The sequence below is a fragment of the Heteronotia binoei genome, chromosome 10, assembly GCF_032191835.1.
Source record: "Heteronotia binoei isolate CCM8104 ecotype False Entrance Well chromosome 10, APGP_CSIRO_Hbin_v1, whole genome shotgun sequence".
NCBI lineage: Eukaryota > Metazoa > Chordata > Lepidosauria > Squamata > Gekkonidae > Heteronotia > Heteronotia binoei.
In genome coordinates, this window is record NC_083232.1 from 73,100,025 (window position 1) to 73,172,113 (window position 72,089).

Sequence of the window (72,089 nt, forward strand, 5' to 3'; positions counted from 1 at the left end):
TATGGAAGGAAGGCATTTTAAAAGGTGTGCTGTCCCTTTAAATGTGATGGCCAGAACTCCCTTGGAGTTCAATTCTGCTTGTCACACCCGTGCTCCTGGCTCTGCCCCCCAAAGTCTCCTGGCCCCACCCCCAAAGTCCCCAGATATTTCTTGAATTGGACTTGGCAACCCTAGTTTATTAAGAAATAAATCTCATGGAATTCAATGTACTTAGGATTGCAAGTCTACCATCTGGTAGGTCAGATTCATAATCCGTTTTTTAAAAATTCTTCCTAGAAAACCAAACTGGCTAGGTAAGCATGTGTAGCTAGATAAAAAGACTTCACAGTAAAATATTTTCCAAAATGGATTGCGTTCAGGTTAACGTTTCTTTGTTGACCTCTGGAGGTTTACTTTTGATCTAAATAGGTTAATAATGTTATGTTTTGCTTTAAGATGTGGCCCCCTTTAGGCATTGGGCACTCTAATGCACCCCCCCCCATATGCCAGAAGGTTGTGTTCCTTTAATCCAGGGGTGGCCAACTGTAGCTTTCCAGATGTTTTTTGCCTACAACTCCCATCAGCCCCAGCCAGCATGGCCAATGGCTGGGACTGATGGGAGTTGTAGGCAAAAAAAACATCTGGAGAGCTACCGTTGGCCACCCCTGCTTTAATCTAATTAAAGAGGTTTTAATTTCCATGTGCCTGCTTAAAGTAATGCCTCTCACAGATGGGTCCCAGTGACTGCCACACCCTCTTACTGCATTTTTATTGGATATATTATACTGGTTTTACTATTAGCCACAGCTTATTGTTGGAACTCTCTGTCTGGGGCAGTGATGCACTGTATTCTTGTGCTGGGGGGGGGGCACAGCGGAAGGGCTTCTAGTCCGCTGGTGGATCTCTTGATGGCACTTGGGTTTTTTGGCCACTGTGTGACACAGTGTTGGACTAGATGGGCCATTGGTCTGATCCAACATGGCTTCTCTTATGTTTTATTTCATCTTTCTCTAATGGCATAATTTCAATGCTATTGCATTGATTATTGTATGTATTATACCGGTCTTTTACTACACTGGTTTTATAATTCTGTAATTTACCTTGAGTCCCACCTAGAAAGACAAATGAAAAATGAGGTAAATAAGTAAATAAATGGTGGCCCTGGGGAGTGACTCCACTGCCTCATGTTCATTGGCTTATGGTATTCCACATCATTCCATTTTGGCTCTCATGCTGTTTAACACGTGCATTATACTGTGAGGGGAGGTCATAAAGAGATTGAGAGCAGGGTGTCCCCAGCATGCTTATGAGATCCAGCACTCTCTCACCTTGTCATCTAATTCCAGAGAAGTAACAGAAGCCATGAGCACATGCCTGGAATCAATGAAGGATAATGAATAAGCTGAAAACTTACTCTAAACAAAATAGATTCTGGTGGGTAGCCAGTGTTTGCCTGAAGCAACAGAACAAAGTTTGCATCCATAGGCACCTTTAAGATCAACAAAGTTTAATTCTGGGTATACACTTTCATGTGCGCGCATGCTTCATCAAATATAATGAAACAGAATTAACCTCTGTTAGTCTTAAAGGTGCCACTGGACTCAAACTCAGTTCTCACTTCTGTTGTTACCTCTTTTATTATTTATATGTTATTTGCTGTTATTCACAGACTTTACCAACTGTATTATTTCAGTCTTAGCAGTACTTATGCAGCTTGACTGTAATTAGCTTTCCTGGCCACCAGCCCCCCTCCATCTATATGTAACAGTTGAGGAAATCCATTTCAGTGTATCTGAGGAAGTATGCATCTACACATGCTAAGTCTCTCAGTTCTCACATACCCAGAATTGAACTTTATTGGTCTTGGAAGTGCGACTCAACCAAACTTTCTCACACCCAGGGCCAGTTCACCCACTAGGCAAACTAGGCGATTGCCTAGGGCACCAGGAGGGTGGGGGCACCGAATTGGGCTTCCCCCCCTCCTGGTGCCCCAGGCAACCACCTAGTTTGCCTGCCTCCACTGCCCACACACCCACCCACTGCTGCCGCCTGTCCTTTTCCCTTCCCATCCCTTCGCTCCCCCCCTGCACCTGGACCCTGCTGGCCACGGCGCACCTGCCTCTTCTTCTGCCCATGCACCAACCACCCCCTTCTTCCCTTCCCTTCCTGTCCTGTCCTGGCCATGGCATGCCTGCCTCCTCCGCTGCCTACCCACTGCCCTCCCCCTCCTTCCCTTCCTGTCCCATCCCTTTGCCTTCCCCCTCTCCCAGCATGATCACAGTGTGCTGCGCTGTGATTGTGCAGAGGGGGGGGAGGTGACAGGATGGGACAGGGAGGGAAGGGAAGGAGGGGGCGAGTGAATGCCACACCTTGGTTTGGGACCAGGGGGGTTGCAGTGCTGTGGGACGAGGTGGGGGGGGCAATGGGTGGAGGCAGGGGGTGCCTGCCTGGGGCACCACGCGCCCTTGGGCCAGTGCTGGTCACATCTGTTTGTTAACTCTTGAATTTGTATGCTAATGAGCTGCCATTAACCAGAGTCTCAATTACTCTTCAACAATTAAGAAAGATACTTTTACACATTAGTCTCCTAGTCTCAATTATTCTTAGCAATTACAAAAGACACTTTTACTCATTAATCTCCAACTATGACATATTTATTGCTGTACTGGTTTTCCCATGTCTATGTATCTGAAGAAGTGTGCTGGCATATAAAAGCTCATACCTTGAATAAGCTTTTGTTGGGCTTTAAAGTGCCACTAGACCAGGGGTGGGAAACCTTTTTTCTGCCAAGGGCCATATGGATATTTATAACATCATTCGCAGGCCATAAAAAAATATCAACTTAAATAACAGTGCTCCGCTGAGGGAGAATGATTCAGGCCAGCAAAATTAATGCAAATAATTGTTTTTCTATTTGAAGTCATGTGGGGAGAGCCTAATCTGGGGCACACATACACACACGGCCTGCCGCCCTAGGCAAATGCATAGGTCCAGGGCTTTTTTGTAGAAAAAGCCCAGCAGGAACTCAGTAGCATATTAGACCACATTCCCTAATATTAGCATATTAGGTCACAGACTCATTAGCCTATTAAGCCACACCATTTGGGATAGTCAAGTGCAAACTGAACTGTGACAGTAACTTTTCCAGGCCCTGCAGCAATTTGCCCTTCCTGGCAAGTACCCTTCCCTTTCTAACTATATGTAAGGCTTATGGAAAACCTTTTCAATTCATCTGGTGCACTGCATATACACAAATGCTTATACCCTAGGGTTGCCAGGTCTCCTCACCCATCTGCAAGGACATCGTGCGACATTGCCGATACAATGACATCACCCAGACATGACATGATTGCATTGGGGAGATCACACAGGGATGCTCTGGTATTTGGGTGAAACTCTATGGATTTTTTTTGCCCTCAAAAACAGAGTTTGCCAAAACACCATAGTGTCCCTACATGGTGTCCTGGCATGATGATGTCATGCAGGGATATCCCTGTTTGGGGTGGGGTTTCCTCTCCTGGCCAGCTGGCCAGTGGCAGATTGAAGCCCCCCAAAAGCGGGGGAACCACTGCTAGGGGTTGGTAATCCTATTATACCGAGAATTAAACTCTTGTTGATCTTAAAGGTGCCACTGGGCTCAAACCTGGCTCTAAACAAGATAGAAACACTGTAGATTGTCAAATGGGGGGAAGAGCTGGTCCAAGAATACATCCTATTCTGGATGGGATTGCAGTCCCCCTGACAAATCACTCATCACTGATCACTCATCACTGTTGCCATCCTCCTGCTGGGGCCTGGAATTCCTCTGAAATAACACCAAGCCCTGGTCTGCCCTCAAGGCTCCAGGAATTTCACAAGATGGAGTTAGCATCGGGTTGTCAGCTGGGAGATTGAGGGGAGAGTGAGAGACTGGTCCAAACAGCATCCCCTGACAGAGTCATTAGCAGCTGGTGTCATGATTCTAGGGATGGGTACAGACCAGAAAATGATGGTTCAGTTCACGAACAGAACCGGACCGGTTCCCGGACCAATTTGCAAACTGAACCACAGCATGGTTCGTGAACCAGTTCGCGAACTGGTCCGGTTTTGAAAAAGCCCCCCACAGGGCTTCGAAGCTCCAAAATGGCAAGTTGTCTCCAGATCACTCTCCTCAATGTACCCACCAAGTTTGGTCCACATTGGACTTACAGACCCCTAAAAAAGGTCATTCACTGCAATGCTTTTCAATGGGATGTCACCTCTGCTGGTTCAGAAGTGACAAAAACTAACCTGGGTGAGCTAGAGGCCTTCAACGCACACAATTCCTCCCTGGGGTGAGCCTCCACATGGCCCACATTTACATGCATGTCAGATTTGGGGGGATCCAAGTAGCAGACCACCAAGCCAGGTGCATCCAGGAAACTGTTTTAGGGAGAGATGTCCAGTGTCAGTTTGAGACATTACAGCGTGGACCTGGTTAAGCTACAGGCATCAGACTCCCAGAGTACTTCCCCAGGGATCACCCACATGGCTGCAGGTGGCTGTGTCTTCCTGGGACTAGCCACCCAGCCCTGGTGACATGATGACTGATTGGGGCCACGCCTTCCATCCTACCTGGGAAGGTGACAGGGACAACCAAGCCTGGCAACTAGACTCACTGTCCAGCTGTGGGAGGGGGCACTGGTGGACTAGCTAAGGGAATGTGTGGGAATATGTTGCAGAGGAGAAAGGATGCTTTTTTGGAGGAGCAGCAAGGGTACCCCACAGCTGGGGAACAGGGCAGTTAGCCAAGCCCCCCCGGAAATCTGTAGGTAGTTTGGGTACCTGAGTGGGAGAGGATACCCCCCAGGCAGAGACTCAAGCTATGCAGGAAGAAACAGGGTGCTTTTTGGAGGAGCAGAAAGGGGACCCCACAGCCAGCATGCAGAGAAAAGGGCAGTTTTCAGAACTCGCAAAAGTGAACAGTTCACCCCCAAATCAAATCAAAAACATGTTTTAAATGAAAAAAAAATCTATCCATGTTTCCCACTTCTCACAGCAAAGAAAAAAAGGGGGGGAAGTAGCTCTGAATGCAAGGAAAGGAGAAAAAATGCTTTTACTCTGCCAGTTTGTATAGAGCCAGAAGATTCAACAGGTTTCTCCACCCACCCCAGTAATTCCACCCACCTCAGTCCACCAAAAGATATTCTTTCACACGCAAGAAGAACAAGACTCACAAAAACCAGATGCAAACAGATGACAGGAATGCGCCTCCAGTGATTATATACATCCCCACCCCCATCCTGAGGAAGTCAGATCAATGCCTGTCATTGGAAATCAGAATTGTCTGTCATCTTCAAACTGTCACTATTGGTCCCTTGATGGCTGGAAATATCCCACTCATACCCACTTTTCAGTACGAAACTCCTAGGGTGGAGTTTCTTTGCCAAGAGTTCACAAGAGGTTCCGAACCGGGCAGAAAGTTCGGAGACTTCTTGGTCCGAACATGTGACTTTCGAACCAAACTGTTCGAATCTCAAACAAGGTAAAGTCCGGGCCAGATTTTAGTTCGGGTCTGTGCCCATCCCTACATGATTCCCTCTGACCAGTCAATGATTCACTCCAAGTCTTCAGGGGAGGGGCTCTAGGAGCTGAGGCTGGGAGCTGAGGAGGTCTAGAGGGATCAGAAAGTGTCCAGCATCTGTGAGGCACTTGTTGATAATGGTTCAGTAGCGCCAGAGCCTGAGCCTGCAAAGGAGGCCTTGCCACCAGCCTCTGAAACAGTCACCAAGTCTCTGCTAGGCAGGATGCAAACCTGAGCCCATAGTCCCCCCCCCCTCCTCAAAGGACATTCACTCTGCAGAAATGGTGAAGGCAGAAGGCCTGGGCCCCAAGGAGGCGAAGTACTTGACTGGCTGCATGCAACCCCATCTCAGAGCCAGGAGTGAGAGCAATTATCCATTGCAGGATCCTGGCCAAAGCACAGTGTAGCCACAGGAGCTCAACAACTGCCAGCAGGGCAGCTGAGCCTGACTACTTCCCTGCATATTCAGGCTTAGGAGAGCTGCCTTGCTGGATCAGGCAGTCTACTAGGCACAAGCCTGTGCTTCAGCTTCTTGCCTCTGGTTCCTGTTGATGTTCTTAAGCTTTGTTACCTAGACCTGAGGGCCCTGTTTCCAAGGAGCCCTGACTGGGCTTGCCTGCAGAGTCCAGGACAGCTGCAAAGCCAAAAACAACATTATCGAGTTGTGGAGCACTCTAGGATTTCCTTGGAACTATGGCAACGACCATAGCATCTGGGGAAAACTTATGTTGCAGCATCACAGGACACCCTTTTGCTCCCCATTCCTCCCTCCCTATCAAGCTGCAGTGGGGAGCCAAGGCTGAGACCAGGAGATTGCCCACCAAAGTAGGCCACCTGGTCACCCTATGTAGACAAACCAAAGGATTAGTAGATGCCAGAGCTGGTTAGTTAGGAGTGGTTTTTTACCATCTTAAATTGGTTCATCCATCGTATCAATTCCTGAATAAGGCAGATCAACCTGCTGTTACGTATGCTTTGGCAACATCCGGACTGGACTACTGTAGGGCACGCTACATAGGGCTGCCCTTTGTACGGTCCAAAAATATCCTTTGGTGCAAAGTCTGATGGCTAGGATGTTAATAGAAAACCACTGTAATGGACATATGAGGCCAAAACTTTATCAACTGCACTAGCTTCCAATTTTCTTTCCAGGCTCCATTCAAAATGTGGGCTTTAATCTTTAAAGCTGTAAGTAGTTGGGGTCCAAAATGCCTGAGATATTGCATACACTCAAATAAAAGGGACTTTACAAAGCTAACAGGCTCATAGTTAATGGAATTGGTCAAGAGGGTGTTTTCATAAAAGAAATAGGGTTGCAGTTTATTTCACTCTTTATTGTATGTATTATCCTGTTGGTGTTGCATTGCTTTCTAACTTTTGTAAACCAGTTGTTGCATTGTTTATGGCATAACACACGTATCTCTTCTCTGCATTGTTTTTTCATGATTTTGTCAGCCATCTCGGGTCTCAGTAATTGAGATGAACTATAAGTAAAGTAAATAAAAGAAACCTACCTGAGATCTGCTGTTGGTGTCCTGTTGCGGTAGCTCATACTACCACTTGGAAGGTACACATTGCGCTGAAACAGCAACTTTGCTCCACAGGTAAGTTATAACAGAAATGTAACATTTAATTTTCATTCTGCTAATGTTCAGAAGCCCTGGTCAAGGTGGCCAAAGCTAGCTCAATCTCATCAAATCTTGGAAGCTAAGCTGGTTTAATACTTGGATGGGAGACCTCCAAGAAGGTACAGAGGCAAGCAATGGCAAACCATCTCTCCTGATCTCTTGCCTTGGAAACTCATAAGGGGTCACCATAAGTCAGCTCCAACTTGACAGCACATTCTACCATCATTGTTCAAAGGCTAGGCTACCATAGTTTCCCCATTTGCACAAAGGCTATAGATAGAATCAGTTTCAGTCCACCTGAGTAGGAAGAAGGACAATTCACAGGTAAATGGTGGGTAGGCAAACATCAGTAATGGGCTCATAGAAATCTTGTGAAGCCTAGAAGCTTGTAATTTATCAGAGCTAGAAATGGAGGTATTTAAAAAGGAGATCTCTGTCTTTTGTGTGAGAATTGCAGCACTGTTCTAAGCAGATTTACTTAGGAATGCACTGTTGGAATGCTAAAAATGTTAGGAAAGCATCAACAGAGAGAATTTGCAGGAAAAAGGGAGGGCAGAGAGGGTTGTGATTTTGGGCTCCTCTTTCACAGAGGTGAAGCCTCTTTTTGGTTTAGTTGACGGGGGTGGAGGGAGCCAGACAATTTCAAAGACATGATAAAAAGAAACTGAAATGCGGTAACATTAAAATTATTTTGCCTATTCAGCCTCAGTCCTTGTGTAATAAAGGAATCAGAGAGTGTCTCCTGGTCGATATCTGACCTACAAGCAGTTTTAATTGACTATGTAACTTCCTTTCAGAGAGAGAAGGGTCTTTTATTTATGTCTTCCAGCAACCCTTCTCTCCGTGGAAAATTTAGACCTACAGTACAAATAGTAGGTGACTTTTCCTTGCTGCCACAAGTCACCTTCTTGCTCTATAGTATAGACAATTGGAGGGCTGCTTTTGACCTTCTTCTCATGGACAGAACTTGTTTCAGAAGCATGTTGAACTTGGCAGGTATCTGAGATCTAATTTCATTTTCAACTACCACCTTTCAGGAGAAGTTGAACATACACAGAATCTAAACAGGAAAAATAAGCTGGCCCCCATTGTAGAAAAGCCATTGCAAGCAACCTTAGAATCATAGAGTTGGAAGGGACCTTTAGGGTCATCTAGTCCAACCCCCTGCACAATGCAGGAAACTCACAAACACTTCCTCCTAAATTCACAGGATCTTCATTGCTGTCAGATGGCCATCTAGCCTCTGTTTAAGAACTTCCAAGGAAGGAGAGCCCACCACCTCCTGAGGAAGCCTGTTCCACTGAGGAATCGCTCTAACGGTCAGGAAATTCTTCCTAATGTTGAGCCAGAAACTCTTTTGATTTAATTTCAACCCATTGGTTCTGGTCCTACCTTCCAGGGCCACAGAAAACAATTCCACACCATCCTCTATATAACCCTTCAAGTACTTGAAGATGGTGATCATATTACCTCTCAGCCGCCTCTTCTCCAGGCTAAACACGCCCAGCTCCTTCAATCTTTCCTCATAGGACTTGGTCTCCAGACCCCTCACCATCTTTGTCGCCCTCTTCTGGACTCGTTCCAGCTTGTCTATATCCTTCTTAAAATGTGGGGCCCAAAGCAGAACACAATACTTCAAGTGAGGTCTTACCAGAGCAGAGTAAATCGATACCATCACATCACGTGATCTGGACACTATACTTCTGTTGATACGGTCCAAAATTGCATTTGTCTTTTTAACCACCGCATCACACTGTTGACTCATGTTCAGCGTATGATCCACTAAGACCCCAAGATCCTTTTCGCACGTACTACTGCTAAGACAAGTCTCCCCCATCTTATAACCATGCATTGGATTCTTCCTACCTAAATGCAAAACTTTACATTTATCCCTGTTAAAATTCATCATATTGATTTTAGCCCAGTTTCCAGCCTGTCAAGGTCACCTGTATCTTGTTTCTGTCTTCTTCTGTGTTTGCAACCCCTCCCAATTTAGTATCATCTGCAAATTTAATAAGCATTCCCTCTATCCCTTCATCCAAATCATTTATAAAGATATTGAACAATACTGGTCCCAGGACAGATCCTTGAGGCACTCCACTTGTCACTTCTCTCCATGAGGATGAGGAACCATTCACAAGCACTCTTTGAGTGCGATCTGTCAACCAATTACAGATCCACCTAACGGTAACAGGATCCAAATCACATTTTACCAACTTGTCAAGAAGGATAGTATGTGGAACCTTATCAAAAGCCTTACTGAAATCAAGATAAACAATGTCTATAGCATTCCCCTGATCCAGCAAGGTAGTCACTTTCTCAAAAAAAGAGATCAGGTTATTCGGACATGTCTTGTTCTTGAGAAAACCGTGCTGGCTCTTAGTAATCACATCTTAGTAATCACATCCATCCAACCTTATTTGTATACTACTAAATGAAAGTACTTTTGGTGCCTAGAATATTATGAACACTACTGTCTTGACCGGGATAGCCCAGGCAAGCCGAATCAGATCTCAGAAGCTAAGTAGGATTGACCTGGCAAGTACTTGGATGGGAGACCTCCAAGGAATACCTGGGCTGGGACCACAGAGGCAGGCAAACAAGCCACCTCTCTGAAATGTCTAAGCTCCACTAGGGGTCACCAGAAGTCAGGCATGACTTCCAGGTACATATGCACACATGCACACACAAATATGCACGAAAGAATAAAATAAAAATAGAATATTAGGAACACTACCCTGGCTGTTATTTTTTGGGGAGGGGGATAAGGAGGGCCTTTTTTTGAGCCAGAATGCACTGAAACACCATTCCAGCTGGCCTAGCCAGCACTCTAGCTCAAAAATAGCCCTGGAAGGCAGCTATGGGCTCCTCCCTTCCCCAGCTGAGCTGCACTGCTGTGGCAACTTCCTGGAGCCTGGCTCCTTGGTTGGGCTTGAGGGGCTGAGCCATGCTGCCATGGCAGCTTCCTAGAGCTCAGCTTGCCAGCTTCCTGGAGCCCAGGCTGGAGGCTTCACAAACCCAAAAGGTGGCAAGGGGACCATAGCTAGGAAGGGTGATGCCTCCTCTGACAGTAAGCATGGGATGAGGCAAGGGGCTGCATGGCAGCACATGGAAAGCAATGTGAGCTGCTGATTGAGAGGGGCAAGCAATGTGCTGCAGCCCAGTCTAGGCTGGTCAGTTGGCTGCCTCCTGATTTGGCCTTTTTTGGTGGGTGCAGCCAGCTGTCAGTTTGTTGCCTTGGGAAAGGAAAGCAAACTAGCCCCTCCCCCTGTTTTCACAACTGCTGCCATGCATGGCTCAGGCTTCTCTAGTGCCTTCACCACCCTCCATGCTCCCTCCCTCCCTTTTCTCAGCCAAGCTTGTTGCTGCATCCTTGACGAGGTCAGAAGGTTGGGGGCTGAGCCTCCACAGAGGGAGAGAGGTGAGAACTGGCAAGAGCTGCTTCTCTCACATGACCAAAAGGGATGCATGTGCATCCCATGTGACCAGGATGTGGTGGAGGGGTGACACTCTAGTAATTGGGCAAAAACGCAATGGTAGAAATCAAATTTACCATAAGAACATAAGAAAAGCCATGTTGGATCAGGTCAATGGCCCATCCAGTCCAACACTCTGTGTCACACAGTGGCCAATATATGTGTGTGTGTGTGTGTATATACACTCACACATATACATGCACACACACACACACACACACACACACATATATATATATACACACATACATACATACTGTGGCTAATAGCCACTGATGGACCTCTGCTCCATATTTTTATCCAATCCCCTCTTAAAGCTGTCTATGCTTGTAGCCGCCACCACCTCCTGTGGCAGTGAATTCCAAATGTTAATCACCCTTTGGGTGAAGAAGTACATCCTTTTATCCATTTTAACCTGACTGCTCAGCAATTTCATTGAATGCCCACGAGTTCTTGCATTGTGAGAAAGGGAGAAAAGGACTTCTTTCTCTACTTTCTCCATCCCATGCATAATCTTGTAAACCTCTATCATGTCACCCTGCAGTCGACGTTTCCCCTTTTAACCTTTCTTCATAGGGAAAATGTTCCAAACCTTTAACTATTCTAATTGTCCTTGTCTGCACTTTTTCCAACGCTGTAATATCCTTTTTGAGGTGCGGTGACCAGAATTGTACGCAGTATTCCAAGTGAGACCGCACCATCGATTTATACAGGGGCATTATGATACTGGCTGATTTGTTTTCAGTTCCCTTCCTAATAATTCCCAGCATGGCGTTGGCCTTTTTTTATTGCAGTCACACACTGTCTTGACATTTTCAGTGAGTTATCTACCACGACCCCAAGATCTCTCTCTTGGTCAGTCTCTGCCAGTTCACAACCCATCAACTGGTATTTGTAGCTGGGATTCTTGGCCCCAAGGTGCATTACTTTGCACTTGGTCACATTGAACCTCATCTGCCACATTGATGCCCACTCACCCAGCCTCAACAGATCCCTTTGGAGTGCCTCACAATCCTCTCTGGTTCTCACCACCCTGAACAATTTAGTGTCATCTGCAAATTTGGCCACTTCACTGCTTACATACCATAGAAATGCTGCCCAAATGCCAAAGTGTTGCCCCAGCATTCTGAAAGTGAAGCGTCACTTTCGGATCATGTGAGCAGTGACATATGCACATGTGAGCAGTGACATATGCACATCATTGTAGATTTGATGGGCCTCTGTTATGTATGAGGACCAGTGTGAAAACTATTATGGGTGTTTAGGGTTGCCAAGTCCAATTCAAGAAATATCTGGGGATTTTGGGGGTGGAGCCAGGAGACTTTAGGGGTGGAGCCAAGAGACATTGGGGCGGAGCCAGGAGCAAGGGTGTGACAAGTATAATCGAACTCCAAGGAAGTTCTGGCCATCACATTTAAAGGGACAGCACACCTTTTTAAATGCCTTCTTTCCATAGGAAATAATGAAGGATAGGGACACCTTCTTTTGGGGCTCATAGAATTGGACCCCCTGGTCCAATCGTTTTGAAACATGGGGGGTATTTTGGGGAGAGGCACTAGATGCTATACTGAAAATTTGGTGCCTCTACCTCAAAATACAGTCCCCCCAGAGCCCCCAGTACCTCCAGATCAATTCCCCATTATACCCTATGAGAATCGATCTCCACATAGGGAATAATGAAGTGCCCAGCAGACATTTCCCTCCCTCCCTCCCCCCCTCCCTGTTTCTGGCGACTTTGAAGCAAGGGATTGGCATCTCTACTGATGAGTTGCTGCCAACTTTTTCAAAGTAACACAGACACACCATCCCAAGAGGATAGGATGCCTCCAGAGGTGGAAAGTCACATGGTGGCTGTGGGGGCGGGGCTTCCCCCCCCCCCCGGCCGACTAGCTGACTGGGGGTGGGAAGGAGCCTGGGAAAGCGGAAGAACTCCCGCTGGGACCTGGGGATTGGCAAGCCTATGGGTGTTCCTGCCTGGCTCATTTGAGCCATAAGGACTGAGCTTGAGGACTCAGGAATAATGGGCAGCAGGATCCAAATAACTGCTGACCTGCTCCAATCACTGACCCCTTGCTGGTTTGACTGATCCAATGGTGTGCTAGCACGGGAACTTTGATGCATATATAAGTTGGCCCTGTTGGCCCAATTCTTCATTCTTAAGTCAGCTATTACAATGCTGTACTTGAATAAAGAGCTATGATCACTATCACCTTGCTTCTTCCTTGCATTGAACCCACTATATTATAGCCTCCCTGCTGCTCTTTGTAAGTCCCCTCCCAATCCCTCACCAGTTGCCAGGAGGGACCTGGCAGCCCTACCAGCAGGTGAAGATGTTTTTATCTCATCTTGCATACCCCTAATGATGGTTATTGGTCCTCTTTCTACTTTCATTCTGCCATATGGCACCCATTTTGTGACCTGATGCCTTGGCAGCCATTTTGTTCTCAAATTCTACTACCTATTCTCAAAATTCCAAAAGTACTCACAGGTTCAAGAAGGCTGGAGATCTCTGAGCTAGAATGTGGGATCAGACTTATATTTCTCTTTATATCTCACAAGTAACTATAGAATATTACCATCTGTATCCCTTAGTCTCATGAAAAATAACAGACTCTGCCTGTAAGAATAGGCAGCAGTAGCCACCAGTTTGACAGATTATATCTGCCACCACTTGGATGGCAAGAGCCATAGAACAGTAAATAGAAATTCCTGCGGTAATAGAACAGTAATAAATATTTGCCTCCAATGAGCTGCCAGACATGTCAAAGACCTTTTTGTAAAAACCAGGATTCTCTTAGAAATGTAACAGCACACTTGGAATTCTTGTTTTGTATTATGAAGCAAAGCTGGAAACATGTAAAGCTTCTTAATGATGTCAAAGCTATGATATTCCTGTTAATACAAGCGAGGGGAAGGACTAGTGATATTTTCTCATAGACTTGTCCCTAGGCAATCTTGTCCCCTAATCATGTTTTCCAGGTTTTTGTCTTGTTTTTTTTTTAAAGCTTCATTTTGGCTTTGGCAGAATGCCCAGATATGGGTATTTTAAAATATGATTGCAATGTTTTGGAACAAGACAGTGGAGTGATTAGAGCTCTAGTTCTTTCTCAGCAAGCACTGAGAGTGTTAAGGAAGGGGGCAATCAAGGAGAATTACAAACAGACCTCCAGACCACTTATGGTTGCCAACCTCCAGCTGGGGCCTGGAGATCTTTCAAATTACAGAGAGTATAATAACAGTTGCCCTGGAGGAAATTGCTGCTCTGGAGGATGGACTCCAAGGCATTACATCTTCTCTAAGCACACACACACCCCCTCCAAACTCCATCCTTTCCAGATCCTGCCTCCAAATCATCAGCAAAAATTGTGATGGGGCAATTGATGTAATGCTACTCTATACTGAGCCCCAAATCTCTGTATAATCTTCTACCTAGGATTCAAAGATTTAGACTGTGCCTCATGAGACTGATTTTCAACACTGATCACTTCACTGTAGCTGCTTTTTCACAAGTTTCCATGAAACATCCGCTGACATATAAATAAAAGGCCTTGAGAAGGACATAGAAGTGTACCTTGACCTTATTCAAACAGCTTCCACAGGGAAACATCAGCAAATTAGTGAAGAACAAAAGGATGACATTTCTCAGAATACAGTCCATCTCTGTCTACATGGATATGGCTCTGGGAGACAACTCCCATGGCACCCAATATAACTTATTCACAAGATAGGAATTGCCTTTGCTGAGTAAAGAGATTCTTTTTATAATGACAATGAATCACAATCACTAAAAGATTTCAGAAAGAGATGCCCCTAAAAGTCCATTCAGGTACCAATGAACTACTGAGTGCAGAAGAAGAGCTCAGCAATCTATACTGTAGCCTAAGCAAATTTTTGTTAAAAGTAGAAACAGCATGAAATGCATCAAAACAAAGAATCAATCACTGGAACAGTTACTTCCTGTAAAGCTACTCAGTAGACCTTGGCCACAAGTAGTAATGGATTTGTTTGTCTGGAATGGGAGCACACATAGTATGGCAGTAGATTACTTCTCCAGACATATGGACTTTACTCAATCAATTGCTCATCCAGTCCCATTCAAAAACTGAATGTGATGTCCACCAGGCATGGCTCCAAACATCCTTGGTCTAAGGCTGCAAAGCACTCATACATTGTGATATCATTGTGATATAGCAATTGATCACAACTGGATTGGCTTGTCCACACAGGATAATCTAGTTGTGGATAATGCAATATTCAATGACATGTAGGTATAACCTTGTAGACAACAGCTGAGGAGGGGCTGAATGTAGGCTTCCCAGATCAGCAGCATCCCAGACTCCGAGACTGATGGGTGGTGTCATAGCAGTACTAATCATAGTGCGCGCGCACACCATTGAGAATTGTGCTATATGGTATCTGACAATGTGCAATGTAAAATGTAGAATGCACAAAATTTAGTTCAGCTTGTAGAATGCCTCCCACCTCCGGTGCCTTTGTTACCGTAGGTAGGCATGCACTGAAGCCTCGGAAGAAGAAGGGGGGCCTGCAATTCACTGGTAGAGTCTCTGCTGTGCATGCAAATGGTCCCAGGCTCATCTCCAGTTTTTTCAAAAAGACCAGGTGGTAGATCTTGTGAAAGACTTCTGCCTGAGACTGTTCTGCCAGTTTGGTGTAGTGGTTAAGTGCGTGGACTTTGGCAGAACCGGGTTTGATTCCCCACTCCTCCACTTGCAGCTGCTGGAATTGTCGGAGCGGGAGTAGCAGAGTGAGGGAGATGACTTGCCCGACACAGGGCTTCAGGAAAGAAAATCAGGCAGACGCGTGCAACTAGTGCCAAAAGGTGTATTAACATATATACACAACAAGTGCTCTCTTGTGCAGTCTATACAATATCACCTCCACGGACAAAGTGCTTCGCCTAACCACCATCTCACAGGGAGAGACCTGTGTGATGCACACACAGATCATATATAGTCCAAGCAGCCAATCCTGGCCATGCTGACTCAGCAGATTGCATCACTTGGCTTCTGCCGGCTCAAGCCGGTCTGCTGATCAGGTCACTGTGACCTAGCCTGGCAGCTAGATCACCAGCTGTCATACTGTAGCTGTCAGACTGGGTTTATGTAGATTCTTGCTCCAACACACCTCCTAATCTATTTAAACCCAGTGCACCAAAACACTTTACACAGTTTACATACATGTCCACCAGCAACATTACAGTTCATATTTACGTAGCTCGGAACCCTTTCCGGAATTCGTTCAGGAACTCATCATGATTGTAAAACACATCATCGTGTTCCTGTTCAGCCAGCTCTTTCAGACGCTTGGCTTCAGCCTCCTTCTCCCTTGCCTCGCACTCTGCCACCCAGGCTTTCCATTTCTTAGCCTTTTCTTTTAACATTTCCTCTAATCCGGGTGGGTCTGGATTGACAGTCAGAGTGACATAGGGACACTTGTACCTAGCGGGACGTTGGCCTTTGGTGGACCTGGCAGACACCCGTGGCCCTGTGCTTGGACCAGCTTTGTCTTCTTCGGGTTGCTCTGTTCCCACCTCCTGGGCTGGTTGCTCTGCCCCTGTAATTGGGTGTTGAACCTCCTGACTCTCACACTTTACCTCCAGTTCCTGCATTTGAGGCTCTGCCTCCTGACTCTGCTCGTCAGGCTCTGTGCCAGCATTCGGCTCACCTTCTCCAGCCCCACTGGGTGCCACCTCCTGGGCTGGAGTTCTGGGCTGCGCTCCAACATCGTTATCGCTACTTGGCAGCAGGACAAATTGTTTCTGCAAGGAGTGCAACCTTGGCCAGCTGCTTTCTTCATTGAACTGGGCACTCTTACTAAGTGTTATCTTGCTTTTGCTATTGCAGAAACGATAACACCTGGCCCTTGGCTTGTAGCCCAGAAAAATTAGGCTCTCTGCCCGGACATCCCCCTCCCCGCTACTCGTGGAGTGGATGCCAACCCGAGCCCGTGACCCAAAGACTTTTAAAGAACTCAAATCTGGGGTCTTGTTCAACAGTAACCTGTAAGGCACATTTTTCACAGTATTACACCAAACCCTATTTTGCAAAAAAACAGCTGCATGTATGGTTTCTGCCCAATAGGTCATTGGCAGTTGTGCATCCTCTAACATGCAATACATCACATTCTGCAATACAGCCCCATGCCCATTTTCTCGGGGCGTTGCCGGGTTCGTCAGACGGTGGGCAATGCCCTTGTTCTCCAGCCAACGTTTCATCTGGTTAGATAAGAATTCCCCCCCTCTGTCGGTTTGTACAGCTAGGAGATTAACCCCTAATTGTCTCTCCACTGTTTTGACCCACTTGGTGAATGTCTTATACACCTCAGACTTATGCACCATGGTGAAAACCCACGCGTACCTCGTGTGGTCGTCGGTGGCCACCAAGCAGTATCTCCTCCCCGACAGACTCTTTGGCAATGGGCCAATAACGTCTAAATGGACTAGTTCCAGGGCTCGTGTGCTTTCCCTTGGGCTTTCTTTAGCAACAGCACACGCCTTGCTTTTGGTCTTCTTGCAGACCTGGCAATCCAAGTAACATTTGCAAGGATTTACTTTCAAACTAGGCACAAGCTCCAGGGTTTTCTTTAACGCCCTAAATCCGCAGTGCCCAAGTCTCCTATGGAGCAAATGTATACAATTATTGTGCACAGGCTCATTCGACACTTGAGCCACCTGGGCACAATCACTCTGGACCACATACAGTTTACCTTCCCTCTTTCCTGTCACAAGCAACTTTCCCCCACCTCCCAGGATTTTGCAGCAGGTTTTCTCAAATCTCACCTGGTATCCCTGGTCAAACAGTGTGCTAACACTCAACAGGTTAGACTGCAGTGAGGGTACATACAACACATTTTGCAACATACATTTCAGTGCAGGAAATTCCACATTGCCTGAGCAAACAGAATTGGCAGTGGTCCCATCAGCCAATCTCACATACTTATGCTCAGGACTGTCAATGTTTTTCAACAACTCCTTCTCGCAGCAGAGATGGCTCGTTGCCCCGGAGTCTAAAATCCAAGCAGACCCTGTGCTCTCTACTGCAGACGTGACCAGCCGGGTTGCTTCCTCACACGGGCTGGCGGTCCTCCGCTCTCGCCGCACACGCCCCCGCCTCTTCTCCCTCTCAGGGCAAGCTCGGAGCAGGTGCTGCGACGACCCGCATTCATAGCAGCGACGGACTGCAAACGCAGTCGGCTCCACTTCCTCCACCTTCGGACGCCTGCCAGCAGCAGAAGCTGGCTCATTCTTGGCTGTCTTCCCGGACACACCGATAACAGCACGCTGCCCGGCCGACACCCCCGGACAGCTCACGGCCGCAATTCTCTCTTGGAAGTCAAGCAGGTGGGCACAGACGTAGTCCATGGTCAGGGTCGCTACGTCCACCGTCTCCAGGGAAGTTATCAGGGGAGTGTACTCGGGTGGCAACGACGACAGCAAAATGTACACTCTGTCGTCTGGAGCTACAGTCTTGCCTCTTGCCTCCAGCTCAACGAAACAGTCCGTTAGCCGTTTGATGTGATCTTTCACACACCCTCCAGCCGGCATAACGGTGCGGAACATCCTCCTTGTCAAGGCCATGAGGGAACCAGCAGTGGTGCTAACATGCACCGCACTCAACGCGTCCCAGGCAGCCTTGGGAGTGTCCTTCCCTCGCACATAAACCAGCTGGTCATCTCCTATAGACAGCACTATGTTGGCCAGTGCCTTATCCGATAACACAGTCTCGGCAGGAGATAAGTCAGCAGGGGGGTTACTCACGAACAGCCATTGCCCTTCACGCTTGAGGTAGTGTTGCATTCTCAGGCTCCACACCGCGTAGTTGGCTGAGGTGAGCTTCTCAACGGCTACTCCAAGCTGTTGCTGAGCCATCGTGCCGACTCCTCCTCACAGCTGGCTGCCGACGTCCCTCTGGCTCTCAAACAGAGAACGGTGGTGCTTCTGTGTCCTTCACCGGCGTTCCTCGCCTCCGGCTCTTTCCAAACTCACAGTCAGCTCAACTCTCAACTCTCTCCTCCGCGCAGCGGAAGCGTGCTGGGCCCATAACCCTGTCGGAGCGGGAGTAGCAGAGTGAGGGAGATGACTTGCCCGACACAGGGCTTCAGGAAAGAAAATCAGGCAGACGCGTGCAACTAGTGCCAAAAGGTGTATTAACATATATACACAACAAGTGCTCTCTTGTGCAGTCTATACAATATCACCTCCACGGACAAAGTGCTTCGCCTAACCACCATCTCACAGGGAGAGACCTGTGTGATGCACACACAGATCATATATAGTCCAAGCAGCCAATCCTGGCCATGCTGACTCAGCAGATTGCATCACTTGGCTTCTGCCGGCTCAAGCCGGTCTGCTGATCAGGTCACTGTGACCTAGCCTGGCAGCTAGATCACCAGCTGTCATACTGTAGCTGTCAGACTGGGTTTATGTAGATTCTTGCTCCAACAGGAATGGCCTTGGGTCAGCCATAGCTCTCACAAGAGTTGTCCTTGAAAGGGCAGCTTCTGGGAGAGCTCATTCAGCCCCACCTAGGGTGTCTGTTGTGGGGAGGAAGATAAAGGAGATTGTGAGCTACTCTGAGACTCAGAGTGTAGGATGGGGGTATAAATCCAATTTCTTCTTCTTCTTCTTCATTTTATTTATTTAGTTCTATTTATATCCTGCCCTCTCTGCCAAAGCAGGCTCAGGGCAGCAAACAAGGCCAACATGCTCATCCAGTCCCCTCTCCCCCATTTCTTTAACATAGATCTTTTTTTAGTCCATAATCCTCCCCTTCCTCTGTTTCTCGGCTTTTCCCCAGCTCATCTACCATGTCATGGACTAATTTTGGAACTGAAAGCACAGTATTATTGGCAAAACATTCAGTCACAGTAGTAGCATTGAGAACTGTATTGGTTCATACACTTCCGTTTGACAACGCTAGCACAGTCAGACTCTGTGTCCACTTAAGCACAAATAACCACACAAATTAGCATGTAAATCTAAGGGCAGGATCTAAGGGTCATTCTGAGAGGTATTGCACACAAAAGGAGCTTTGTTTGTTTTGTTTTTTATTGCACTGTAGTGCTGTTGTTAACACGGGCTGGGAAATGGATGCTTCGTCCACTGTGAGAATATTTATTGACTACTTTTTCTCCCTAAAGAGATCCAATGCAACTTACAATAAGAAAGATGCAATGAAAATACAACCAAAGGGGAAAAAATAGGTTAAATGTACAAACTAGTATAACTAGTATAGGATCCAATGAGCCAGTTTGTCCATGGACAAAGGGCACAAACCACAGGGCCAAGAGCTCTTTTGCTCTTCCCCTTCTCATCACACTCAAGGGCTTATGCCTCTGGCCAGACCCAAACTTTGATCAATTTTATCTGCAACAAACACCTTCATGATATCATAAGTTTCAGCTACCCCTTTCCACACAACTGGGTGAAAGGTTTTTTTTGGGGGGGGGGAGTGGAGGGGGCACTGTCAGTGCAATAGCATTATGTCACTTCTAGGGAAAACTCAAAAGTGATATCATGCCTCTCTAGGAATCACCTGAAAATCTCTGACAATTCCTGAAATGAACAGAGGGTAAACCTAACAAAGCAGTAGACAAGTGGCACCTTTAAGACCAACTAAGTTTTGTTCAGAATGTAAGCTTTCATATGCTCTAAGCAGACTTCATCAGACAAAAATGGAATGGCAAGCAGCAGCTCTTAATGTAAGTGGGCAGTGAGTTGGTATGTAGAATCATACCATGTTTTTAGCAGATTAAAAGAATCACAAATTGAGGTCTGTGTTAGTTAGTGTTGTTAACTGGGCTGAAACAACATTGGAGGGTGGTAAAATGCAGATTGATGTCATAGGTGTGAAGTTAACCTGGGTAAATCCAGAAGTGATGTGATGCTGTCATGCTGTCAAGGAATTTTAAATTTAGTTTTCCTAATAGCCTGAAGGAACATGATGGGTGATTACAGACCGGCACTTTGGACCGACTCAGAGACGCCTCTGAAATTGACCCCCCAAATCCTTCCTAATGGCAACATCTGCTGCCTGTCCCCATCCTATACCCACCCATCCTTCAGCCTCCAAAGAACGACTCACAAAGCTACCACTTTGGAAGTGGTAGCAAATTTTTAAGCTGTATGCCAGTCACCTCCTTGCTGCTTGGAAGCTGCAGGACGCAAGTGAGGCACCCTGGTCTGTGAAACCGCCAAGCCGCCCACTTAACTTGTTGGGGGGGGGGGAGAGTGGTCTGGCTGAGGTGCCTCGGCTCCTGAGGTGCCCAGCTGCCTTGCAAATGGGATGCAGGCGCTTTGCTGGGGAGTGTGTGGAGGCTTTGGGATGGCTCTTTCCCAGTCAGCCCAATTTGGGACGCCTCCCAACCATCCCAAACTGCCCATCTGTTAGCAACCAATATTTTCCTTCTAGCCCATTTACAGCCTTATGGCCTAATTTAGATTGGCACCACAGTACAAGCAGAAGGGCTTTTAAGTCCCCCACCCCCTTTTTCTGATCAAAAGAAGAAGAAGAAGAAGAAGATATTGGATTTATATCCCGCCCTCCACTCCGAAGAGTCTCAGAGCGGCTCACAATCTCCTTTACCTTCCTCCCCCACAACAGACACCATTTATTTATTTATTTATTTATTTATTTATTTATTTATTTATTTATTTATTTATTTATTCCGTAATTTATATCCCGCCCTTCCCACAAAATGGCTCAGGGCGGCTCACAACAACGACAAAACAATAAAACAATAAAACAGAAGCAAAGTTATTACATTTAAAAGTTAAGCATTCAAAAACCTAAAAACTATAACATTATAACATTAAAACGACACAGTATAAAACACAGCAGTTTAGCAGGCTACATTTATCCAGTCAGGCGTAGGCTAACCGGAAGAGGGTTGTCTTACAGGCCCTGCGGAACTGAGTAAGATCCCGCAGGGCCCTCACCTCTTCCGGTAGCTGGTTCCACCATGTTGGAGCCATTGTAGAGAAAGCCCTGTCTCTAGTTGCCTTGAGACGGACTTCCTTAGGCCCAGGGATGGTGAGGAGATTTTGAGTCCCAGACCTCAGTACTCTCTGGGGAACGTGTGGGGAGAGACGGTCCCTCAGGTAGGCAGGTCCCAGGCCATATAGGGCTTTAAAGGTGATAACCAGCACCTTGTACCGGACTCGGTATGTTAGGTGGGTGAGGTGGGTGGGGCTGGAGAGGGCTCTCACAGCAGCTGCCCTTTCAAGGACAACCTCTGCCAGAGCTCTGGCTGACCCAAGGCCATGCTAGCAGGTGCAAGTGGAGGAGTGGAGAATCAAACCCGGTTCTCCCAGATAAGAGTCCGCACACTTAACCACTACACCAAACTGGCTCTCCCTGGAGAGGTCCTGGAGGGATGCTAACTGTCCCTAGGGTTGCCAAGTCCTACCTTCACACTGGCAGAGGGTGGGAGGGAGCTTTTTTTTGGGGGGGGGGGGGTAACATCTCCAGCATGGTGACATCACAAAAGTGATGTCATCATGCTGGAGATCTTGCATGGTGACACTCTGGTGTTTTGGGCAGAACTCCATGGCCCTGGCCCCAACCTGCTAGGACACTCTTCTGGGAGAGATCAGGGCCTTGTGAGACTTGTTACAGCTGTGCAGCGCCTGTAAAACACAGTTGTTCCACCGGGCTTATAGTTGAGGGCAGTGAAGGGCTCCATCTTGACAGGTTTCATCTCGGATTGGCCTCCTTCTTTTCTCCCTTTCTCCCCTCCCCTCTCCTTTTTATCAGACAGTTAACCATTACTCCCCCATGAGATTTTATGCCATCTTTTGTATAGTTGGCTATATTTATTATGTATTATATATTTATTATGTATTTATTATGTATTTTATTGTATCTATCATAACTATGTCTTAAAATTACATATTAGAATTATAATGTTTTAGATGGTTGAATGTTTTTATAAATGATGTTGCCCGCCATGAGCCTGGTTACCCGGGAGAGCGGGTTATAAATCTAATCAATTAAATGAAATAATGTCTGTTGATCAACTATTGTTAGTTATCTTTTCAGTTGATTGGCTTCCATATTATATCCTTCCCACTCCCAGAATGCCAAGTGTGTAACCTGATACTTGCCATCAGGGCTGGCGCATGGGAGCTGGCAAAGTAGGCAGCCACCTGGGGCGCCACATCACTGCAGGGGTGGGCCTCCCCTCCCCGCCTCTGCTCATACCAACCCCAATGTGCAGCTCTGCCTGTCCCTTGCCCTGCCCTCTCCCACTTCGCAAGAGAGTGGGAGAGATGTGGTGGCGGAGAGCTCAGGCGGCACCCTGCCTTCCTCGGGCAGTGGTGCCTTGGCGGACGAAGCCAGGCCTGCGTCCCAGCACAGTATGCTTTCGCCTGCCTGCAGGCCAGAGGGAGAGAGGGGAGGGGGCCACCAAGCCGCCCAGACCAGGCACACCTGACTGGCAGTGGGGGTGGCGGGCTCAGCTGGCTGGCCAAGGGGCTGAGTGTTTGCGCGACGCGTGCGGCCCAGTGACATCACTTCCAATTACATCATCAGGCCAGCCATGCGTGCAAAGCATGCACGAGAAGACCCTGGGAGGGGAGGGGGCCGAGGTTCAGCATGGTGCACCAGAATCACTAGCACTGGGCCTGCTTGCCTGTGTTCACGGAAAACAGCAAAGCACTCAACACAGAATATAGCAAAGTAGCTTTGAAACCATGGTGGAAAAGTTCTCTTTCCTCCTTCCTTGCTAACATCCAGCTGGATGAAGAGAACTCAAAAAGGCTGTTGTGTTATTTGGGTTGGCAAAATGTCTTTTGTTTGAGGTTTATGTCCTTTAATCCAACTGTTTCTTCATTTCTCTGATTTAATTTTCTTTCTTCTTTCAGTCATCATTACCTTGTCCTTAGGCCTGGGGACCACTGTTCTGTCCCTTTCGTAGAGGTAGAATTGCCAATCCCCAGGTGGGGGCAGAGGATCCCCCGATTTGGAGGGCCCCCCCCTGCTTTAGGGTCGTCAGAAAGCGGGGGGAGGGGAGGGAAATGTCTGCTGGGAACTCTGTTATTCCCTATGGAGATTTATTCCCATAGAAAATAATGGAGAATTGATCTGCGGGTATCTGGGGCTCTGGGGGGGGGGCTATTTTTCGAGATAGAGGCACCAAATTTTCAGTATAGCATCTAGTGCCTCTCCCCAAAATACCCCCCCAAGTTTCAAAACGATTGGACAATGGGGTCCAATTCTATGAGCCCCAAAAGAAGTTGCCCCTATCCTTCATGATTTCCTATGGAAGGAAGGCATTGAAAAGGTGTGCCGTCCCTTTAAATGTGATGGCCAGAACTCCCTTTGGAATTCAATTATGCTTGTCACAACCTTGATCTTGGCTCCACCCCTAATATCTCCTGGCTCCACCCCCAAAGTCTCCTTGCTCCACCCCCAAAGTCCCCAGATATTTCTTAAATTGGACTTGGCAACCCTACATAGAGGCTTAGAGTTAGGGTTGCCAGGTCCAATTCAAGAAATATCTGGGGACTTTGGGGGGTGGAGTCAGAAGACTTTGGGGGGGGGGTAGCCAGGAGCAAAGTTGTCACAAGCATAATTGAACTCCAGAGGGAGTTCTGGCCATCACATTTAAAGGACCACACACCTTTTAAATGCCTTCCCTCCATTGGAAATAATGAAAGACAGGGGCACCTTCTTGGGGGGCTCATAGAATTGGACCCCCTGGTCCAATCATCTTGGAACTTTTTGTGGGGGGTTTGAGGAGAGGTACCTGATGCTGAAAATTTGGTGCCTCTACCTCAAAAAACAGTCTCCCCCAAAGCCCCAGATATTCACAGATCAATTCTCCATTATACCCTATGGCAGGGGTGGCCAACGGTAGCTCTCCAGATGTTTTGTGCCTACAACTCCCATCAGCCCCAGCCAGCATGGCCAATGGCCACCCCTGCCCTATGGGAAGTGGTCTCCATAAGGAATAATGGAATGCCCAAGCAGACATTTCCCTTCCCGTCCTGCCCCCCCCCCCGCTTTCTGATGACCCTGAAGTGGAGGGGAGGGCCTCCAAACTGGGAGATCCCCTGCCCCCACCTGGGGATTGTCAACCCTACTTAGAGTGTACAGATGGAGAGGTGAAGCATAGAGGACGAGAACATCACCTCCTAAATTACATCCCATTAGGCATATATTAAAGGGACAAGACCTTTTCTTTCTTCTGGGTTGTTGGCAACCCTGGTCTCTGCCCATGCCTGCTGCAGTCATCAAAGACATTTATTTGTTTAATTCATTTACAGTCCCCCTTTCTCTCTGAGACTCAGGCCAGATTACATCATCAATCCATTAATGTATCATTAAAATTATGCATCAGACATAGTCAAACTAGGCACCTGTTTAAATTCCCTCTTACAGACCATTTTTTAAAGATTACAGGGGAAATAAACTGGCAGGATATACATATGAGAAATATTATGTAAAAATAAAACAATCCTAATAGAATTGGCAGTTTTAAAAGAAGTTGTCAATCCTAATAGGGTTATTTTATTTTTGTACAACTTTTTTTAAAACTACCAATTCTATGACTTAAGCATTGAGTTGCAAACTCTGGTTTGGAAATTCCTCAAGATCTGGGGGCAATATCTGGGGAGGGTGGAATATGGGGAGGAGGGGGCGCTCAGAAAGGATGAGATTTCTTAGAGTCCTACCAGTAAAGCTGCCATTTCCTCCAAAGGAATTGCTCTCTGTATTCTGGAAATCAGCTCTAATTCTGGGCCCCAGCTGGAGATTGGCAACCTACAGGTCAAGCAGCTCCCTAAAAATCCAGAAATTTACCTTGGGAAGTGAGTCCCACCACAAATTTCCATGCCAGGAAAAGCTTAATTTATTTCATTTATTGTTCTCCTGTCTCAGCAACACTCATGGCAGTTTACACAATTAAAAACCAACGTAATAGAAGCTGGATAATATATACAAACAAAGCATTAAGATTGGATTACAAAATTCATTTAATTTCCACAGCTAGGCTGTTCTTCAAAACACAGGAGCTGAACCTATTTGTTGTTGTTTGTTTCAACCATTCCTCTATTGTTCAGAAATGAAGGGATGGAACTTTGCAACCTCTGGTTAAGACCTGGAGACTTCCTTGAATTTACATCTGATCTCGAGGTCACCGAGATCAGTTCCCCTGGAGAAAATGGATGCTTTGGGGGTGGAATGTTCTATCCTGTGCACGTTCCTTCCCTTCCCAAACCCCATCCCCCCTGGGCTTCACCCCCAAATCTCCAGGAATTTCAAAATTGAGCTGGGAAGGCACCTGCTCTTCTCTCAGCAATGACTGGTCTCTGTAGCATTTAGCTGTATATGTTTGGATTAACGTGCATTAGTTAAAACCTGCACAACTGTATAACTCTTTGCATGAAGTAACAGGATATGCAAAGTAATGAAGGTCGAGTAGATGTAGGAGTAAAATTTTAACTGTTATCTGTTTTTTTATTTTGTTTTTTAATCTTAAACTGGGACATGCTTGCTTTTAAACTAGGCCTCAGGCCATTGCCTTTTCAGCTTGCTGAGACAACTGGCAGTTTTCATCAGAGAACTGGCCAAAATTTCCCATTTTGCCCCAGTTTCATTCAGATGTGTGTCTTCCAATGGATCATTGCAGTGCTGAAGCAATGCAAGTTAACCAATTAAATTGAGGGAAAAGATGCATTTAGGTGACATGAAAACAGCCAGAACGGATTGAACATCTGGTAACATTCCTCCATTATCACACACCTAAAAGCCTTTCCAAACCAAAAATACCTGTCCCTGTTGCCCCTGGCAACAGCTACAGACATAATTACAGTAAAATGAGTAAGACTCTCACAAGCAATTGGAGTACTTTTCCTAGGCCTTCCACAGCCTATCTTGGCCAGCAAGATTGTTTGCAGGCCTGAGGTATGATCAAAGGCCCTCGGTGACTCATCTCAAATCCCATGAATGATCATTAGGTGAAAGGGGTGGGGGAGAGAGATAATCAGAGCAGTTTGGTCTCCAGCTGATATGCTTGGAGGTCTAATGGGAAGGTATCTTTGCGACTGAAGACTTTATTTGTTTGGAGTGACTCAAGGGAACTGTAAATCTCATACCAAAGAATTACCTGCATAGAATCAAGTGCCTTACATCAAGTACACAGACGTCCACACAACTGCAAACAATTGTGGGATTTGGGCAGAATTGCTGATCTGAGTATTCCATATTCTGTTGGTCTTGGGATATGTATTTATTTATTTGCCTCCCTTTTAAAGCTAACATAGACATTTAAGCTTTTGGATTTTTTTTAATACTGTGGATTTTAAAGAGGCATTTTTTCACCCCATTGATTTAACCTTGTCCCCTTCAGAATTTTTTAGCCTTTTGTTACTGTCTATGGGGTTTTCTTGGCAAGGATACTGGAGTGGGTTGCCATTTCCTTCTCCAGTGGATTGCATTTTGTCTGGGTTCTCAGCTGTGGCCTGTCCATCTTGGGTGGCCCTGCATGGCATAGCCCACAGCCTCACTGAACCGCGCAAGCCCTCTCGCCACGTCAAGGCAGCAATCCATGAGAGGGGCCTGGCGTGACTTTGTCCACGGGGTCGCAAAAAGTCAGACTCGACTGTGCGGCTGAACAACAACCTTCAGAATTTAGAAAGGTGCATAATAAATGGTACAAAGATTCCTACCTCTTGAATGGAAGAACATAGGCAACCCCAATCTTAAAAGTGCTTTCCCATTGAGTAGATCTGTTGAAGATTGTTCCTTCAGACTGCAGTCCTATGCATGCTGGCTTTAGTGTGCCTATTTCTGAGAACAGATGATTATGATCAAGCTATTAATTATTAGCTTCTGTATTTATTTAAATAGCTCAGGGGGAAAAAATCTCTGTCCAGTATATGATCGGCTGATAAGCCTGAGGAAATTTTTATCTCCTCTTTTTCAAAGAAGCTAATTTTATTTTTCCTGGCAAGTCTCTTGTACCTATAAGTTAGGTTTACCAGTTGTCCAGGGGAAAAAATAAAAGCTCTCTGGCCTGTTCTTGTGCCTTTAGCTTAATAGCTAAAGACAGCTCAAGCAAGTTTCCATGGCAGTGATTCCCACTGTGCTGCCCATAGGACCTGTGGCGCCTACCAGTGGGTTTGTTGGAGTCTACATGCTTGGTGAATCTCTCTGTCAGTCTGACTGACCAGCAAAATCATCACAGGCTATGGATACAGACTGCCTCACATTTCTGGGTTTGACAGTTTCTCCCTGAGGGCCTCTGTCTTTAGAACCTGAAGCCAAAGCACATCTCTTCCACCAAGGGAATAGCTGATCCTGCCCCCCTAGTAGCCACTTTGTAGTTTGCCCTACCCCTTTGCAGTCATTTTGTGGAAGTGTCCACTTTCTTAACATTCCAAAAGTACCTGCCACCTGAAGAAGGTTGGGGGACCCCAGCACAGAAATTAGTTTTATTGCCTACTACTGTCTGCAAAGCAAGCTGCTGTTAAAGGCACAGGAGCTTGCCCAAGGAGTTAGCAATCCTGCTTTAATAACTGCATCCCAGACTTATCCAGTGCACCTTTCATTCACTATTTTCATCTTGCTCTGCTCTTGACTTTGCCAGGGGCATATGATTGGCCATTGTTGGAGACAGAGTAGAAGGCAAGACTGACAGGCCATTCCCTTAAAGCAAATGAATACTTTCATAGTTATGGTTGCAATCTTAAGAACACTTTCCTGGGAATAAGTCCATTGAACAGACCTGCTTTAGGATTGCTCCTGAAAGTAAGCATGCACACAAATTTGGAAATGCAAACTTATATCCAGATTTTAGCAAAGGAAGGGAAGAGACTGTTATCCATTTCAGAAAGCTTCCCTCTGTTCCTCTTTCCAGTCTTCAAACTTGGTCCTTTCCTTTCAACTCTAGAAGCTCATAGGTAGCTAACTCTGAGCAGCAGAAAATTTCTAGATATTCTATTTGGAGGGTAAACCTGGTCCAAATTCTATTGCATCCATTTTTAACTTTAATAGTTTTGTGTGTGTGTCTGTGAAACAGGATATAAAAATACTTGGTATGAAAAACACTTTGTTTGAAGAAAGCAGGATACTTCCATGACAAAAGATGATGCAAAATTGAACCGCTTTTTAAAAACCAGTGGTGCATGAAAAGCCAAAGACTTATGAAGATGTGTTTTGCAGGGGTTTAGGGTTTTATTTCACTTTTACAATTTTCTCATTATGATAATACTTCTGAGGAGGCAAGAACTTGAGTGGTAAGGCGTTGAAGGCAAGGGAAACAAAGAGAAACAATAAAAAAAAGTTTCTAACTGTAAAACTTAAGAGCATTTAATAATTGTTTTCATGTTTCAGGCTAAATTCCAGGGAGTTTATCACTTGTTTTAATCAGCCTGCTTTTCTTATCTTTGGTTAAACAAGTCAATAAGGTATTTTAGCGTTAATTATTTCCTTTTGTGGGCTTTGGGCGAGCAAATTACACACACCCCAATCCAGTGAGATTAGTTACTTATTAATTACTCATTCATTAGTGTTACAATTCATTTTTTTTTCTTACCGGAGATCCATGAAGTGGGTAATGACATAGCCAAAATACAATAAAAGTCTACTGCAAGTGTTAAAACCCAACCAGTAAAAAAAAAATTAAAAATCTTACATACCATTGATATGAACCAACTGTTATTATTAGTAATTTAGTTAACACCGTGAATGGCAAGTAATGGGAAGAACTCCTCTTTATGAAGATATCTGTTTTTAAAAAAAGAGAATCCAGGTGTATACTAAAAAGGCTGATATCCCACTGAATGTACTTCAAGCTCTCTTTTCAATGTACACGTGGCCATAGTGTATCAATAGGTTGAACACTTAGATATGCTACGGCCACTGGCTGGTTGCCTCAAAGCTGCCATCTCCTTCTCTCTTTATATTACCACAGAATACAACACTCTAAAGCTGGTTTCCTGAAATGGAAGAATGTTGTATTCCTTCTGTTTCAAATGTTGCAGGGGCATATCCTTTCCTAGGATGAGGTGGAAACAAAAAGGGAGCAGCAAACAAGCAAGGATAGATCACAAAGTGGTTTGCAGGGTGAGGTGTGGTGAGTAGCAGTCAGCATACCTATCCTGTTTCCATTCACCCTTCAGTCCTGCTTTGTATCTAAGTTTGCCAACCTCTAGGTGGTGGTTGGAGATTTCCTACTATTACAACGGATCTCCAGGAAACAGATATCAGTTCACCTGCAGAAAGTAAATGCTTTGGAAGGTGGACTCTATAACATTATACCCAGCAGGAACTCATTTGCATATTAGGCCACACTCACTGATGTCACCATTGCTTCATACAGGGCTTATTGTGGGAAAAGCCCAGCAGGCACTCATTTGCATATTAGGCCACACCCCTAATACCAAGCCAGCTGGAACTGTGTTCCTGTGCATTCCTGCTAAAAAAAGCACTGATTATACCCCATGGAAGTCCCATCTCTCTCCTCCCAAAACCCCACCTTCCCTAGGCTCCACCCTCAAAATTTTCAGGCATCTCTCAACCCTATTTGTATCCATCACCACACAGAAGACTCTGCTAGCTTCAACAACAGGTCTCTTTATTGCTCTTGACTGAGAGAGAATACTTACAAAAAGAGAATACACAGAGAGACTGTAACCAAGGGACTGTCCTAAGTGAGGTTCCTCCAATACAGGCCATGAAGGGGAAACAGAAACCAGTTATCCAGGGCTCCCTTAAAGTGCTGACATTACATACATCATGCAGGATATTTGTTTTCCCTACCTGCTTGCCTCCTCTGCCTAGGAGACATTATTTTTTCTGACTGGTTAATTCTTGTGATATTTTGTTGCATTATATCTTAGCCAATAAGCTTGTACCATTTTTGAATACCTGCTCTTTGGCAGGGGCAAGAAAATGGATCCAGGCACTGCCTTTCTTTTTTTTAAAGGGATGCATGTCAACAGAATTCCACTAACCAAGATCAGACCAGAAACAGGGCCATTCATAAATAAAGTAAATGCTCCAAATCCCAGTGTAATTGTATACGGTGTGAGGAAAAAACCCCTTACAGAACATTGTAGTCACCAGCCTGGTTGCCAGAGCGCCTGGAGAAGTAACACACGTCTGGCTAGAGAGTGTGGGTTTGCCTAACTAGGCATGGAAGGGACTTGTACAGTACTAGCAGCCATAACGCTACTATAGCACTCAAAACCAGTGAAAGAGTGCTAACCAAGAGAACAGATGGTTTCCCCGTCGCTCCGTGTGACGTTCATCTTGGCCGTGAAGCAGGAGAAGTTGCGCTGCCAGGAACTATCCAGGCGAGCGGTTTTCAGCACTGACCATGGAATCCACTGTGGGAGGCTAACACCACATGCAGCTATCTTCCTACCATGCCAAACTCCATTCCAGCGAAGCGAACGGCTCACATACTCACCAGATGTCACCTTTACATATGGCAATCAAGCTTATCCCAGGCGTGTACAACTGTCCAACCGCCACAGTCTTTGTCCAATGGAACTAGACAAAGACTGGTGCCAATGGAAGATTGAGGAGAAGAAAGACCATCTCCACCCTGAGCCAAGTGTCTTTGTGTACACTGGGTGTTACCTTAGGCAGCAATCTGGCCAACTATTGTCACCATTGCAGCTAAGTTCAACCACTCCCATGTACCTCCACCCCAGTAGTTTCACCCTTTCTTTCCCTTGACAGCTACCCTGGAGCATCCCACCTTGGCCCATTGTTACATGGAGGTCCAATCAGGTAACTAGTGCCAAGACCTCATTGGCCAGGAGCAGGCAGCCAATTAGGTGTCCCCTCCAAACCAGCCATTGGCTACCGCACAAGTCCAGCCCTTATGGTCACTGCGGAGCCTCCCCTTTTTCTGAGGTCATGACCACTTTCCTCCTCCCTCATACCTGCCATCCCCTGAGAGCTCAAGGTAGTCCTTATAACCTGTGGCCTAGCTACCTACAGGTGTGCTTCTAGCAGTATCCCAATTCCGCTGTCTAGATCCATCCCCGATTCTAAGGCCTAGTTTCGGGTCCCCTCTCCCTCGTTCATCACCATTGGAGCCTTCCTTGAAGACTACGGTTGGTAATTATCACCCTGTTCATTTACCCATGTGTTTCTCTCTCTCCTCTCTCTCTAATTTTCTTAGGACTGTATGTATGATTTTATGAGTATTTTATCTTGTGTGTGAGATCTATATTTTCTATAATAAATTCAAATTACTTTTACTTAATTAGTGTCCCTGGCATATTTGAGCAATAGTTTTTGGACGTGGATCCTGTATACATAGGCTCTGATCCTTTTTAAAGTCAAGTGCCCACCTGTCAATTCCCCAACCTCGGTTTTGAGGGCATTTCGGCTTACAAAAAGGGCAGGGGTGCCTTTTATTTCAGGGCTACATTCCAATATTTACAGGTTTGGGCTTGTGAAAAGTCTTTTTCTATTGGAAGATAACAGGCAGAAAGTGAGAAGGTGATTGCTCCCAAGTATCCTCCATATTGCCAGCTGCCCTGATGAATACCCAGTCATCAAAACTTTATAAATACAAATGGCTTTCCCAGCTGAAAATAATGTTACATGGAGGAGACAAAGGGTAGGAGGCATGGACAAAGATTTTTGTTTTTTTAGGAAGCTTTTAGAATGCCATAATTTTTAACTTTTAAGAGCCTATCTTAGAACAAGATCAGCTAGGGCACGTGCAGGGCAATGTGGTTGCATACTTGGACCTTTTCTTTGTATGCTTTGCTCACTCCGTTGCTGTGGATAATGTGTGTGCAGACTTTTCTTTTTCAATAAACCCTTTTTTAATTTAAATGTGGTTGCTCTCCCTACCACACAGACCTCCACTATTCAAAAACTCTATCTAAAACGGATGCCAAGGAAGGGAGACAGTTGGTTGCTAGATTGCTATTTCCCCAGGAGTGCAGAAGTGCAGTAAACTGTCCCTGTGATAACTACTCATCAAGAAGCAGGAGACATGGGCACTAGGTGGAGCCTTTAAATGGCATGGGGGAAGGGAAGCCAGAAGTGCAGGTCCTCTTAGAGGGAATTTCTGAACCAGCTGATGGCAATGTACTGAAGAAGTATAAGAAAAGTGTGGGCAGAATCAGGAGAATAGCACATCTCTAGGCAGAGGCTTGGGGCACCTGTGAGTGCCTAGGCCCTAGGAGGACTAGAACAGAATGGAACTCATGGGTCAGTAATGTCATTCCACAACAGTGGCATTCAAAAACCCTAGGGAACTTTTAATTATTCTGTCTTCTCATTGTCTGCTTTTATTTTCTCAGTCAATAGAGGGAGCTAGGGCAATGAGGGGAAGAGAGTGACGGCATCTGCAGATATTTTCTTGACAAGGATGTTTTCCAATGAGAAGAGTTACCACAGAACAGGCATTTTTTCTCCTCAGCCTTCCACTTTCCACCTCATACTGTGCTATCTGGATCACTGTGGGAGTCCCCATAAACTGAGCAATTAGGTTATTCCCTTTACCTCCATAACTAATACTGTTGGGTTTACACTTACTGTATATTCAGTTAGTAAGGGGTCTGAAGAGAAACTGGACTTGTTTGCTGCAGTTGCTAGAGGATGAGCTATGTTTGTGTGATGGCTTGTGTTTTGTGAGAGGCATCAGATTAAACTGTGAAATTTTCTTTTCCTTTCCCGTCATTTATTGCTTCTAGTTTCAGTCCCATTTCTGCTGTATTGTTTTATGCAGTGTATTCGGTTCAGATATTATTGTGTGAATGGCTGAGTGAAATACACTATAATGTCACCCAAAATACATTACTGTTTGTGTCTCAGTATTACCTTATTGTATTTGCATGTGTACCTTGTTTTGTGATTTCCCAGTTGCCAGCTTCTTTCTGCTTAGTCCTGCTGTCTAGTTTGTTGGGTTCCTCAACATCCTGTGGTGCCTACCTGGCAAGCCAGAATTCAAGTCAAGTTAGCCTTTATTGGCATAAAATATATAGATGTATATATCAGAGCAAATTGGTTTAAATAAAAAAAAGATAAAATGGAACGATTGCATACATATACATCAGGAAAAGCATAAACGTAAACTATTTCTATGAGATCCTCTGGCATGCCTTTAAAACAGAATAAAGAAACTTAGCCACTTTCTCAGTGACACTAGATGGAGTATTGTTCAAAGTCAGAATTCTTACTGTTTAAGAAAGGGATAGCTTTGTCTTATTTGCCTGAAATCTGGTAGGGAGGATCCATTAGTTATGGGGTATAGTACCAGATAATTCTGTCCCAATGGTATTGAAAACCATAAAGTCACACCCCAAAAGGTATTTTGCCAGTAGTGTTTTATAACACAGGGATGCTTTCTCCTATCAACCTTGAATTTGGCAAGCAAAATTATTTGGGTAAGGGTAACAGTCCCTGAGAAATTGAAAGATGCAAAAAAAAAAATCCAAAATGGAGAAATGACTCAACTTTTATTTCTTTGCACACCTCTGCAGCTTCAGTAAATGATCAGCATTTGCAAGTCACCAACCCTCTGCTTGGTGAGGAGAAATTCCATCACTGTCCTTGCACCAGAGGCTGAATGCATATTGTGTATCATAAGTGTTGTTGTGCAGAAGTCATGAGCGTCGATACTGCCTGTGGAAGTAAACGAGAGCACCTTTAACGATTCTATAAATTTGAGTGCACAACTCTGTGAGCGATTTACAAGAGACAATAAAGCCGCAAATGTGATGTCATTGCCATTTTTTACATTAGCAGAAGAAAGCTCAGTTGTCATTTTTCAGCTTTTAATTTTCTCTTGCAATATTGATGTCACCCGTGGCAGCTGCGTTTATGATAACAATGTGTAGGCTATTGGTTTGGCCCTGGAGCTTGCATTGTAATTCAGAATCAAGAATGCTACACGGCAGGCAATCTTAAAAAAAAAAAAAAATCTCCATAGCAGTCTAAAGTTTGGAACACCTTGATACTGTTTGTCATATTCAGGGACACTTCACATATTTTATGTCATAGGAATTAATTCTTGTGCCAGTTAAAGCATGAGAAAAACAGTATGGAATAAAACCTATGTCTGTTAACTCTAAATAAATACATTGTTAGCTCAATCTTGCTCTAAAACGGCCCTACATGGGCATAATGCTAAACTATACTTTGTTTCCCTTTACCACAGTTAAGGGTTATATGTGAGTACCTCATAGGGTTCCCAACCCCCTCCCCCCCGCCCTGCCGGGGGACCCCTGGATTAGGAGCCTTTCCCTCCGATCTCCAAGAATGTGGAAGCGGGAGGGGTGGGGGGGAAACGGCACGGCCTCCCTTCGCGAGGTGCATGCTGGGACTCGTAGTCCTTGCATCCTCTCCGGCTGCTACAGGCATCTCCTCGGGGAGTCTGGCCGGTGGAGGGTGGGAGCTCCGCCCCCAGAGGACCATGTGCGTTTCTACCTCTGGAGGCTTCAGTCGCTGATTGAAAGGCTTCCTCTTGGGATGGGGTGTCTGTGTTACTTTGAAAAAGTTGGCAGCAACTTGTGAGTAGAGAGGCCGATCCCCCTTCAGTGTTGCCAGAAATGGGGGGGGGGGAGAAGTCTGCTGAGTACTTCATTATTCTCTATGTGGAGATCGATTCTCATAGGGTATAATGGGGAATTGATCTGGAGGTTTTGAGGGCTCTGGGGGTGCTGTTTTTTGAGGTAGAGACACCAAATTTTCAGTATAGTATCTAGTGACTCTCTCCAAAGTATCTGCCAAGTTTCAAAATGATTGGACCATGGGGTCCAATTCTATGAGCCCCAAAAGAAGGTGCCCCTATCCTTCACTATTTCCTATGGAAGGAAGAAATTTAAAAAGGTGTGCAGTCCCTTTAAATGTGATGGCCAGAACTTCCTTGGAGTTCAATTATGCTTGTCACACCCTTGTTCCTGGCTCCGCCCTGATGTCTCCTGGCTCCACCCCCAAAGTCTCCTGGCTCCTCCCCCAAAGTCCCCAGATATTTCTTGAATTGGACTTGGCAACCCTAGTACCTCAGTGAAGGATCAGCTGCAAGTAAGACCATGCAACAGTGATCTGATATGGGTTTCAAACTATAGATCAGGGATGGCCAAACTTGCTTAATGTAAGAGCCACTTAGAATAAACGTCAGATATTTGAGAGTCACAAGACATGAACACAGGGTTGCCAAGTCTGCCTCAAGAAATATCTGGGGACTTTGGGGGTGGAGCCAGGAGCAAGGGTGTGGCAAGCACCACTGAACTCCAAAGGGAGTTCTGGCCATCACATTTAAAGGAACCATGCTTCTTTTAAATGCCTTCCCGCTGTTTGGAATAATGAAGGATAGGGGCACTTTATTTTGGGGATCATAGAATTGGACCCCTCCAGTCCAATCATTCTGAAACTTGGCGGGTATTTTGAGGAGAGTCATCAGATGGTGTGCTGAAAATTTGGTGCCTCTACCTCCAAAAACAGCCCCCCTAGAATCCTAGAAACCTATGGATCAATTTTCAATTATACCCTATGGGAATTGGTCTCCATAGGGAACAATGAAGTGCCAAGCAGGCATTTCCCTCCCCTCCCTTTCTGATGACCCTGAAGTGGGGGGAGGTCCTCCAAACCAGGGGATCCCTTGCCCCCACCTGGGGATTGGCAGCCCTACATGAACATCAGATGTTTTAGAGCTGCAAAGAAGGAAGGGAAGGCAGGCAAATAGATGGGGTAGGGGAGGTGGAAAGAAAGCAACTTTAAATGCATTATCCAAGCTATTGGCTGGCTTGGATTGGAGAAGTGATTTAAAGAGAGAAATGCCTTCTCTAAGCTGGCTGACGGGACAGTGGGAGCTTTGAGAGCCACACTTTATGTGTGAAAGAGCCACATGTAACTCCTGAGCCACAGTTTGGCCACCCCTGCTATAGATTATATTAACCAGGATAAGAAAGCATTACATCTAGCTGGAGCATTCCCAGAGACGATGTGTGGAATCTTAGACATTCTAGAGCAGGGGTGTCAAACATACAGTTCGGGGGCCAAATCAGGCCCCTGAGCAATTGGCTGTCATCTGCTTCCTTCTCCCACTCTCTTGCTTCCTTCTGCATAACAGCTTGCTTTGCAAGGCTTCCTCAATTGCGCAGGAGCTTCAGAGCAAAACCTCTATTTTCTCCATTGGCTAAGGCTCCTCCCTTGGGGGGGAAAGGGGAAGAAAAAGCATGCTTTGCCAGGCTCTCTCAATCACATAGTAGCACTACTGAGCCAAACCTCCTTTCCTTCTATTGATTGAGGGTCCCCCCCCCCCAAGTCCCTGGGGAAGGAAGGAAAGAGCCAGAGCTTCCATCCTTTGCCCACTTCCCTGGATCCCATGGGAGAAATACCAAGAAAGCACCTTTAAGACCAATATGTGTTAAAAATATATGTGTTTGTGTTCTTTATAAAATTTATGTCTCTGCTATCTAATCTTAAATAGGTATACACATGGCCCGGCCCAACAGTGCTTGGACCCGGCCCAACATGGTCCGGCCCCTCAGGGTCTCATTTATGTAACAAATGAGTTCAACACCCCTGTTCTAGAGGGCAACAATCTAATGCCATTTGTGAAGCTGAGAGGCAAGCTAAGAAAATGGGGAACTGCCCTGCTCATTGCAATTATGTTTATTATCCAATACAACGATCAAAAATGAAGTCACAGTGAAATTAACAGGGTGACAACAAATCATTTGTAATATACTGTACACAGGGCTGCCCTATAAAATAGCTCAGAAACTGTAATTGGTACAAAAGATGAAGAAGTGGCTTGTTTGTGAGCTGGAACCAATCGTGACCCTCATATCACCCCTCTCTGAGAGCACTGGTGCTGGCTGCACATTTGTTTCTGGGCTCAGGCTATGATGCAAGTCTTGCCCTTCCTTTATCACAAGGGCCATATCTCTTGTTGCATGCCTGTGCTCCAGGTGTGCTTCCCAGCGGCTCTTCCTTGTGATCCCCCCTCAGAGAGACATTTGCTTTGCCTCAGCTTGTTCTCTGCATTTTGAGGGATTGTTCCAGCTCTCTGGAATGGATTGCTGGGAGGGGTGAGGAGTTTGATAGCTTTCAGTCGAGCAAGTAATATGTTTTGTTTGTTTTATTTGGCTGATTTCATTTGGTCTGGGTGTATTGTTTTGATAATAACAAATGTTTTGTTTTTGTGCTATGTGGTAGTCTTGTATGAACCACCTCCAGGCAGTCTTTGGTGATTAAAAGAAATAAATACGTTGTTTGCACCTAGAGGTTTAGCGTCACATTTACCAAACACCAGAGGCCAGCAATAAGCAGGTTTTACTAAGCCATATTCTAGCTATCTTGGGTGGATCTGCCTTTCCCCTAGACATTTATCAAACAAGCCCCAAATGGCCAGGCCATGCATTGTGTTGGAAGTGAAAGCCTTGTCCTCTGTCTCAACCTCCAGACTGCGTGGTGAGAGAGTAGATAGCTAGATAGGCACACTGAGCTAGGGTTGCCCATCCCCAGGTGGGAGCAGGGGATCCCCTGGATTGGAGGCCCTGCCCCCACTTCAGGGTCATCAGAAAGCGGGGAGAGGGGAGGAAATGTCTGCTGGGAGCTGTATTATTCTCTATGGAGACTTATTCCCATAGGAAATGATGGAGAATTGATCTGCGGGTATCTGGGGTTCTGGGGGGGGGGCTGTTTTTGAGGTAAAGGCATCCAGCGCCTCTCCCCAAAATACCCCCCAAGTTTCAAAAAGGGGTCCAATTCTATGAGCCCCAAAAGAAGGTGCCCCTATCCTTCATTATTTCCTATGGAAGGAAGGCATTGAAAAGGTGTGCAGTCCCTTTTATACGTGATGGCCAGAACTCCCTTTGGAATTCAATTATGCTTGTCGCACCCTTAATCCTGACTCCACTCCTAATGTCTCCTGGCTCCACCCCCAAAGTCCCCAGATATTTCTTGAATTGGACTTGGCAACCCTAACACTGACCTGGCTCAGTGGTAGAGCTTCTGCTTGGTAAGCAGAAGGTCCCAGGTTCAATCCCTGGCATCTCCAAAAAAAGAGTCCAGGCAAATAGGTGTGAAAAACCTCAGCTGAAGGCCCTGGAGAGCCGCTGCCAGTCTGAGTAGACAATACTGACTTTGATGGACCAAGGGTCTGATTCAGTATAAGGCAGCTTCATATGTCCATATGTCTTCTGCCACAGTCCCCTTTACATGTAGATTATGTTGTCAGGGACAATTTCCTTCCTTCTGTTCACTCTCTCAAGATGAAGCCTTCTTCCTGCACACATCAAGAGGGATGACATGCTGTCCTCTATTGGCACCATGAGGCAGATGGCCCTCTTGCCATCTACTTCCATCCTTAGCTAGTAAGTTAGTACTCTGTCTTCTCTACTCTTTCCTACCCAAAAGTGTACTTCTCAAACAAAGAGAGAAGTATTTCTCTTTTAAACTTGCATCGTAGCTCTATGTGGCTCCATAAACTGAGCAACCTGGTGAAGTGACACTACTGTGTTTGCAGCTTTATTTAAGCACTCTGCTAACTAGTGGGAACTGGACTCACTAAACCAGTTAGCCTCAACAGATTTGTGCATTCCAAGATCCTTTGAGGGTCCAACCAAGATGCTGGAGCACTGTTCTTGAAGGATATATGGTCATGTCCTGTCATCCACTGGAATCATGCAAAGAATTCTGAGTTGAACTGATGATGGCAAAAATCAGGTGCTTGAACAAGGCTTTTGATTTCTTCACATGCTTCAGGAAAGACCCACATCAGCTACAAATTCTTACCTCTAGCCCGGGCTTTTTTTGTAGCAGGAACTCCTTTGCATATTAGGCCACACACCCCTGATGTCGCCAATCCTCCTGGAGCTTACAGTAGGCCCAGTACTAAGAGCACTGTATGCTCCAGGAGGATTGGCTACATCAGGAGTGTGTGGCCAAATATGCAAAGGAGTTCCTGCTACAAAAAAACCCCTTGCCTCTAGTGAATGTTATAAGCAAGCAGCATGTCTCTGTAAAATTTAAAAAATATGCTTTGTTTATGCAGACCACTGGAGTCTGAAACCAGTTGACTTAGCTTGCACCAACAAGTTAGCATGCAAAAATTACTATTATACACAATGGACCTTAATGTACCAAATAATGACCATTGGAGTTGTGATATGGCATGAATTGGTGTAATTCCCGTAACATCTGCCCAGTTTATGGGGAGATTCTAAAATATTATTTATTTTGCCATCTTTTAATAGTTTAATTGTCTGATCTGTTTTTAATGATTGTGTATTAACTGATTTTTAATGCCTAAACAGCTTGATGTTACCCACCCTGTGCCCACTTTGGGAAGGGTGGGATATAAATTTAATACATACGTAAATAAAATCACTATGGCCCTTGGAATTGAAATCATTCTACAGCAACATTCATAATTAAAGAGACAAATGACATTGAAGTTCAGAGCAGTAGACTGACAAAAAGCCAGTATAAGAAAGAGCATTTTCATCACCGAAAATATGCATTTTAGAATCGCCAATCATTTGTTGATTAACTATCCATAAATGTTCTGAAGCCCAAACACTGGTCGCTGCAAGTCCTTTATTAGGTTGTAGCCACAACCACAAGGTTTCACAGGAGCACCTGGGGAGAAACTGTTGCCATCAGGGGCAGAGCTTTGACCACCTGCATTGTGTCCTTTCCTTCCCCTGTGGTTTGGCTTGAGGTTGATGGGTAGATTTGTTGTATTTTATTTTATTTTGTTCTTTTCTCATATTCTGAACCACTTCATGTCCATACTCAGTGGAGAAAAGTGGGCAAAAGTGTCCAAATAAATCTAAATTAAAATAAATATCCAAACGACCACCCTGAGCAATAATTTTACTGCACTGGCAGAAATCTGTGCATGATTTGCACTTGGATTGCTGGCACCTATTCACCTTTATCATTTCATAAAGCATCTCTAAAAAGCCATTTAGCCCCATACAAATCAGTTTGGTGTATTAGTTACGGAGCCTCCTGCAGCCCGTCGCATCGCGACGTGGCTGCAGGGGAGATTTTGCCCCCACCAGCGGGAGAGCGGACTTCTCGGCACGCTTTTGGGCACGTTTGAGGGGAGGCGGAGCTTCAGCAGCGCTTGTGCTGAAGCCTCCGTTTCCCGGCTCTCCAGTCCTCTCGGCTCGCTTGGCCCTCCCGCCCGCCCTGTTTGTTATGTAGGCATCTTGCTGGTCGCCTCATTTTGAGGGGCCGGGTAGGAATTTTTTACTCCCCGGCTGTTTTGCTGGTGACTGGGGGGTGTTTTTTGCCTACCCTGCATAGCATATCAGTGGATTGAGGAACTGGCCTCGGGTTGGTGCCTTTGTATAGATTGGTCACTTTTAGGGCAGGTTTTACGGGGTTTATGGCACCATGCGGCCTGGGGAGGACCGGTTAGCCTCCCCCTTTTGGGGAGTTGGGGGTCTGGCAGGATCAACCTTTGGGTGTGGCCCGGGGTGTGTGAATGCAGACTGTCCTGGAGACTCGGTTGAATGGGTGCCTTTTGCTGAGACTCGCGTCTGGTGTCTGGGCCCTCCAGTGCGAGCCTCCCTGCTGGGCCTGCTGGGCAGGAGCTGTGGCACACAGCTCCGGCTTGGGGGCCGGGTCTCTCGCCCGTTCAAAAAGGCAGGGGAGCGGTCTGAGGAGACCCCTGGCCCTGACCTGGCCACAGTTCGGTTGCCCTTGCCGTTGTTATGTTATTTAATAAAGTGGTCCATAATTTCACCAATCTAATTGTGTCCGTTTCGTTATTCCGACTTGGGGGGGCAAAGAGTGGTGGACTCTAATCTGGTGAACTGGGTTTGATTCCCCACTTCTTCACAGGCAGCTGTTCTCAAAAGAGCACACAGTTCTCGAAAGAGCTCTCTCAGCACCATGTACCCCACCCCACAGGGTGTTTGTTGTGGGGATAAGAAGGGAAGGAGTTTGTAAGATGCTCTGAACTCCATGTGAAGGACAGGGTATAAATCCCCCCTCTTTCCTGTTAATCCCTTTTATTTATAACTTTAATATAAAGACAGTATATTATAATAAAATACTGTTAATGCCCTGTTACATGTAAGATGCCATTTCGTTATGAATTCATATTGTGTTTAGAGCACACGAAGAGCCCCGTGGCGCAGAGTGTTAAAGCTGCAGTACTGCAGTCCTAAGCTCTGCTCACGACCTGAGTTCGATCCCTGGCGGAAGCTGGGTTTTCAGGTAGCCAGCATCAGGTTGACTCAGCCTTCCATCCTTCCGAGGTTGGTAAAATGAGTACCCAGCTTGCTGGGGGGAAAGTGTAGATGACTGGGGAAGGCAATGGCAAACCACCGCGTAAAAAGTCTGCCGTGAAAACGTTGTGAAAGCAACATCACCCCATAGTCGGAAATGACTGGTGCTTGCACAGGGGACCTTTCCTTTCCTTTCCTTTAGAGCACATGCAGCTTCTCCCCCCCCCAAAAAAACTAGGTAAGTACCACCTCCTTACAGGTTTTTCGGGTCAGGAAAATGGCACTAGGAGGGAACACTGAAGCCCCTCCTTCCCCTGTGCTGTCCCACCAGCATGTCTCAGTTCGAGAAGATACAAGCCATGCCTTGCAGAGAAACATATTGAATCACCTTATTTTGGATCTCTTGCAGTGGCAACCCTTTTCTTGTTAGCTCCCTTCACATACTGAATATTCTACCATCCTACCTCCCCTCCCATGAACCTGAATTTAAAGATTTCCTTTTCTTATTTTAAAAAGCTATGTTTGGTTCTGCACTGGGCCACAGTTAACTCTGGAGCCATCTTAAGGTCCCTATTGACCCCTTCCCCCAAGCACAACTGCTTAGCCCCAGGCTACTGAAACTTTCCTTGACATCAGAGAAGATCAGCCAATAAAATCAAGACAGGCAGGTCATGGAAAGAAGTCAGAGGGCAAAGAGGAAATTGCATAACTCAGGAGGTGGAGAGAGAAGAAGGGTAGAGCAGGACTTCTAGAAAGGCGTTGCAGTGACTCACGATCACTCAAACTGACATACCCTTTGCTAATGTTTCTATAATGGGAGAAGGGAAAGGGGAGCTGCTAATTCTTGTCCCCTGCTACTTAATTACAAGTAGAGAGCTGCTGGCTAGATTTGCTTTCCCTCCGCGCCCCCCCCCCCCCCCTAAGAGTAGCATAACATTAGACTCAGAAGCAGCTCCCAAAAAGGAAATAGTTGCTTAAAAAAATAATTTTCCCTGGTCTTTTGCCTTGGCTGAGTTTTTAGTTTCCTAAACATCCATTTTCATATTTAATTATCTGGTTAAGAAAGGAAAACCAGTGAGCTCTGCCTGCCTCCTGGCTCTGTGTAATGCACCTCCTCTGACTGCTGCATTCAGAGGTGTCCTATTGTCATTCTGATGAGGTATTCTCCCTGCAGCAGCCACAAAATGACAGGGGCCAAGATTCGGTGTGTGGAATTGCTCCTGACTGAAGCCCAGGCTCCAACTGAACCATAAAGAGCAACTGTCGGGTTTATTCCCAGAGAGCATAAGGATCCACTCACCCAGATGGTGACACCAAATGCCCTGCATGCAAATGGGTACATGCAGTTGTGGGTACAGTGGAAACACATGCTCTTTGGATGCACCTATTTCCATGGCTGTGGCAACTCCATAGCAGGTTGCGGTCATTAAGGCAATCATTTGGAACTAGTTAAGTGGTAAAACAGCCCTAAGTGGTTAAAACAGGGTTGTTTAGCTTACAAAAAAAAACATGAATAAGGGGATATATGATAGAAGGGTACATAGTGGGAGAGTGGACAGGGAGGAGCTTTTCTCTCTCTCTCCCATAAAACTAGAACCCAGCGTCCTCCACTGAAGTTGAAAGGTGAGAGATTTCAGACAGACATAAGGAAGATTTTCTTCATATGGTGACTAGTCAGTTTGTAGAACCTGCTGCCACAGGATGTGGTCATGGCCGCCAGCTTGGAAGGCTTTGAAAGTGGAGTAGAAAAATTGATGGAGAACTGGGCTACTAATGGCTACCAAGCATGATGGGTATCGACTCCCTCCAGTACCAGAGGCAATATGCCTCTTTCAATCAGTTGCTTAGGGAGCACAAGTCAGTGGATGCTATTGCAGTCTTCCTGTTTCTGGGCTTCCTAGAGGCAGCTGGTTGGCCACTGCACTGTATGAACAGAATGCTATACTTGATGGGCCATTAGTCTTATCCAATGTGGTTGTTCTGATGCTCTTATGGTTGATGTCTACTTCTGATTCAAGTGCTGTTTTCTTTTCTGTGTGAATGTAGACAAGCAGTTGTAGCATGCATGAACTCACCTGGTGATCTGCAAAAATGGCTGTAGACTGAGATCTTTCATCAAATGTTCCAGGTTCAAGATATTATTTCCTAATTATTCTGTTTCTGCTTATATTGGCCCCTGAATAAATGCTCTCTGGTTTCACAAGATCTGATGTTAGGTATACTGGGAAAATCAATTAATTCCAGTGCAGAATGGAAGACAGACAGTTTGAAGGACCTGGGTTTTTAATAATGATGGCATTCCTAGGCAGCTGTTTGTTTATGCCCCCAAGGAAATTTCACCCTCTGATCCAGCAAACCTTCTTCCTAGTTTCTTATCTGGCAATACAGTTGAGGTTACATAAGAAAGGTAGATATTCAAAGGCATTACTTTTCTTTAATAATAAATAATGCTGATAATATGTCAGATGCTGAGTTTCCCCGAGATTTTGTGACTTAGGTGCTGAAAATACTCCCAAAGCATCTTTTCCCATTTTCTTTATTGAACAAGAGTGATACATTTCAGCTAACGATCCATAGAACACTTGTAGACTGGCCACATGAAGTGTGCTTCTTATGATGGGGTCTTCCGGATGCCAAAGCTTGCTGCTCATTGTCTGTTCTGATGAGCCAATGAAAATGTAGTAGTCATGACAGTGGCTGCCATATTAGTTGTGTGATAATGGAAGCATCCTGATGCATCAGAACTTGAGAATAAAATGTAAGCAGAATAAATAAAACCAGTTCCTCAATTAATGGAAGAGGTTTTTTTAAACAAACTGAAAGACAAGCAATTTCACCCAATATCGAGGGATGTGATTGTAGGGTTGCCAAGTCCCCAGTTGGGAGTGGGGATTCCCCAATTTTGTGGGCTCCTGCTTGCCACCAGTCAGGTGGTCGGCAGGAGGAAGTCCTGCCTCCAACAGCCATGACTCCATGTGACATCCCTGATGTTGCATGGTGATGCTCTGGTTTTGGAGCAAAACTCTATGATTTGAGCCAAGTTTAGCCATAGAGGTTGCTCAAACATCAGAGCATTGCTGTGCAACATCCCTTGCATGATGACATCACTTCTGCACGATATCATCACATTGGGGATATCATGCATGGTGATATCACCCCACCCCTCCCATCCCCTGCCAGCACAAAGTAAGGACCTGACAACCTTACGTGATCACTTTCTGGGTACAACTACCCTTAGAGTAGAGGCTTCAGAGAATCTTTTCACCTCAGCTTCATGTTTAGTTTCTAATGTTGCCATTTGCCCAGTGGCACCAGGAAACCTCTCTGCCCCATGCTTTGTCCCCCCTCATTAATTGTAGGAGAGAGAAAACAGCGAGGATGGCATCATTGGTGATCCTCCAAGGATTTCCCCAATCACTATGGTAAAGACCACAGAAATTGGGGGGGGGGGGGGGGATGCTAGAAGTGACATCACAAACAGCAATGCCCACCCTGTTTCCAGAAGTGACATCACTTCCTGATGATGATCTAGGAATTCCCCCAGTCTCTATTGTAAGGGCCATAGAGACTGGGAGGATTCCTAGGGAGACACAGAGGATGTGACATCACCTCTTCCAATCTCCACCCTCCCTAGGTATTCCTCCCAAATCTCCCAACATTTATCAAAGTGGGACTGGCAAGCCTATACTCTTGCACATTTGCAGAGAGTTAGGGCAATATTCTAGGGATGATATTTGGTTCAGGAACAGTAGAGGCATGGTAGCTAAAGGGAACAGAAAGTGCAACCCAGCCTACACAACACACCCAATCCCCGGCCCCATCCTGTGCAGATCGGTTATGGTGGGCAAACTGTGTTTCTAAGGATGCCCACCCACCATTTTTGATGCTCATACTATGGAACCCCAAGGAATAGTGGAATTTATTTCCCCAGAACACAGGTTAAAACCCACTGCCCTAGAGAACCCCCTGGCTCCTCTCAGAATCCTGAAATGGACCTAATCAGAAGACACTTCCACTGGCTGACAACATGAGTCAGCAGGAGAGTTTTACTTCTCCAGGTAAATGATTTAGCGACTGATACCTTGCCAAGGGAAAAGTTGGCAATTAAGGCTAGAAATATGATTCTTGACTCTCATTTATTAGCATAATAGCTTCCAAGATTACTAATGGCCATGAAAATCCTTCAGCTAGAGCCTTTGACTGAATGATGGGTCGGAACAAGAGAATTCTGTAGGCTGTGCAAAGCTGCCTCTTCTTTTATTGGTTCCAAATATGCTAGCCATTAATTTCATGGCCTCCTTACGACTGCATCTTATGTTCCACAGCACATGCTCATTGACGTGCACTCTTCGATTGTCTTTTTTTTTTTTTAAACAAAGCTCTTGCTAATTAGCAGACTCACTGGCAGCACAAACATTCAGCCTGACACTGTTCATATACAGCAATGTAAAGTTGAGGAGGGGAGTGGGGAGGAAGGGGGCTTTCATACATCATCCTACCCCCCCCCCAAAAAAAAAAAGATTAAATGGTATTAGTTAATTTAACAGCACAGCCCATTAGGAGTAAATGTACATGCTTACAGAGTTCCTTGATTGAGAATAAATGCCTCATTAATATTAGATAGATCAACCTGAGAGTGTTTTCCAAGCCAGACGGAATAGTGCCTGCCTTTTTTGACAATGAGCTCAGTAGACCCCATGCAGGGAAGCATCTTCAGTTCGGCAACAATACAGCCCTTTCTGCAATGAAACCATCTGTGCATCTTGATTCAAAACGCAAGGCTGTTACCTCTCAGCATGAGATGGACAGATGGATTCCCCCCCCTACACACACACACTCTGGCTTTTAAGGTTTTCTGACCCTTCCCAACAGCTGTAGTTACGCAAATGCATATTTATATACACATTATAAGCAAGCACATTACTTTTGTCCATGGTCCTGATTTTTGAATATTCCGTAAAAAGGAAGTTTCTAGTCCTCATTGTTGCAAGTGAAAGGAAGCATAGAAATGTGGCATGTACCAAAAGCTACAAGGCCATGACTTACAGAGCATTTTTCTGTTGTGTTGAATTCACCAGAAGTTGTCTCTTCTGGTGGCGTTGTGCTTCAATACATATCAAGATCACCAGGCCTTGGATTCAGCAGGAGCTCACAGGAGCACAGCTCCTGAACCATTCTGACAGTTCCACCTCCTCTTTCCCACCTTGTCCATTAAATAGTAGGTGCAGCTGCATAACAATCCCTGGATGAGCACCACCACCTTTTCCCCTACAAAACAACCCCTGAAGATCAGCATTTCTTAGAGTCCTATAAAGGGATGTGCTGGGAGTCTGAACCTTCACTTTAAACACCAGTCTGGAGAAAAGTGCTATAGTTAAGTATGTATCTATTGTGAAGATCTTATTGTATGCTGGCAAAATATACCTTTTATGTTGCTCAATCTTATTACACCAACTGAACAAAAAGCCCATCCACAGCCCAGTCATCCCAATGATACAGGAGCTATTGAAAGAGAGAAATCAACCTCTCTCGGCTTGGCTTCGCGAACGAAGATTTAAGAAGGGTGCAATAGTCCACGTTTGCTGCAGGCTCGCTGGTGGCTGACAAGACCAATGTGGGACAGGCAGGTCCGGCCACAGCGGCTGCAGGGAAAAGTCTGATTTGGGGTTGGTGCTGTAGCAGTGCGATTCTTCCTCAATCTCCTTTTGTCCTCAAGACCAGCTATGCGTGTGTTCTCAAAGGAAGAGACAGCCTGGTGGATGGTGTGCCTCCATGCTTTGCGATCTGAGGCTAGGTCAGACCACTGGTGATGGTTGATGTGACAGGTGCTAAGGGATTTCTTCAAGGAGTCCTTGTACCTCTTCTTTGGTGCCCCTCTATTTCGATGGCCGGTGGAGAGTTCGCCATACAGGGCAATCTTGGGAAGGCGGTGGTTTTCCATCCTAGAAATATGCCCTGCCCAGCGCAGCTGCGTCTTCAACAGCAGTGCCTCGATGCTGGTAACCTCTGCCCGCTTGAGGACTTCAGTGTTGGTCACAAAGTCACTCCAGTGGATGTTGAGGATGGTGCGAAGGCAGCGCTGATGAAAGCGCTCAAGGAGTCGCAGGTGATGACGGTATAAAACCCACGATTCGGAGCCATAGATGAGGGTTGTCATCACAACCGCTTTGTAAACATTGATCTTTGTGCCTTTTTTCAGATGCTTGTTGCTCCACACTCTTTTGTGCAGTCGGCCAAATGCACGGTTTGCCTTTGCCAGCCTGTTGTCAATCTCCTTGTCGATCTTGGCATCTGAGGAGATGATGCACCCTAGGTAGCTGAACTGCTGGACTGTCTTCAGAACTGATTCACCCACAGTGATGCAGGGAGGGTGATAAACTTCCTGGGGTGCAGGCTGGTGGAGAACTTCTGTCTTCTTCAGACTAACTTCTAGGCCGAATAGCTTGGCAGCCTCTGCAAAGCAGGACGTCATATGCTGCAGAGCTGATACCGAGTGGGAGACGAGTGCAGCATCATCAGCAAACAGTAGCTCTCGGATGAGTTTTTCCATTGTCTTGGAGTGGGCCTTTAGTCGCCTCAGGTTGAACAGGCTGCCATCGGTGCGATAGCGGATGTAGACACCATCGTCCTCATCTAGATCTACTGCGGCTCTTTGAAGCATCATGCTAAAGAAAATCGTAAAGAGAGTTGGCGCGAGAACGCAGCCTTGCTTTACACCTGTGCCTATTGGGAAGGGCTCCGAGAGGTCGTTGCAGTGTCTGACTTGGCCTCGCTGGTCTTCGTGTAGCTGGATGATCATGCTGAGGAACCTTGGGGGACATCCTAAACGTTCCAAGATTTGCCACAGGCCTTTCCTGCTAACGGTATCGAAAGCTTTGGTAAGGTCGACAAAAGTCACATACAGACCCTTGTTCTGTTCCCTGCATTTCTCTTGGAGCTGCCTGAGAACAAATACCATGTCGGTGGTGCTCCTGTTAGCTCTGAAGCCGCACTGGCTCTCTGGGAGGAGTTCTTCTGCAATGGTGGGCACCAGTCTGTTCAGGAGTATTCTGGCAAGGATTTTGCCTGCGATGGAGAGCAGGGTTATCCCCCGGTAGTTGGAGCAGTCTGACTTTTCCCCTTTGTTCTTGTATAGGGTGATGATGATTGCATCACGAAAGTCCTGTGGTAATTTGCCTTGTTCCCAGCAGGTGACAAGTACTTTGTGAAGTGAGCTATGTAGTACTGTGCCCCCATGCTTCCAGATCTCTGGTGGAATTCCATCAACTCCTGCTGCCTTGCCACTTTTCAGTTGCTTGATGGCTTTAACAGTCTCTTCTAGGGTGGGGATCTCATCCAACTCTGTTTTCACCGGTTGAAGTGGGGTGAGGTGGATTGCTGAATCTTGAACTACGCGGTTGGCACTGAAGAGAACCTGAAAATACTCCGACCACCGGTTCAGTATGGATGCCTTGTCTGTGAGGAGCACTTGGCCGTCTGCACTATGCAAGGGACTCTGAGCCTGATATGATGGACCATATACTGCCTTCAGGGCTTCGTAGAACCCTCTTAAATCACCAGTGTCTGCACACAGCTGGGTTCTCTCTGCAAGCTTGGTCCACCACTCGTTCTGAATGTCTCGAAGCTTGCGCTGGAGGTTGCTACATGCAGCGCGAAAGGTTGCTTTTTTCCCAGGACAGGAGTGCTGAGCAAGATGTGCTTGGTAGGCAGATCTCTTTTTTGCCAGTAATTCTTGGATCTCTTGATTGTTCTCATCAAACCAGTCCTTGTTCTTCCTTGTGGAGAACCCGAGGACTTCTTCAGAGATCTGTAGGACGGTAGTTTTTAGGTGTTCCCAGAGTGCTTCTGGAGAAGGGTCTGTGGGGCAACTGAGGTCCTCAATTCTTGACTGGAGTTTTGCCTGGAAGGCAGCTTTAACTTCGGCTGACTGGAGGCTGCCAACCTGAAACTTCCTCCGAGGGATACCTCCTCTCCTGGGTGTGGGTTTAAAGTGAAGACGGAGATTGCAGCGTACAAGACGATGATCCGTATGACATTCTGCGCTTTAGAACCATGGAAATACCACTTTGAGTTCTAGAAAGAATCCCCTCCCCCTTTGTGATGGTGGATAGTGCCATCTAATCATCATGGTGACCCTGTGTAGTCATCATGGTACCATCAAGTGCCATCATGATGACCATGCAGTTTTCAAGGTAATAGAGAAGCAGAGCATTGTCTGCCTCTGTGTAGCAACTCTATACTTCCTTGGCACCTCCTCTCCAAGTACTAACCAGGGCTGATCCTACTTAGCTTCTGAGATCTAAAAAGACTGGTCAGCCTGCCCCGCCCCCCCATCTTACTTCATGATAAATTAAATGGCCCTCCCAGTCAGATTGCAGTGATGAGATCCATGGCTTTGGCACACTGCCTGCAATGCTTGCACTCATCTTTCGTGTTTAGTTCTTCCATGAAGCTTCAATGCCATGGGTCTCTCCCTCAGCTTAATTGCCAAAGCAGAATGGTTGTTATTAGCAGAGCATCTCACAGTGGCATAATGTGAGAATATGGCCAAGGGACAAACGTTTTGCATCGTTTCGTGTTGTGGAATTGAAACAGAGAACAAGCCAAGCTGGGTGCAGTGCTGCACTCATTGGGGCTACTCAAAACACAGAAGCAAGAGCATTTAAAGGGACAGTAGCTTTGGGATGACTCAATAGTGCAATGTTTTCCTGCATACTCCTCAAGTATGCCATGGTGACCACTAATGGATTTTTGGTGCCCACTATCTCCTTGAATCTTCTGGACAAAATCAAGTTGACCTGGCATTCCTCAGCCATTACAGATATTAAGCAGTTTAACAAAACTGTGGAGATTGAATTATGACCAGTTAATTACTTGATCACATTTGAATTTTATATAAATACATTTCATTCTGCACTCCATGCATTTCAGAGCCCTTTGACCCTCCTCTTTAGACCCTTCCTCAGCTGAGAGTTGAGGGTATATATACCTGCCTATTGAGGACACAGACCACGCAGCTGATGAAGTGAGCTGTAGCCCTGGAATGCTTTCGAAAACCCATTAACATTTAAAATGCCCTCAGGCTCCTGTTGAATTTGCTCCCTCTTGCATAGTCCTTCCCCTCCGGATGTGATGAAGAGAGTCTGCTGATAACCTAATCTCAGCTTTCATGCTGTGAAGTACAGCAAGCATGCTGTGGAGTACAGCAAGCAGTAAGTGACTCATGAGAGGCCAGTCTTTCTCAGGCCTCTAAATCCCACTTCTCACCCAACTGATTCTCTTACTATCTCTCTCTCAGTGTCTCTTTGCCATCAGCAATATACACCAGCACTAGAAATCTCACTCTTGGTGATTCAGCTCAATAGCAGGCTCTGTTGTTTCTCAGGCTGAGAACTGGGTAGAATTTCTTGCTGAGGACAACTATTTTGGGAATAGGAAGCCTCAGTGTTTGGGCAGATAGAGGCTGCAAAAAGCCCGCAAGGCTCTGGAAAAGGAGTGAATGGAACTGAACAACTTGATGATATAAAATGTTTGATAACCCTTAGATGAACACAAAGGACTCTTTGATACTGCACTCTGGTACAAAAGGTTTTTGTCATGTAGACTTGTTGAATGTAAATAAGGAAATCTTTCCATGGAAGTTGCCATCAGATTCTGGAGTGCCAGGCCAAAATGCTTGCACAGTTATAGAGAAATAAGTTTCTGGTCCTTCCATTCCATCAGTTCCCAAGTATATGAAATGTTTAGACAAATCCATTACAATTGTCATTTCTCAGCTGTATTCTAACTAGACAAATATGCTCCAAGTACTTTGCTGATACACATGCATAGAATTATTCAGGACAGGGAGCTGGTTGAGAGAACTTGAAATCAGTGGGGCTATTCATTTGTGGAAGGTGTTCAATGTTGGACCCAAGAAAGGATATGAACTGTTTATTGCAATGTATTGTGAAAAGAGCAAGTATTAAATCATATCATTGAGAAGACTGTTCATAATTCCAGAAGACATAGAACTCTAGAAGTCCAGGTGGCTCCTCCGGTGGATCTGATGGTCCTTTCAACACTCTGGATCGCCCCAAACCATGTACATTCACAGCCAAGTGGCCTTCTGCATATCTCTCTAAAGGAGGAGGATAGGACTGGCTTAGGCTTGCCAGACTCCTGCTGGGACCTGGAATTCTCCTGGAATTGCAACTCTAGACTACAAAAATCAGTTCCCTGGAGGAAAGGGGGGCTTCAGAGGTTAGACTGTATGGCATCACATCCCCTCGCCAAACTCTGCCCTCCAACACCATTCCCAAATCTCCCAGAATTTCCCAAGCCAAAGTTGGAAACTTTAACTAGTTCCCATGCTCAAGTTCATTAGTTGATACCCATGTGAAAGCACTAAACAACTGATACAGCATCCATTCCACTATATATGCTGCATGCAGCAGACATATTCTCATGTAAATGTTAGGTCCAACAATGCATACCAGACAGGAATGTAGAAAATCCTGTTGCTCTGAAAAGTTCCCACCACCACCTTACACTTCCTGTTACAGTCAGACATGTAGCTGACCCTTGCTTTTCAGACCACAGGCTGGATCCAGCCAGCTTTTCTGCTGGTGTAAAAGGAAAGAGGTGTGCTCTTAGACTTCACAAAATGGTAGTGCTGAGAATCATAGGACTGGCATGCATGATGTGGGATGAGGTGCTAGAAGGGAGAGGAACTGGATGAGACTGAGTGAAAAGGCCGACTGGATCCAACCACATATGTAGAACTTGGCTTGTGGCAGAGTGGTTATCTGAACCATTTGTTACCAGCTGAGATTACAGTTTGGAATGGCAGCACAACCCTGGCCATCTGAACTCTGGAGTGTCTGAACATGATTGAAAAACATCTGGCCTTGAAACCCCGAGGGCTCAGGTTATAATGAGAACCAGGAGCTGGCTTTGCAAATTGGCCCCAGGACTGAAAACATCAAACTTATTCAAGAGAACAATTCTTAATGTATTAACATTGTCTTGAATTTTTTTTCTCCCATTGTCCTTCTTTTGAGTCTCTGGAACATTATTGTTTTGCTTTTTATTGGGTGTTGGGCAGGAATTAACTACCAATGAAACTCCTCCATAAAGCTGGAATGTGTCAGCTTTGATCCATTCAGCAGAGCTTGAAAGACTTTTTTCATCCTCTTGTCACTGCAAATTGTTCACCACACCCTGGCATTGTTGGGTTTGCCCCACTAACTCGAAGAACACAAAATTAATTCACTCACATCTCCTGTGTGTGGGCTTGCTATAGTGTACTTTACTTGAGGTTGAGCTCTTTTTTTCTTTTGCCTTTAAGAATATAATCTCATATATAAATATAATTGTCTCAGATTGGCAAAGAATTAGGGGAGAGTGCTCTACCTATTGGCACGCGTCGAGGCTGGATGAGCATGAATGCAAGCGGTTTTAGAAATTGTGTCTTGTAAGGAACATGAAAGCAATATCTCAACAAAGGTCAATATTTGTATTTGCTATACAGCATTGTGTTTGTGATCTTTTTCTAAAAAAATTTTTCTACCTCTTTTCTAAAAAGTTACCCTGCCTTGGTGATGTTATAGAGTACCTTATGTATGGCTGCTGAAGCATCTGACTCAATGCCAGCATTTGTACACCAATCAAGGACTTACGGTTGCTGCCGGGTCCTCCCTGGCCACCAGTGGGTGGGAGGTTGAGGTAGGGTTGGCAGCTCCAGGTTGGGAAACTCCTAGGAGGTGGAGCTTGGAGAGGACAGGAACCTTAGTGGGGTACAGTGCCAAAGAGTCCACCCTGCAAAGTATCCATTTTCTACAGGAGAACTGATCTCTGTAGTCTGGAGATAAACTGTTATTCTGTGGGATCCACAGCTTCCATCGGGAGGCAGGTGGTATCTCTTAAGAACTAAGAGTCACTATGGTGCAACAGTTAGAAGGATGGACTGGGATCTAGGTGACCCAGATTCAAATTCCCACTCTGCCATGGAAGTTTGCTGAGTTGCCTTGGGCTATTCACACTCTCAGCCTAACCTACCTCATAGGGTTGTTGCAAGGACAACAGTGGAGGAGAGGAGAACAATATAAGATGCCTTGGATACTCACTGAGGAGGAAGGTGGGATATCAATGATGTAATTAAATAAAAACTTTACAACTACTTAAAAAATTGAAAGGTACAAATTTTGTATAACTTATGGTAAAGTATAAAACAAAAGAAGAGCTCTGCTCAATCAGATCAGTGGCCGGTCTAGTCCAGCATAATCTTTCCAGTGTGGCATAGTGGTTAAGAATGGAGGACTCTAATCTGGAGAGCTGGATGAAGCCTGCTTGGTGCTCTTGGGCCACTCATAGTTTCTCAGGACTCTCTTGGCTCCAGCTACTTCACATGGTGCCTGTTGTGGGTAGGGGAAGGGAAGGTGACTGTAAGCCTCTTTGAGACTTACTGTAGGGAAAGTGGGACATAAAAACCACACTACTTCTTCCCACAAGAGCCTATCTGCAGTTGGGGAGGAAGAATGAATAGCAGGGCACACAGGCCAAGTCGGCTTATTAGCCCCCAACTCACAGTGGGGTTTTCCCCAGTTTTGCAGGCTCTACCCCACCCGCAACCAGCTGACCAGCAGGGGTAAGCCTCACCCCAACAGCCAGGATGTATGTTTAGATCTCAGCAGGTTTAGAAGAAGCCTGCAAACTCTTTTGTATTTTGGAATGTATGTGTGTGCTTTTAAATCTTTGCAGGACCCAAAGCTGCATCAGGAAGAGCCATGTATGAGCGATTAAGACAGCACAGTCCCTGCATTTGTTTTAGAAGTTATATGGATAATAAAGAGTTAACTGGAACCTGATTATGGGATGGAGTAGACCTCTCTCTCCTATACTCTTGTTTTCCTGTCAGTCTGAAGAAGTTGGTGGAAATACAGCAGACTGATACATTCAGCAACTTCCATTAATAAAGCAATTGCCTCAGTAAGATCCCAAAAATGTGGACTTGGAAACTTTATTTTGGCTGCTTTGTGAATGTGTGTGTGCTCACTTTCATTTAGTGGAAGTGCAGCTGCTGGGGGATGAGGAAATGAAGACTGTATTCAGGGGAACTGCAGTGCTGTATTTTTATTTATTGATTTTATGGAATGGGGAAGTCTCCAGGCTCCATTCCCAATGTCCCCAGGTATTTTTTGAGCTGGACCTGACAACCCTAAGGCCAAGGCCTTCTCCAGTGGTATTCAAAGTTTTGAATTACCCCTGGTATTCAAAGATTTGAGGCCTCTGAATACAGACATTCTTTTTACTCACTAATAGCCATTGATGGACCTTGCCTCCAAATACCTGCCTTTTGAAGCCATCAATGCTCATGGCCCTTACAACATCCACTGATAATGAATTCCACAATTTAATAACTAATTGAGTACAGAAGTTTTTTTCTTTTCTTTAATCAGAACCTATTTCTCAACAACTTCATTGGTTGCCCTTACTTATAACTTGTTTAGTACACCCTTTTGTTTTTTAAAACAGCAGTACCATATTTTACAGTTAGGGATGCCAGACCACCCCCCTCCCCCAAGCAGGGGCAGCTATCCCATACTTTTGGGCCCCACCTCTCTGCTGCCAGCCAGCAGGCCATTGGGGGAAGGCAATTACCCCCCTTCAAAAAAAAAAAAACAGGGAAGAAAGCCAAAATTAAACCTGATGTGCCTATGTGCCCCAGAAGTGGTGTAGGCACGTTGGAGACATCAAGAGAGACACTCTGGTTTTCGGACAAAACTCTGTGGTAGAAGGCCTTTTCAGCCTTGGCTCTGACCTGGTGGAATCAACTCCCCATAGAAATCCTGGCCCTCACTGAATTACTACCTTTTTACAGGGCCTGCAAAATGGAGCTCTTCCGCTAGGCCTTCACTCGAGGCAGCGGGTGTATTGCTTGATATACTGCTATTTAATTTGTTTTTAACTGTATAATTTAAATTGTTATTTTTAAAGGATGTTATCCGTCCTGAGCCCATTCTTGGGAAAGGACGGAATACAAATTGACTAAATAAAATAAAATAGAGTTTTGTCCCAAAATCAGAGTGTCCCTCCCCAACATTTCTGATGTGCCTACATCACTTCCAGGTCATGTAGACTCCAGGTCAAGTTTATTTTCAGTGTTCCTCCCCACTCTTGGTAAGTACACCCCCTAATCCCTGCTAGCAGGTCTAGGGTTGCCAGCCTCCAGGTGGGGTCTGGAGATCTCCCGCTTTTATACCTGATCTACCATGCTGAGACCCCTCCCCAAGCCCCTTCCTCTCCCAGCTCCACCCTCAAAGTCTCCAGGTATTTCCCATCACAGACCTGGCAAGCCTAGGCATGTCTGAGGGATCTGGCAAGCCCATTTACAGGATCCTCAGCTATAACTGACAATATGAGATTAGCACAGCCTGGTAACTTAAAAAAGGCAGGAATTGGCTTAGGGAGAACCAGCTTCTAGCATATCTACTTTAAAGGATTATTATGGAAACAAAATGAAACAATCCTATGGGGTGGGGTTTTTTTAGAGTGTTGCAAAATGTAGCTTAAATAATACATGAGTTAGTTTGATGAATCAATGAAGTCAAGTAACCCAAACAAATTATAAATAAAAGGACATTCTAAAATGTAGCTGTATAGTAGTTTGATGACTGCAACTAGTAAGCCATTTTGTTATTATTGCATATGTGGATTTTTAAAACAATCTGTTAATGAGGAACTCTGGGATATTTTCCACTGCAGGGCCTATTTGCAACAAATCAATTACTGCAGTGAGGGTTATGAATGAATTACATTGCTTATGCATGGTTTTCTGTTGCGCGCTTTAATTAGTTTTGGCTTCAACAAGTCAGGCAACAAACTCCATTAAAAAGCTTTATTAGGCATTAAACATTTTTAAAATTTAATTATTTAATAGAATGACTTCGAAATCCCTAAATGATAGTTACTGACCAACCCAACATACTTTAACTCTAGATTCCCCCCCACCCCTCACTAATGCCTTCCATTTCATGGAAGAAACAGTACCCATCCTTCCCCAGAAACTTCCATTTCCTCAAATATGGACTATATTAGTCAGAAGCTGAGGTAGAGCCCACACCTTACTTGCCCATTCTGTTGTCAAGGCAAGGTGAACTGTTTTGTACTATGGTTTCAAGAAAGTCCCAAGAGAGAACAGTCACAGTGAAAAGAGTTACATGGATTGGAGGAAATTTGAGGCATAGACTGCTGCATAGTCTTACTTTGAAAGGAGGTAGCTTCTAAAGTCCTAAGGGAAATCAATCCAGACTGTTCCCTGGAAGGTCAGATGCTGAAGCTGAAGTTCAAATACTTTGGCCACCAAATGAGAAGGGAGCACCCACTGGAGAAGATCCTGATGCTGGGAAAGACAGAGGGCAAAAGAAGAAGGGGACGGCAAAAGATGAGATGGCTGGACAGCGCTACTGATGTAACAAACACGAATTTGAGCAGACTTCGGAGGATGGTGGAAGACAGGATGGCCTGGAGTGACTTTGTCCATGGGGTTGCAAAGAGTCGGAGTCGACTGTGCGACTGAACAACAACAACAACAAAGCATCTAAAATGGAGGTGGACTGAGTCTGCCTGGGTAATGCACAAGAACTACTAAATTATTAATACAGTTAGGAATCAACAGAGAAGCTATGCACATCAAAATGAACATATTGAAAGCCCTAAATGCCTGGACGTGTCATGTATAAGACAGCCTGGAACTTAAACTAAAGTTAAGAATCATCAACATGTTTTAAGGGAATGAAAAGCAAGATTCAGAGAGCAGCAGTGGGCATGAGGCTCATCCTGCTACCTATTTCAATTTGCCAGTTCCATGCTATTGCAGATGGATTATCTAGGTTAATGGAAATTCATGAGACACTGAGTGATATTTAAAGAACCCAGTGGTGCATTTAATAACGGAACATTCTTCCTGATTAGTGTCATTTTGACTCTTGGGGAAAGAGTACTTCCTGAGTCAAACCACAGAGATTAATGCCCATCATCCTACTCTGTCCTACCTTGTGATCAGGAGTTCTAAGCATATTTACTTTCAGTGACAATTACAGAGTGCACCCCAGCTGCCAGCCCATATCTACTGGAAGACAGGCAGAGGGTGCATTCAAACACACGCTAAATAACGTGTTTTGCAACTGGGTTTTTACTGTATAAGAATAGCAAAATACACTTGCAAACAGTCGCCATGTGAAAGGACACAGAACCGTCCTCCTCAGTGTTCTTTCAAGGTTAGAGCCCTTGACCATAGTCCTTTCTTGGCCATCATCTTCAGCATGTGGAACATCTGGCTGAAACTTAATAGTCCTTGAGCACCAACACCTGCCTCCTTCTTTCTTATACAATAAAGTAGCAAACTTTGAAACTAGGTCTCCTCTGTCAAAGTTATTTTTATTATGAAAGATCTCATGGTTATTTAGTAGTAATGATTTGTTTGTACCTGTCTTCCCAGTGGCAATTAACTTTAATCATAAGAATGTTTTCATGAACTAAACCCAAAAGAAAACAAGTACCATTCATCACGCACCCCTGTGGCTTCCTGATACAATTTCTGTTTTCACAACTGCTACATGGGTAGATTAAAAATGAAGCATTATATAGATTTTGGCACTGCCGCAGTCGTTTTATGTTTACTCATAACTTAAAAGACCGGGTGGAGTTACATGACTAAGATGCACCCCAAGGGCGTTGGAAAAAACCCTCACCTGATTGTAAGATCTATAATTTTTTAGAGAAATCTTTGCACGACAATCAAGAGCTTTGTGGCATCTTAAATACTAACAATTTTTTTATTTCAGCTGGAGCTTTCTTGGACTCCTCAGATGCAAACTTTTTTTTGTAGGAGGCTGAGAAAAAAACAGTAAGGTCAGGAGGCCGCAGAGTGTATTAAAAAGTACAGGGCGAAATCTGAGTATGTAATCAAGAAAAATACATAGACCATTCATTAATTATGCTAAGCTTGTTAATATCTGTAATGGGTGGGATATCCCAGGTTTTGTTAGGAGAGTTAACCTCTGCCAAGAGTTATAAAACCCAAATCATTGTTCAGGACTCTGTATGTGTAAAACCTCTTAGCAAATCCCAGTTTGGGTGTTTCATACTGCAGCCTTCTTTTGAAGATTGCTTTGGTTTTGTTTTTTGCAAAAGTATGGTGACTTACAGGTCTGCAACAGAATGCCTAAGAAGACTGAAACATTCTCCCACTGTTTCTGAATATTGACATTTGGAATTCCTTTTGGAATGCTTTGCAAGATAAAGGCCTGATGTAAATGACTGGCCATAATATTGGGCCATCAGTAGTGGAATAGAGGCCTGAAATGTTTGGCATTTTCCAAAGATGGCAACAGAGACTGAACAATTGTTCCTGTTTTTCCTCCTCATTAGGTTGATCATGAAAATTGATTTATTAACTGTTTTTTTGTTTCTATGTGAAAGCAGCATTCTATTTATTATTTATCATTTTATTAGATTCAGTTTGTTGGCCACCTTTCCCTAAGAATAGGGCTCAGGGAGGCTTATATCAGGACCAAATACAATAAATGAAAGGATTAAAAGAACACTAAAAGAACTGAAAACATCAACAGTAGATCAATATGTAGTCCTGAAGGTACTGAAAAGGACTTAGTGGGAATTCTGAATTTTCAGCTTTCTTAAGCAGGGGTCATTTTATAGAAAAATAGGTTGTGGAACTCATCCAGGGATCATTATGCAGCTGCATCTACTATTCAATGGACAAGGTAAGTAGTGGGGAGGAGGACGGAGGAACGCTCAGAAAGGTTCAGGAGCTGTGCTCCTGCTGAATTCAAGGCCTGTTCTTAAGCCATGAAAGTAAATCCCCCTTTCTATATATATAAAATCTTTATGGATGATCTAGTCCAGGGGTGTCAAACATGCAGTTCGGGGCCGAATCAGGCCCCCAGAGAGCTCCTATCAGGCCCTCGAGCAACTGGCTGTCATCTGCTTCCTTCTCCCTATATCTTCCTTTGCAAGGCTTGCTCAATTGCACAGGAGCTACAGAACAAAACCTCTATTTTCTCCATTGGCTGAGGCTCCTCCCTTGGGGAGGAATAGCTTGCTTTGCCAGGCACAGCACAGCTACTGAGCCAAGTCTCTCTTTTTTCTATTGACTGAAGCTCCTCCCCCCCCCCGCCCGAAGTCCTTGGGGAAGGAAGGAAAGAGCCAGAGCTTCCTTTGCCCAGTTCCCTGGATCGCATGGGAGAACTGAAACAGAGGGTGGCCTTGGGAAGCAGGGCTGCTGAAATGAAATAGATTGCAGTTAGGTCAGGGAGTGTTAAGAACAACTGAAAAGCAAAGACAGGGTTGTGGTCGAAAAGTGTCAAAAATGAGAAATAAGGTGTGCCCTCTCCTTTTTGGGTTAATGTGTCTGCTATAACCTTGGTGATTAACAATGATTATATGGAAACCATTATCTTTTTCAATTATTCCTAGACACTTTCAATTAACTTGCAGCTTTACTGAAACTTGTTTTCAGACTCAGAATGTTACTATGATAACAATATCAGCAAAAGAAGAAGAGAAAAAGAGAAGAGATTGGACTTACACCCTGCCCTTTGCTACCCAAAAGAATCTCAGAGGGGCTTACAATCTCCATCCCCTTCCCCTCCCCCCAAAAGACACCCTGTGAGGTAGGTGGGGCTGAGAGAGCACTCCCAGAACTGCTCTTAAGCAGAACAGCTTTGAGAGAACTTGTGGCTGACCCAAGGTCACATCAGGTGGTGCATGCGGAGGAGTGAGGAATCAAACCCAGTTCTCCCAAATAAGAGTCCGAGCACTTAACCACTACACCAAATAAAGGGAAACAGTGTTTTGATCTCAGAATTTTGCTGGACTGCATACATTTGGTGCCCACTAAACAATATTTGGAATAGGATCATGCTAAACTTGTTGCTACAGAGGACACTGCATAGCATGAGTATGCAAATTGAATACATTATATTAACATATAACATAATTTATGTTATAGCCACAGGTCTGCATCCTGTTTCTGCACTAGGTCAGTCTATACACAGATGACCAAGAACAGATACCAGAGGTTGGGCAAGGTAGAAGTTGTCTACCTATAGTAGAGACACCTGACCAGAGACAAAAATGTTCCAAGTCCTGTTTGAGGTGGCTTACAATGAAGGAAACAAAACCATTAGAACACAAGCATTAAAAATAAATATAGTAAAATGCAAGCATTAAAATCAAACCTACCCCTGCATCTCCAGACACCCACTTTTGCCTTCCAAAGACTAAATTCCAAAGACCTTGGATTAGTGTTGGCTGTATCCAGGTAGCTTTTTGGAAAAGCTAACATCAGCATTTTAGCATGGAAGAGGGAGCAGGGTGGATTTAATCCAGCTCTGCTTTCCAAATTGTTGATTAGGAAAACATGAGTGTCAAAGAGCTCCATACACATGACTCATGCTTCTAGATCAAAGACAGAAATGGCTAACCCATCTAGTTATAGAGTTCCATATCCAACTCAGGATATGCTGTTCAGAAGCCTGTTTTCATGATCTACCCATCCCTGGATTAGGGCAAGAAAGGACAAGTGAAGAGTATTACTTTTTACCAGGCAATCTGCATATGTTCCTGCTTTTCTCTAGAAAGCCTAGAAACTTTGAATAGCTTCCTCCAATTTAAGTAGGTCTTCTGTTGGAGGAAGAATCTCTTGAGGCAGTTTTAAAATGCACAATATTGCACTCTCAATTCACTCTCAATGTACTTTGCAACTGGATTTTATTGTTTGAAACAACAAAATTCACCTGCAAATGATCACTCATGTGCATTGACTTCTTAGACTGGAAGAAGCAATTCAACCTGTGTTGAGTGCAGTGGTAGGGTACAGACTGTTATTTTTAGTTGATTGTTTACAGTGGTAGGGAAACTGCAATGTGAGCAACATCTGGATTTCTGGCCAATATGCCAACTATACTACTGCCCACACCTGTCCTGATAGAGAAGAGAAACAATGTTCTCTAGAAGATGCTGGAGTGAAAACTGAACTGTTCATCTAGGAAGGCCCATAGGCTCTTTGGTCAGAGTTCAACATGTCTGTCCTTAACTATGTATCGATTTTCTGAGAAATTGCGCAGAGGAAATTATACTTGCATTTAAATGTCTCATTAGTTGCCTTCTTACCTCTTACACGATGGTGCATCTATTTCCAAAGCTTGTTACACGCAGAGGCATAATGGAGTATTATATAACTCATGCTTCTATAGGCAAAAGGTTATTTTATAGTGGTTCATGTGAAATGTCATGGCTATTCTTTACACACTGTAATTCTGTGAAATTCTATCACTGAAAAAAAATATCATGTTTGTAGCTGAAGTGGTGGCCTTATAAAAGCAATTCCCTTAGATGGGAATCCTACGCATTCTTACCCTGGATTAAACCACATTGAACTAAGTGGTGCTTTGATATAGAAATCAAGATGGATTTCTCTATTTGTGTGTCTATTTGTATAAAATGTGTTTACCAGTGTTTTTACAGGTGCACATTTTGCTTTTCTTAATTGACTGCTATTAAATGCATTACTCCCCCATAAATGATATGTTTGGCATTTTGCCACCGTTATTTAAAAAGCCATTCTTAACACGGCAGACTCATCTTTGCAAAACCTAGAGATGCAAAGGAACAAAAACACAATGTTACTGTTAAACGTCTAGATATGTGCTGCTGAGCAGAAGGGTGGACATCTGTAGATATACATCTGCACACAGACATATATCTGAATGTGTACAGATACACATCTGTAGATGATATAAACAAATACATAAAATCAGTGTGTTTCAGTGGCCAATGGGGCAAACCTTTCCACAAACACGGTTGATTAATCACATGCAGAAGGCAGGGAAACAGGAGTATTATGCTTCAGGAAGATGATGAAGGGATGTGCTTTGAGATTACGACCTCCATTCCTGTGTCATTCCTCACCTCAGGCACTGAACTTGTTATATCTCACAGGCTGAGGAAGGTCAGCCCTGGTCAAGCTAAGTCTTTAAGCAGGAAACTTCTAAGAAAACCACTGGCATTCTGGGAACTAGAGTTGGCGACTGTGTGGGTGACATTATTTCCTCTGAGTTAGTACAGAAGAAATGCCTTATGATACTGAGGCCCAGTTCTTGTCTACTGAAACTCTTCATTGTAGGAACTCTTCCAAGGGCCACCTTCTAGGTGAGTTATTAGGCTAAGGCACTATAGCCACAAGGTTCCCTCAGTGGTTTTCACTAGAGTGCAGCTATTAATCCTGCAGGTCCTGCCCAGTATTAGGGTTGCCAGATCCAGGTTGGGACACTCCTAGAGATTTGGGGATGTAGCCTGGGGAGGGCAGGGATCACAGTGGGATGCAATATAATAGAATCCACCCTTCAAAGCATCCATTTTCTCCCAGGGATAGGATCTCTGTAGTCTGGAGATACTGTAATTTTGGGGGATCCCCAGGTTCTACCTAGGGGCTATCATCCCTAGATTGAACTGTCTTCTTGTTGTGGTAGCCAGTATGATATAGTGAACAGAATCCTGAATGTGCCTGAGTTTAAATAGCTTCTGAGCCATGCAACTCACTTGGTAGCTAAATCACATCCTCTTTCAGTCTGCTCTATCATGCCTACCTCACAAGAGTACTGTCACTTTAAAACTGGGATGGCCCCAAATACCCTTGAAAGTCTTGTTGGAAAGATACAAATATGATAGCTGAATAAATCATCTATTTCATTCATTATTTTGAGAGGCAGATATTTCCCCTTTTGTTGAAATTAGGACTTTTTTTGTAGAAAAAGCCCAGCAGGAACTCATTTGTATATTAGGCCACACCCCCTTGTGCCAAGCCAGCTGGAACTGCATTTCTGCTCAAAAAAGCTCTGGTTGAAATGCATATTAAGACACCAAGTTAATAATATCTGAAGTGTATATTTCATGGCATTAAACATCATGGGGTAAAGACTATAAGAATGCAATCAACAATTGGGCAGTAAATGTTATTTTTATAAGTTTTTAATCAGTCTTCAATAGCACCACTGATTTAGGATAATACCAAATAGCTGGCTACAGACCTGGAAGCAAATGCACAATCTTTACATGGACAGAAATGTGTGGTAAATCCTGACTTTCAGGAGAGAACTGATAACTTGTGCCCATGCTTCATTTTGCCCTGAGAAAAACAGCCATGACATTCCACTGGCCTGTGTAAACTTATATGCTCCTGTTTCAAGTTTGAGGCCAATACTATGAGGATTATTGTTATTATTATAAATTGTTTGCCACAGTCAGATATTTGACTGGTAGATGGTGCACTAGATTCAAGATAGTGTGCTAGATTCAATATCTAGCCAAGTTCTTGGGAATTGCAGATGTATCTTCACAGGATTTTTACTGTTCCAAGCAACACCGTCTTCTGGAGCTGGTGTTATTTGTTCAATGCCCAGAGTGTACAGGTGTTTCTTCTAAGCACTGCTCCAAAAGCTCCAATGACAACAGGAAGAATGGTCAACTTCTTCTCCCAAAGGCATGCTAACTCTTTACTTTTCTTGGTGTAGTCATTCAATGCTTGTTTTTCTTCTTCAACTGTTTGCTTAACTTTCAGGAGACCTCTTCTGCCTAATTTTCTTGGTAAATAAAGATAATCAGCATCTTTCTTTCTTTCACAGAAGTTAGAACCAAAAATTATTTTACAAGTCTTTGCTCAGTATCATTTCTTTTGTATTTGGTTATTGCACCTATTAAATTTGACACTGAGAAGCTGGTGCAATCATTTGTATCTGATAGTAGCCATGACACCTAACATCACTTCTAGATACATTGTCATTACCTTGAGAGTTTTGCAATTTAATGTTTCTAATTCTGCTTGTTTCCAATCAATAATGCCAGCTGTATATCTCAGGACTGGAGCTTGCCCACGTGTTAATGGCCCTTACCATATCGCCTCTATTTAATTTTGCTTGCAATATCTTTTAAAGTCTTTGGTAATATTCCTTGGTTGTATGTATGTCTGATGTTGTCAGTTTCCAAAATTGCAAGATATTTGTAGTTTTCTTCAAAGCCCAGTGTTCTGAAGGTGTTTAGCATCTTGATTTCTTCTTGTTCTGTGATCTGCTGAATATTCAAACTGTATTTATTAAAGAATCAATTTCTTATGATAATGTTCCATAAATTTCAAGTCATCCATATACAATAAGTGTGAAATCTTTGAGTCTGTCTTTGCCTCTTTGGCCTGTTATGCATGGGTGTTTTCCCTTGGTTTCACCATGCATCTCCATCAGGCTTTCTTTGTTGTTGTGCATTGATTTTCCTGTCTTCAGCACTCAGTTTGCTTTCTGGTCACTGTTTCTTTGGGTTTTCTAAAAGTACTTTTGTGCCGATTTCCCCCTTGTTTTGGTTACAAACTGGAGGTAATTCCAAAGTGTACCGATTCCCCCACCCACCCTTTTGCAACACCTAGAAGGTCACTCCCCCACCCACATTGAGGTTGTTCTACTCAGTCTGCACCTTCCACCATCCTCCCCCCTTCATTGGTGTACAAATTCTATTGATTACCTCATTGTTTGAAATTCTAATTTTCTGACAAACAGTATGAGTCTAGTGATATGAGACTATAATCTTGGGCTGCTGAATAAAAAATAAATAAAAGATTGGGTGTCTAAAACGAGCTGTGTGAGGTTTAGTTCCCTGCTGGTATTGACTTGAAACAGGGATTGGAGAGGAGGCAAATGGCAGCATCCCCAGCACAACACCCCCCCCCCCAAAACATTCCTGTGTGCAAACAAAATAAAGGGTGGGGATCATCAGTATGGAATGAAATTGACATGAGAGAGAGAAAGAGAGATGGGAAGTCTGCAGCTTTGAAAACATTTCCCCCTTTAATGTTTTTCTGAACGTTTGCTAGGGAGGGGGGAACCATTTTGGCAGTCTCTGTGAGCCCAACATACAAACTGTGGCTGAGCCACATGGACCTTCTGCAGACCACTGAACTTAAGAAATGCTTGGGATTGATGCATTTGGAGGAAAGGGTGCAACTGGCACAGGAGAGGCTTTAAGAAACTGTCAAGATCAGGACAATGTGCAGGATCAAATTAGAGAATCACAAAGAGAAAACCACACACATTGGCCGTTTTCGCACTTAGCGTTTGCTCCCCTTTTTCCGCGGCGCAATTATGTCCAGAGCATTTTTCTCGTTTTCCCACTAGTGACTCTTTGCGGCGTCGCCTTCCCTGAAGCCCCGGCTCAAATCGTTTTCCCACTGGCATCGGCTTGAGTCCGATGCCCTGTCAATCATTTTTTTTTTAAGCGCAAGTCTGGTCGCGTAATGACGTACTAACGTACTAACGTAACATCGAGCTGCTGCCTCCCCTTCATTTCTTGGACAAACCGCATCACGTGTGCTGCTGCTGCTTATGGATTGGCTGCAGCTGTAGAATCCTCCACAGCCCTTTATGTATTAACGGAAGCATTCACAGTGGAGAATCCTAGCACTAGATTCCCCCCCCCAAATTCTGAAGCACTAGATCCCCCCCCCCCAAATTTCCTCCGCTCTCTTTCCCCTCCCCGGCTGGCGCTTGCAACGGGGACCTGACTGATTCCTGCTGCCAGAGCTCCCCCCCCCCGCTCCATTCTCTCCTTCCCCTTCTGTGGCGCGTGTGAGGAGCTCGGTCGCGTCTACTTTCTAACCGAGCGGAATGTAGCCAGGGAGAAGAATGCAGGACTCCAACTTCCCATTTTATACATGGCGATTTTGTGCAGGTCCAGAAATCCTGGTGGCACAGCTGAGGGAGGCATTCCCTTCTTAAAACACACACACATGGACGCTGTGGCCCGCACCGGCACTACATTCCCCCCCCCCCCAGCAATGGTCGTTTTCGCATTATCGAGATAACGCAACAGCGGAATAACGCAACTAAAGTCAATAATAAAAAAAATTTCTAACGAAACCAATTGAAGTGCCAATTGAGGCTATTCCAGGAGGGTTTTTTTTTTTTCTATTTGTTAATTTCGAAATATCGCTATTACGCAAAACTGTGAAGTTTAAAAAAAAAATGGCCGTGCCGGCACTTTGGGGAAGCGCCGCGAAATGCTGATGATTGGCCAAGCGGGTGGATGGGGTGGGAGGACGGAAAGGGAGAGGGTGACGCCCCCAAAGCAGTCGATCCGGCGTGGATGGATTTCGCACAGGAAACTCCGCTGAGTGGATACGGAGTGGATCCGGAGGTTTTCGGAAACTCCGGCAACTTGCTGAAAAACATACTCCGGCGTAAAATCCCTGAAGCGCCGGAGCAAAGCGCAGCGCCGGAGCAACATGTGCGAAATCCAAGAGAAGATCCGGAGGTAAATGGGGCGCTACGCCGGAGCAAACGCTAGTGGGAAAACGGCCATTGACAAGGAAGGGCAAGAAATTATTGTTACTGTGCAACTGCAGTAGGGCATCATCAAAAATACCTCCCCATTTTTCCTTTAATTTAATGGCACAAGACTAAAAAAGCTCTCCAGAGCTCCTGCCAGAGGTCTCCTCTTCCATACAAATTAAATCCTGTGCAAAGCAAGTTGCAATTGGCTTTGCATAGGCGTGCACACACACACACGGCCAATGATCAAAGCTTTCAATGCCAGTGTCAGTGGGTTCTGCTGTGCATTTTGTACATTCAATGTGCTCCTTCATATTATGAGATTGTGTGGCTCTTTCCCATTTTTCACAGTGGCCAGTAACACAGTAGAGAATCTCCCAGTGCTTGGCTGTATGGAAAACCGGGCTTCAGAGCTACCTGTCAGCTTAAAAAAAAAAGTCTTGTCAGTTTCAGCATCAGGTTTTTCTCTTTGCTTGCATTCCTTTCTGTTCCTTTCATTCAACAAACTAATGCTTAAACCTGTACAAAACCTGTACAATGAGGATTTAAATGGGAGGCACTTGCTGGACGTTACTATGCTGCCCTGAGCCTGCTTCAGTGGGGAGGGTGGGATATAAATCAAATAAAGTAAAGTATGCGGCTGTGACTGGGCAATTGCGTAATTTTTTTAAAACTTTGAACACCACCCCAACACTTCATAAACAATGTTCCCACTTTAATTTAGAAAAGTGTTGTTTTTTAAAAAATCATAGCTGCAGAATAAATACACTGGAGGAAAAAGAATGGTGTGTAAGGTGGGCACAGAATCCAAAGTCAAGTTTAAAAGCTTACTGCTTGGGAAATCTGCAGTAAAATGTGCATGAATAATGGGTCTTTATTGAATCCTTCTAATCCCTTCTGTAATGTACATTTTACCCTGTGCCTGATGTCATATTGTATTTTCCCCTGGCTCTTGCCCGTAGCAGTGAACTGTGTAGGAAACATGTGGCATGGGGATATCAGTGCACAGGGTATGTTTTGCTATGTGTTTTCTGCACTCTAGAGGAACTCAGTGCAGGTGTAGCATTTCAGATAGAGATGCCATAATTCTTATGGCAAATGTGTTCACTTACCATGTTCAGCTGTGTCAATCAGATCACCAGGCCAGCTCAGTTCAGCGCCAACCAATCCAAACGCCCACTGAACCAGTTCGCAAAGACTTGTACGTACGAAAATGCTGCCATCAACATCGGTAGAGACTGCTTAGATGAACTTTTTAAAGGTTTTAAAAACATACACAGCATGTATTTATGATTGATTTATATAATTTGTGACCAATTTAACTGTCCAGTCAAACAATTGCCTGCCAAGCAGAGCAGCAGCACAGTAAGGACAGGGCAAAGTAGAACTCCATTAGGCTGGCTAGGAATGTATGTGGGCCAAAAGTTGATGGTGCTGTACTGTTAAGAGGGAATAGCTGAAGCAATAATCATGAGCAGATCAACAAATGAATGAACAGTCCATTGAAAAATTGACCCAATTCGCAACCTGTGTGAATAGGACATGAGCTGAGCCAAGGAATGTTTAAGCATCCCTTGTTTGGCGTAACAGCTCTGTGCTTCTTGTAACACATAATTCCATCTTCTGCTGTGTTGTTCCTTTGTGCAGTAGATCAAACTGGCCCCTCGTCTAGTGCCAATGACTTTGAAGAGCTTGTAGAAATTACCTGCTCAAGTTTAGCCCTTATTGACACTATTCATCATTGTGTTTTACAAGAAACTGACACTTGTTACAGCTAGTTTACCTTAACTGATTGCTACTTGAGCATTTGTCAAGAAGATTCTAGCCTCACTTGGATGCATAGCTACTTGCAAATAATAATTTAAGGAACTTGAAGTGCATACAAATTCCAGAATGGGGGAAGGTTGATTGGTACTTATCCAATATCTTACCGAGACAAGTTCCTCACCATGTCAGAATATATGGCTTTGCATTTTAAATGCAAATGCTTCACCTAACAGCTTAGTTTGGAATTTTTCAACAGAGTGCTAATCTCTTGACACCATACATCAATTCCTTACAGCTGTACTAATGATGAGTACAACACAGGAACACCAACCAATCTGGATTGGCAGAATGGGTCCACTTGGAGGTCTTCTGGTAGGCACCACTCCCCTGGATTTTAAAAAGCTTTCAACAAACTCCCTCTTGAAAGCTCCTGAAGAAATTTAAAGGTGCACTTGTCTACTGCTTCGTTCTATTGCTTCAGACCAACACGGCTGCCTAATGGGATCTATCTAAATTTGGTAGATGATGCTCAATTATTCAAGATAGGAAAGTCCAAAGTAAATAGTGGGATGTCAAAACTGGGATGTGCTCCAAAATGACAGCTGAATTTCAGAAAGGATTTTTTAAAATTACAAAGTGAAACAGTAAGATAAAGATAATGAATTTATAGATATGGGCATATTTTAAACATACTCCAGATGTTGCCTTATTAGAGGACTAGATTACCTTAAGCACAGATTTTTATTTTCTATCAGTTATAAATATTCTTCCTTTATGGCTTTAGAAACAAAAATAATTATTTTTCAACAAATAGATTTGGTAGAAATTTTATTTCATGCAAACACAAAATATTACAGCATCTTAAGAGAAGGTCTTAGATGTCTGATTTTAATTTAGCTGCACAAATCTTTTGACCAGTGTGACTACCTAATTTTTATTTATTTATTTTGTTGAATCCTGTCCCCAATACAAGGAATTGTTTAAAACATGTTTTTGTGTGCTTCAAGGAATGCTGTTTCAAATGCCACTCATCATACAAAAGATTTTTTTCCCCCTGCAAATCATGCACCTTTTCTTTGGACTACACATGCATGTGCTACAAAATGTAATAGTGTGGTTAGAGATAAAGAAAATGAATTTATGAATATTCCAGATGTTCCCTTGATGGAGAACTTAATCACCTTATCACAGATTTTTTTTTTCTGTCAGATGTAAATATTCTTCCATTATGGCTTTAGAAACAAAAACAATTATTTTTCAACACATAGGTCCATTTGGTAGAATGAGAATTTTAGGTTTGTAATTAAGTAATTGATTTTATTAAGGATGGTTATATGCTGCCTAATGCCTATCCAGAGACCTATTTGGGGTGGCTCACAAAACAAAAACAATCGGTTTTATCCAACCATAACGTGCTTCTGATGGATCCCTGTTTGCTGGAAAAGGAGTAGTGATTACTGCCAGTTCCCCTCTCCCACAGAATGTGCCCTATGCAGATCCCCCAGAAAAGAAATTAGGGGACCTCAGTGGGCTGCAGCAGAGGAAGAAGCATGAAAATCTTGCTTTGAGATCCCTGAGGATGGTTGGATAACCCAATTACAATAAAATCATAAAAAGCAACAGCCTAAAAATGATCAGTGCTCAATATTAAATCAAGCTAGGGACATAAAAACATCATAAAACAGATACTGAACATCTTGTAAATCCATAGAACAGCCCTCAAACGTGAAGGAGAACAACAGACAGAACCCTCTATTAAAAGCCGGGGTGAAAGAAAATATTTAGGCCTGGCACCTAAAGGACTGTAAGATGATGATGATGGTGATGATGATGATGATGATCTCAGAGCAGCTCACAATCTCCTTTAACTTCATCCCCCACAACAGATACCCTGTGAGGTGAGTGGGGCTGAGAGAGCTCTCACAGAAGCTGCCCTTTCAAGGACAACTGCAAGATGCATAGCTAACCCAAGGCTATTCCAGCAGCTGCAAGTGGAGGAGTGGGAAATCAAACCTGGTTCTCCCAGTTAAGAGTCCATACACTTAAGCACTACATCCAACTAGATAGATACCCTCTCAAAGTGCATTCCAATGGCAAAGTGCTACCACTGAAAAAGCCCTGTCTCTGGTCACTACCCAGCTTATTTCTGAAGGCAAGGTTCCAGAAGGCAAGGCTTGAGAAAACTGCTGGGCTGGACAACATAGTTTCAAGTACTCTGCCTCCAATGCATTTTGGATCTTAAAAGTAAAAACCAGCATGTTGACCTGTCCTTGGAAACAATTTTATGAATCCCATCCTGAACACCAGAGTAATAGACACTTGCAATATTCACTAGAAAAAAGGATTTTTGACAAAGAAATGCATGCTGCTCACATTTCTTTGGAACTACTACTAAGGTCAGAGGGATTTTCTCACAAATAGGTATGGATACCAATGATTTTAAAAAATATTTTCTCAGAATTACCAGCAACATATTCATCTCCTCACATTTTATCAATGAATAGCAGTTAAGTAACAACTTCTTTTAGAGATGACATTAAGAGGCAAATTGTAATTGCTGAAACTTCCTTCAGTTTTACATTATTATTTTTTCCTGCTGAGACTAAGTAAAAGTACATCCAAAGGTTGCAGCAGAGATTTATTTCAATGTTACAGATCATATGGAGTCGCTGAAGCAGCTCGTTGACATTTACATGAAGGTTTCATTACATCACCACAGCGAACTCCCTTAGACGAATGTAACTCTAGGGGGAGTTAGAAATCACATCGGTGGCAATTATAATTCACCAGGATCTCCGCTGTGAACTTCAGTCTTCACTCATTTGGCTGTCAAACCTTCAAGTGAAAGGTTGCTTCACAGGATAGCCGTGTTGGTCTGTAGTAGAACAACTAGATTCAAACCCAGTAGCACCTTAGAGACCAACAAATTTTTCAGGGTATGAGCTTGCAAGATTCAAATTTCTCTTCATCAGGTATCTGGCAGAGGGAGTTTTGACTCATATCCCGCCCCCCCCCCCCAAAAAAAATCTTGTTGATATCTAAAGTGCTACTGAATTCAAGTCTAGCTGTTCAAGTTAGAGGTGTCACAGAAAAGCACTTGCGCTGGTTCCACATGGGGCAGGAAAAGGGGGT